Genomic DNA, 60,948 nt, shown 5'->3' with positions numbered 1-60,948 from the left:
AGTAGGGTCTGTGTGCAAACCCAGAAAATCTGACTGGAATCTGTTGTCTTAATTACCCCTTGTATCACCCAGGTTCCTGTTTTCCAGGTTCCCTTCTCTCATTTCTGTCCCAAGACGGAAGGAGAGGTGTGGGCCGAGAAGAGAAAATTTCTGGTTCCTTCTTTATGTATTTAGTTTTCCTCAATTCTCCCATGATTACCTAATGATACATATTTAGCCAGAATGAGGCTCATCTTTTCTTATGTCTATCTGTATTTGTCTACCTAACCACAGAGATAATTTTTTCAAACCCAATTTGAGTGATTAGCAAAGAACCATATAAAGCAACCAGTTTTGCTTTTTGCAGCCATCTCTGTTTCTCAGTGGGCTGAAAACCACATCACTGCTTCCTCTTTACCTTTGTAGCAAGAACATAGCATTTGTCACCAGCTTCTAAGCAACTTCAGTGACACTACCAGGAAAGGTCTGTACTGGTCCAAATGGCACGCATCCCACATGTGGCATCTTTCATCCTCTTTCTGAGTAAGTTTTGTAATTCTGCATGTTTTTGTTATCACTGGAGCTAGCACCCTGGAGGCTGTTGGGTGATGAAGCCGGATAATTTGGTCTCTGTAGGAACAACTATACCACATATTTCTGGTGTTGGAAATAATTTTTGGCTTTTACTAATTGTGGTTCATGGCTTACCTAGGCATTCTTGAGTTCCAGGGATGCAAAATTGCTTGATTGAAGGTCCATGTACCTGATCCCACTCTTTTTTCATATGTATTTATGTTGTGTTTGTGCATTTGGATTGTCAGTTTTGCCTGAACTGCTTTTACCTCATCTTCCTGGGCTAACCCATCCTAAGAGAGAGTGAGAGGCTTTGCTCCCCAGACTGAGAGGAGACCCTAAGGTTTGCCTAATGTTAGGGCTTGACTTGGTAAATGTACCTGGGGATGTGGCTGAGTAGAAGGAAAGGTTATGAGAGTACTTAGTGATTTTACGCTAAGCTGAAAGAAGGTTCTGGACTTCACCTGTTAGCTGAAGTGGGAATTGACTACTTAGGGACTCAAAAGGGGGCAGGAAGATCCACTGGGCTCTGCTGAGGGGCACATGAAGCAGGCTTAGGTGGAGGCATTTACACATTTTAGAACAGGGTGGAGGAAGAGGAAACTTTGGATGTGAACAGGAGAATCAGATGAACTGCGCAGGGAGGTAGCAGTGCTTTTTTTGTGCCGTGGATTCCTCTGGCATCTGGTGAAGGTCATGGACCCTGTTCAGAATAATTTTTAAATGCATAAAATAAAATACTTTGGACTACAGAGGAAGTAAATCATTGAAATGCAGTTATCAAAATAGTTTAAAGAAATCATGATATAGTAATTTATGGGCTTCTATACACATTAAATAAGCTCTAGAGATGGGTCTCTTAACTACCAAACTTCAAAGTAGTGATGAGTATAAACAACATTTCAAGATATCTGCTACAGCCATAATGTGATGTGAAAATATCTGTGGTCGCAATTGGTGGCCAAGTCACAGTTGTTGATAATGATTCTGTGGTTTTTTGTTTACATTCATAACTGAAGGAAATACTAAATTTTCATTAGAGCTTAGGGAAGATAAACATGCAAGTTTTTTCATCCAAGTTTTGAACTCTTTAATCCTATGTGGGGACCCCAGGTTCTGAACCCCTGCTTTAGAGAGAATGGATTGTGTTAGTGCAGAGACTTGAATGGCTGGGACAATATAGGGGCTAAATAGCTGTCATTGGTGTGACCAGGGATGTGGCTAAAGAAGTAAAAGGGACCAGCATACATTCAATACAGAGGGGTTGCTTAATAAACATTGGTTGAGTTAAACTGGGTTCAGGTCTCAAGGAACTTTGGAGGGCTGGATGCAAGGATCAGATTCTGAAAGAGCCTTGGGGGGAGAGGGCTATCTGCAGGGGAAGTTACCAGGCCTGTTGCTAGCAAATTGATGCCACCAGACCGGACAGGCTTGGCAGGCTTTGATGGATAGCAATCAAAGACTAGTGGTGATCCTTTGGGGACTGACGTGTTGCTGCCTATCCTGTTCAGTTGTCTGAGTGTGATTCTCAAGTGTATGTGCTTTCTATATTTAGACAGCATTTTTGCCTTGTGGGCTTAAATTGTGCAATAAGAGAATTACAAATTCTCTTTTTTTTTTTTTTTTTTTTTTTTTTGAGCAGGCTGGAAGGCCTAGGAGGAAGGAACATTAATAAAGGTGTAAAAAGGGGAAGTTGGAAGCTTTTCCTTAACTCATTTGAACAATTACCTAAACTGGGTTAAATATTTATTTCTTCCAAATTCTGACTCATTCTGAGCACTAATCTTGTATAGAACCACAGTTTTCATGTGGCGATTACATAAATCAGGAGATAACCTGGAAAAGCTTTGGAAGCCAGCCATTTGTCAAACACAGAGGGGAAATGAAGGAAATTAATTAAATGATGCTCAACTGATAAATTACATAGTTGAGCAGATGTATTCTTTGTCTTAATGCATTTTAAAATATAAATATAAAGACTGATTAATCCTGTAAGGAGATGATGCTGGTAAGGATGTGGTGCTGATGTCAATGTCAAGGGTAAGCAGTTAGCAGTTAGCAGTTAGCTCTGCCTGCCTCACCCTGACGAGCTGCCTTACAAATAAAGGCCATTAACATGGGAGGGTTCTGGGAATGGGGTGGTGTTTTACTCATGAGATGTTATTCATGGGGAGAAAAAAAAAAGATTCCACTTAATTGTGGATGGAAGCTTAGCCTATCCTCCAAGTATATAGGGTTTTTGTATATGAAAAGAAGTTGCTTATTTTATTTGCTGTTCCCAGGTAAGTTTTGTATAAGGCAGAACCATTTGAATTACTGTTTTTGTGTATGAAAAGTGGTCAATTATCAGCCCTTTTATATGTTTCAACTTGAAATGGTCAGTTTGACAATCCCCATGATATATATATATTTTAAGCCAGTACCATTAGGAATTTTTAATGTTTTAAAAGTGTGACTTCAATGTTAGTACATAAATGCTGAGCTGTGTGCCAGTCAACGAGAACTTGGGCTGTTGTGCAAAGAAAGGTAACTAACCCACTGTTCTTAGAAGAGAAAGCAATGGGACAATTCTCTGAGATATTTCACCCTTTAGGAGTTGGAGAGATATGTACTTGGAACAATTACTGGACTGCTGAGAATATATTTATAATAAAATGCTTCAGTGTGTGATCCCAATGCATGGCCATTTGAAATGACCTCTGTCAGTCCTTCCTTTCCACCTCAAAAACATCTGTGGAACCCCATAACATTTCCTTCACTCTTCTCAGAAAGCAGTGCCCTCCCAACCATGTTCTTGACCTCAAACCTCTACTAAGACCTTACTCCAATAATCATCCCCTCTCTGGCTTTGTCCACCTCTACCCCTCTACAGCTCTTCATTCCACCTATAAACTTGTAATGGTGCCATGTCCTTCTTGGCCTTCACTACTTCTCCCCATCCAGCTACTCTTTCTTGCTTCCATCTTATTCTTCTCTTTCCTTTCTCCATGAAACTTCTTGATGAAGTTTACACTTTCTGCAGTTACTTCTTATCCCGTGAAAACTGCTGCTTCTGTTCTATTGAAATGTCTTTTTCAAAGGTCTCCACTGACACCCTCATCATCAAACGAAATGAACTTTACTTTGCCTTTAGAGTCCTCAACCCCTTGGTCCCTTAGCAGCATTTGGCAGTGCTGTGAGAAGCCTTTCTTGGAACATTTTGCCTCCCTCGGTTTCTTAGCCACTGTCCTGGCTGTCCTCCTACCTCCCTTACTCTTCCTTTTGTGGGTTTTCTTCCTCATCCTGTCCCCTAGATAGAGATTCTCTAGTAATGTCTTCTTAGCCCTCTGCCTTAGATTCCCTAACACTTCCCAATAGTTAAATGCAATTGACCTAATCTACATCTATAGCACAGACTCTCCTTGGATATAAACAGGCTTTCACAGGAGGCAGTGAGGAGCCATTAAGACAACAATAGATTTGGCAGTTTCAGATCTGAGTTCAAGTTTGGATCAACCACTTAGGAGTTTTGACCTTGCTAAATATGGGACCATCACAGAGTTTTTGAAAGGATTAGGTCACAAATATTTTCAGAGTTGAGTAGATTTTAAAGTACTGTTGGGGAAATATAATTACCAAAAAAATCTTCCCCCAACCCAGAAAACCTCTCCAAAAAGGTACAAGATAAAGAAAACCAAATCTTATTGTTGAATGAGCATTAAACCAGAATGTGATGCATTATGGGCATCTGCTAAAGAGATTGCAGAGACACAAAGAAAGCTCACCCTTTTTATGTAGCTAAGCAGAAACAACCAATTATATACATGTTCTCAAGATATTTCTCCTACCTTTAGGACTGGAGGTAGGTTTACAATTTGAAGCCAGGAGTACCCCTGATGTTATCCTCATCTCTTCCCAGGAAAATGAGAGATATCTTCTTTGATCTTCAAGTAATGGTTTCCTTCCTTTAGGAAACCTTCTCCAGTGGTGAAATGTGCAAAAGGCTTATTTAACCTTTAACAAAGATTGACATGCATTTCAAAGGGACAGAGAAAGAACTTACAAGTTTTCTAAGGTAAATGCTGAAAGAAAAGAGTGGGGGGTGGGGGGAGAAGACTCCCTTTTGCACCAGGGAAAAGTAAATCTTTTTATTTTCCTTTTTGGATTTGTATTTACTTTTACAGGATGGATAGATAGATAGATAGACAGATAGATAGATAGATAGATAGATATAGGTATATTCATTTCCAGGTATTTACTGGACATCTCTTTATCTTTACTCCATGGAACTCCAATTTAATATTTTCAAGACGAATGCATTGTTTTCTCCCTTCCCCTGAATACACAACAGTAACTGTTTCTGAAATCTTATTTCTGTTGAGAGTACCATTCTTCCAACCAACCTCATAAAAACCTGGGTATCTACTTTGATTTCCTCCTACCTCCTATCCCTCCATCCATCCCTACTACCTCCAAACATCTAAGACACTGAAAAATTCTATAGATTTTATTTCCACATGGATCTTAAATTATAGTCCCTTCTTTACATCCCTACTGCCTTTGTTACCTCCCTCCTAAGCTACTGTAATTACCTCATGTCTGTTTCTAACTTCCATCATCTTAACAACCGTCAGATTATTTTTTCTAAGTTTGTTCAAACATTTCCAGTGGTTTCCCATTGCTCGAATGAATCAAGTCCAAACTTTTAAACATGAAAATCAGGTCCTTCATGCTCCGGACTCAAATTTCCTGTCCAGTTAACCTTCATGCAACCCTCCCCCAATTCAAATGAACGTCTCCTATTCTTCAGCAAGTCTTTTGATTCTGTACCCACACGGTCTAGTCAAGAAGCCCCTTCACCTAAAAGTGGGGAGACACTGACCCTGCCATAATCTTTCTAGTCCATCAAAGTCCATCTCAAATGCCGTCTTCCACAGACCTCTAACCCACCCCAAACAAATGTGATCTCTCCCTTCATCCGATTCTTCAAAGCACTTTTATTATATCTCGGAGAGCAATGACTACCACCCTGCTTTATTAAACCATAAAATCTAGAAGTCAGAGACTCTCCCAAACTCAAGCACCTGAAATACCATAAAAATTTGAATAATTATTTATTGAATTGGCAATTAAAACAGTTAAAATGAATGTTGGTTTTTAAATATTTTTAATGTGGTAACCATCTCTCTGAAAAGTGATGGAAAAGGAGAGGTATTGCCTACCCACCAAAAATTATATTGTTTGGGGAAACATGCCCCAATAGGGAATGGTTAGTGGTAACTCAGAGACCATGTTCTTAACAACATTTTTATTATGAAATATAAAACATAAGGAAAAGTTAATAAAACATAAATGTACAGTTTAGCAAATAATTACAAAGTAAAACTGGTGCAATCACTGCTCGGCTTGAGAAACAGAATATTGCTGGGACCCCAGAGGCACCTGCCCACCCTGTGCCGGGTGCCCTGTCCAGATCACAAACTCCCCCTTGCCCCACAAGCGGCCACTCTCCCGACTTTCGGGATAACCACTTCCTTGCTTTTCTCTGGTGCTACCCCTTATGTATTTATCTCTAAACCATACAGTGTGTTTTTGCCTGTTTTAAAACTTATAAATATGAGTAGACTCATTCTGTATATAGTCAAAAGGATTCAAAAGGGTTTTGCTTCTTTCATTAAAAATCAGTATCCATGTTATTGCAAGTAGTTGCAATTCAGTCATTTTCATTTCTGTATTGTATTCTGCTTTATGAATATACCACCGTTTGTCCATTCTACTGTTGACAGACATATGAGCTGCCTCTAGTTTGGGGCTATAATGAGCAGTGCTGCTCCGAAAACCCGTGCACTGGTATCCTGGTATGCAGTGCACATGTTTCTCTAAGGCATATATCTCTAAGATATATGTCAGCATCACTGAAAAGTGACTTAAACTGCCTTCACTGTGTAACTTTTTGGTAGGTGTTTTAGTTTCCTTTGGCTTCTTAAGTAAGTAACATACAGTGGTTCATCTTAAACAATGGGAATTTATATTACGGTTTTGAGGCTAAGAGAAAATCCAAATCAAGGTGTCATCAAGGCGATGCTTTCCCCCTGTCATTCTGGGGCTGGCTGCCAGGCATCCGTGGTCCTTAGCTTGTCACGTGGCGAGGCCCGTGGCTGCATCTCCTGGTCTCTCCCTTCTCTTCCGGGTTCTGCTGATGTTCAGCTTCCGGCTGCTCCCTCTGTGGCTTTCTCTCTATCTGAATTTCATTCTGCTTATAAAGGCCTCCAGTGATAGCATTAAGACCTATCCTGATTGAAGTGGGCCACACCTTAACTGAAAAAAGTCCTACTTACAATGGGTTCACACCCACAGGAATAGGTTAAGTTTAAGAACATGTTTTTCTTGGGTACATATAGCTCCAAACCACCAGAGTAGGTAATAACTTAAAATTTTCTAAAGTAGTCTAACTTCTATTATTCCTAGTACTTATTACGAAAGAGCATAATATATGACATTAACTGCAATTCACAAAAAATTAATATGTTTTATATTATTGTTGGAAACCTGTGAGGTGTTTGTCCGTTTTACCAGTTTTGAATTGATCATACACATATGCAATTTTTAGTTGATTCCATCTGGTAACTGTTTGCCCTTTCTTCCCTCTTCTGAAGGCCCTCTGCTAGCCTTCAGAATTGTTTTCATCCCAGAATGACTAGATGTAATGGTATATGTAATGTCATTTTTCCTTTCCCTCACTTTTTTTTTCTCACTCTACTCTCCTTTAGTTGTACTCTATGTGGATCCACCTATTTCAGCAGACATTCAAATGTCTTTCATGTCTTCTTATGACCTCTACTCTGTTAATTCCATAGTTTCATCAGTCACTCCCCATTGGGCCCTTCTGATGTCTCTCCACCCATCCTCCCCTTGCACGGGCCTAGGCCTTTGGCAAAAGATCTCCGTCGTTTGTTCTTTGTTCTTTCTGTAACATAAAATAAACTAGCTTTTAATATTAATCATACTAAAGAAACATATACTTTCGATTTCTGAAGAATGCTTGATTCTGAAAATTTTACCATGTTATCATTTAATCGTGTTTCCTCCTCTAGACATGATAGTTAAGATGTGCTCCAACAGAGAACATCCCATAGTGGTCCCAACTGAAAAGCTAAAATAAATTCTGATTTCAGATCCTGCTGGACTTTATAGCAATCTATGCTGTAGTGGCTCTTTTAAAAAAATTACAAGGTATAGAAAGGAAGTACAGGCTGCTCTTCAGATGCTAATTTTAGCTAGTCTTACATCAGACCTGGCCAAGAGCTACAAATAGTTCCAACCAACCAGCAAGAGGCACCAGGGGGAGAACCAAACACTTTTCCCCTCCAGCAAGGACTTCTGTGGGGACAGCCCCCATGGCAGGTACCCTGGAATTTGAGGCTTAAGGATGTCTATTTTGTATTTTTCCATTCTAAAAATAATGTAAAAGGGAAATTTGTATGCACTGAATTTACATTAAAATCCGGCCACTTAGATAAATAGATATGTTTTATGGAAGTGGCTGTGATAACACCAACAAAGCTAAGCTTTCTTTTTAAGAGACTAGTGATTACTATGGAAGTTAAAGTTATAAAAGAGCAATTAACTCATCAAGACTTTGCACTACTGCTCAGCCCAAAGAAGTCATTGAACATTTGAGTTGATGATAGCTAATAACCTGCTATCTCATTTACCAGAATTGTAATACAGGGAACTACATAATGTGCTACATTGGGTACTGGAGCGCTAATCTATTTTTATGCCTCTTTCTTTCTCCTACTTGCAAGCTAAGCTCAGCATTGGCCAAAGACAAGTGACGGTTCAGAGAGGACCGCTGTTCAGAGCCGAGGGTTACCCTGTCAGCATTGGCTGCAATGTAACTGGCCACCGGGGGCCCTCTGAGCAGGATTTCCAGTGGTCCATTTACCTGCCACGGGCCCCATCACAGGAAGTCCAGATCGTCAGCACCAAGGATGACACCTTCTCTTATGCATTGTACGCTCCGAGGGTGCAGAGGAAGGAAATCTATGTGGAGAGGGTCCGGGGCGATTCAGTCTTTTTGCACATCTCAGAGCTCCAGGTGAAGGATGCGGGCAAGTATGAGTGTCACACACCAAACACAGATGGAAAATACTATGGGAATTACAGTGCGAAGACAGATCTAATCGGTAAGCTCTTGGCCCTTTTCCTTGAGAAGCCCGAGTTTCTGCCATCACAATGCCTTGCAATGTGATGTGACTTTATTTCATCCCATTTGCTTTGATGAAAGAGCCCATTTACCCCTCTCTATATTTTGGAGATTTGTCACAAATAAGTATCTCAGAGTCTCTGAAACTGTCAGGTTATTTTTACCAATCATCTTTGCCATGAAGATTTACGGGATGTGTAGTCTTCCCAAGATCTCATTCACAGCTGATAGACTGATAACAGTAACAGCATTAGATGAAGCTTTGATTATTTTCCTCACACTCTGTCCTTCTTGGGAGCTGAATATTGACTCGATGAGAGACCTAGTATTAATATCATAGATAATAAGTCATTCCCTTGGAAATGCTCATTCTCAAACAACCCTTCCCTAGCATATTTACCTAGGGGGAAGAGGACCAGTGTCCTTGCAGTTGTCATTTTATTCCTTTGCCTGGAATATCTATCACCCCTTTTTCACCCTAGGAAACTCCTACATATACTTCAGGACGAAGTTTAGATATTATATCTTGTGGGGAACCTGTCCTGACTGCCTCAGGCAGTATTCCCACCTTTATTTCCTCTCAATGTTCTAGTTACACCACTATTGTTAACGCTCATCCAGTTATCTGATAACTGGCTATTAATAAGACCTCTTTCCTACCTAACCCTGGGCCCCTTGAGGAGAGAAAGCTTATCTTGGCTCCTAGCACAGTGCCTAGCACTGATTAAATGCTGAGTAAATGTTCATAGACTGAATCTAAGTACTGCTTTAACATAAGCTTCGACTCCGTGATTTCATTGGAGGAAGAAGGAGAGAGTGGTAGGGTAGTAGGATGGTTACCAAACTTTGGAAAGGATTGTATTTTTGGCTATGATAGATTATAATTGATTATTTATGAACTTTATTTTATAAAAGAGCAGGATAAGGCCCAGGAAAGTTAAGTGACTTGCCAGAAAGGTTAAGTTCATGTAGTCATATAGGAACAGATTTAGGATCAGAGTTTCTATCTTCTAGCTCCCAGTGCTTTTCAGATACTCCATGTCTCATTAGCTAAATTGGTTACAGCCTATGTTAATGAAACAAAGTCAGGGTCAGTACATCAGTGAGCCATTAGCTTTGCGAGTCCTATGTACTGTACATAGATGTCAAGATTCCCATTGATGATAGGGAAAGCACTTGGTTAGGAAAACATAAGACTAGTAGAAAACCAACTGAAAATATAAACTAGCCTGATCAGTACTGTGCCAGTTTAGATTATCATCATTCCTTCGTTTCCAGTTATTCCAGATACCCTCTCTGCCACCATGAGGTCTCAGACTCTCAGTAAAGAGGAAGGTGAGCCGCTGGAACTTACCTGTGAGGTCTCCAGAGCCACAGCTCAACACACTCACCTCTCTGTCACCTGGTACCTGATGCAAGACGGAGGAAGAAGCCAAGCCACCGAGATTATCTCCCTCTCCAAAGATTTTACGTTGGTTCCTGGGCCCTCGTACACAGAGAGGTTTGCCGCAGGTGATGTGAGGCTCGACAAGCTCGGGGCCACTAACTTCAGGCTGTCAGTAGGGAAACTCCAGCCCTCGGATCAAGGCCAACTGTTCTGTGAGGCAACTGAGTGGATTCAGGACCCAGATGAAACCTGGACTCTTATCGCTAAAAAGCAGACAGATCAAACGACTCTGGGGGTTCAGCCTGCAGGTAATTATCTTCTCAGGAAATTCATTAATACACTAGTGGGTATTTTTGGGATACCATCTTATTTTTTTTTTCCTAATATTTTGTTGGGTCTAAAAAATTTTCTAGAAAGTTTGAGTAAATTTTGTTTTTTCCACTTGGAAAGTATAACTAAGAAGAAGGACATTTCAGTTTTGGCCCTGCCCATGGGAGGTTTTAGTTTGTTTTTTATACTAGAGAAATTATAGGTTTATAGAACAATCATGCATAAAATAAAGGATTCCCATATACCACCCTATTATTTACAGCTTGCATTGGTGTGGTACATTTGTTACAATTGATGAAACGCATTTTTATAATTGTACTATTAAACATGGTTTAACTTAGGGTTCATTGCATTGTGCAGTTCCATGAATTTTTTTTAAATTTTATTCTAGTAATGCATATACAACCGAAAATTTCCCCTTTAACCATATTCAAATATACAACTCAGTGCTGTTAATTACATTCACGATGCTGTGTTACCATCACCACCATCCGTTACCAAAACTTTCCCATCATCTGTGGGAGGTTTTACGTGGGGTAAGATCTGTTAAACAGTTAGATAGATTCCAAAGTCAGTGATGGAAGTGAATTTTGTTACCTTTCTTGCCAGGTTCTACGTAAATGCTTTATCAGCATTACCTACTTTAGTCCCCACAACCATCCTGTGAGGCAAGTAGTCGACTTAACATTTTTTTAAATGAGGAACCGGAACGTCACACACTCAAGACCCTCCTGCCTTGGCTCGCCCAGCTGGTGAGAGGTGGAGCTGGCATTCGAAGCCCGATCCGTCTCTCTTGAGAGCCCATCCACTGGGGCTTCTAACTTGAAATCTTGTCTTAGACAGTGCTGGAATGGTGTCAGTCTTCACTATCCATTGATATTTTCGTCAAAGTAAGCAGAAAGGCCTCAGCTGTGATTCTTGGTGTCTCTAGACTAGGCTTTAGTCCAATGGAAGGAGTTGCTAAAAGCATATAGATGGTGGATCATTTTACTTCTTTTTAATCAGAGTATTTTTCTGTTCTATTAAAAATTGTCCTCTTGGCCTCAAGCATCTATGATATACTACTCAATGAGTTATGACACGTCACGTGTGCTCTTAACTTAGAAAAATTCCTCTGGATATCCTCAGGCAAAAAAAGAGAGCAAAAAAAATCACAATTTACAGCAATTCAACATAGTAAAAAATAGTTGATATTTTTTAATGAAAAATTGTATATGACTGTGTACTTTACACATCTATGCATACATATTGCTTAATAGAGTTGCATTTGGAAAACTATGTTTCTGTCCTTTCTGGGTGATTTAAGGACTAGTCCAGGGCATTTTTGACTCACTGCATCTTTTGACTTGCCTACCACTTCAGAAGTGAACTCCCACATGAAATGCAATTCCTGTGGTAACCTTACAGAGGGTATCATCTCTCTTTCTCTCTGTGACTGCAAGGACAGATGAAGTGGCCTCTCTAAACACCTGCCTTATTCTGGTTTCCCAGTGACAGATTTTCAAGTCAACATTACGGCCGAAAGTACGTTCACCGAAGGGAACCCCTTAGAACTGATTTGCCTGGTAGTGGGCAGCGGCCGGGACCCACAGCTTCAGGGCATTTGGTTCTTCAACGGCACTGAAATTGCCCGCGTTGATGCCGGTGGAGTCCTGGGCCTGAAGAAAGACTACAAAGAGAGAGCGAGTCAAGGGCAGCTCCAGGTTTCAAAGTTAAGCCCCAAGGCTTTCACGCTCAAGATCTTCTCTGTGGGCCCGGAGGATGAAGGAGCCTACAGATGTGCAGTCACAGAGATGGAGAGAGCTCAGAGGGGCTCCTGGCAGGCCCTTCAGCAAAAGCAGTCCCCAGACAGCCACGTGCACCTGAGGAAGCCGGCAGGTGGGTGGCGTTGGCACTGGGCACCAAGTGGCCTGCTTTCAGATTTTGTTGTGATGTGGTGAGATGCCTGTCCGATATGTTTCTGGGAAAGCCACTCAGCTCTCCTTTAGTTAATAAGATTGGTTGATCTCAAATATGTTTATATAATCGTGGGGTTTTATGTGAGAGAAAACAAACAGTTCTGCAATTAACAATAGGATTTTCTGGGCTGGGTGTTAATAAATTCAAAGTCTATAAAGATGAATTGCCCAAAAGCAAAAAGCAAAACAAACGAACCAACAAAAACAATGATAAATAAGGAAATCCTTGTTGCACTTGCTTATTGGAGACATATCTGAAATTTCCCTCTCATGCTCTTTTCCATCACCCTGCTTGCCAGAAATGAAGATGCACAAGCCTTGGCCTAGAGTGGCAGGCTCGGAAGTGTGTTGGTGTTTGTTTTTCACACTGAACATTTGGTTTAATGTTCCAGGATTCAGGAAAAGCTATGTAGGCGGGTTTACATATTTACGCATAGCAAAACCTCTACTTTGTGTATCTCAGTCTCTCCTGGAGCATAGCTACAATCTTTCTTAAGCACAATAAGTGGGAAATTGTGCCAAAGGAATGCTAGACGATGCTCTGATCGTAAGCCCATCAGTAGGGTCATCTTCCAAAGCTAAAAACAGTTCCTTGCAGAGGCTGGAGCCCAGACTGGCCCTAATATGTAGAAACAGGAAAGGTTATTACCAATTGATTAAGGATCCTGTTTAGCATTCTCTTTGAAAGTCAAACCATTACTTGAAGTATAAGCAGAGTTTTATCATTCTGTCTATGAATATTTTAACAGAAGGTGGTACCCACCACCAGTATGAATGGATAACTTACATACACTTGGTAAGTTTATTACTTCTTACCAGGAAGCAGTAATGAGTACAATGAACAAAAGAAAATTCATTTAAAAAAAAAATGGTGTTAATTGAGACTAATCGTAATGATTATGTTAATGTGGTTGGTTGTGAGTAATAATTTTCCTTCTAATTTCTAAACTTCAGTTATGGGGGTCTATTTTTAACTTGATAAAAAAAAACTTTTTTTAAGCATAATCATGCCTCTAACATCCAAAAATTAGAAGCAGATTTGCTAATATTATTTTTGTACCTATTTGTGGACATTAACCTTCATTCTGCCTTTGTAGCATATGCATTTGTATATATAAAACAGTTAAAAACTAAACTTCCTCAGCAGGGAAGAATAATTTGCAAATTCATTTAGATCCTATTTAGATTTCTAATTCCAGTTCTATTTTGCTTTTCGTTTGTGGCATTGAACTACATCTGCTTTCACTAATGCCTATCATTAAACACTAATGCTAATAGCTAACCTCTTCTGGGTCTGTTCCCTGTACCAGCCAGGTTAAGCCCTTTGCATGTGTCATTGAGTCCCCTCAACAGTGCGGTAAGTGCAGGAAAGAAAAGTGAAGCTCAAAGAGATTAGATATGTTGTCCAGGGTCATTCTGACTCCAGAGGCCTTGACCTTAAACATGGTGCCTTGCTGCCTAGGACACTTCTACACATCTTGAACTTCCCACCTGGAAAATTTCCTAACAGGAATTTATTGTCTCCTGGTTGCAGAGGCTAAAAGCCCAAAATCAAGGCCTTGGCAAGACAACGTTTTCTCCTCAAAGTCTGTAGCATTCTGCTGCTGGCTTGCTGCAGTCTTTGGGGTTTCCTGGCTGGCATCTGCCTCCCATCACGTGGCGAGCTCTCTCCCTTCTCATGTCTTCTCTTCTGGTTTCCAGTGACTTCTGGCTTCTGGCTCCTCTTTATAAGGCCTCCAGCAACAGGGACTGAAGACCCACCCTGATTCAGCTGGCCACACCTTAACTAATAATAACATCTTCAAAATGTTCGGTTTACAAATTGGCACAAACCCACAGGAAAGCAGATTAAGATGAAAAACATGCCTGTTTTTGGGGTACATAATCGAGCCTACCACCCACTGTGTTTCAGACTAAGAAGACCACAAACAAATATACACACACACATATATATCCTCAATAATTGTTTTTTATAGTAGCATTGTGATCTAATTAACAATGTTTCTTCATTGTTCAAAACACATATTAATTAAGGTTGGTTAGGGAAATGTAAGTAGGGAGAGGAAGGTCATTTTGAACAGCAAGAGTGTGAATTTTAAAGAACTAAAAATTTGTGTAATTACAGCTTCATTACTTTCAGATTCATACACCCACCCTAATTAATCTAGCAAAATATTACCAGATGTTTTCCCAAATAGATGTTGTTGTTGTTGTTCTTCTTCTTCTTTTATTTATCAGAGAAGTTGTAGGTTTACAGAGAAATTATGCAGAAAGTAGAGAGTTCCCATATACCCCTGCCCTCACACACAGTTTTCCCTGTTAACACTTTGCATTAGTGCGGTAACTTTGTTACAGTTGAAGAAACAATATTATTTGTCATTATACTATTATACTATTATACTATTAACTGTAGTCCATAGTTTACATCAAGTTTCACTGTTTTTGTTTTACAGTTCTACAGCTTGTTAAAAGGTTTATTCTAGTACCATAGATAAAATCCAAAATTTCCTATGTTAACCACATTCAAATATACAGTCCAGTAGTATTAAATACATTCAAAATGTTTTGCAACCATCACCCCCATCATTGCCAAAACTTTTCCATCATCCCAAGCAGAAACTCTGTATCCATTAGGCATTAACTCCCCATTCCTTACCCCCATCCCAGACCCCCTGATAACCTATATTCTAGTTTCTGATTCTTTGAATTTGCATATTCTAATTATTTTATGTGAGATCATTCAATATTTTTCTTTTGTGTCTTGTTTATTTCACATAACATGATATCTTCAAGGTTATTCCATGTTGTAACATGTATCAGAACATCATTCCTTTCTATGGCTGAATAATATTCCATTGTATGTATATACCATGTTTACTTTATCCATTTATCTGTTGATAGATGCCTGGGTTGCTTCCTTCTTTTAGCACTATGCACATCAGTGTGCAAATATCTATTTGAGTTCCCACATTCAATACTTTTGGGTATATACCTGGAAGTGGAATTGCTGGGTTGTAGGGTAATTCTACACTTAATGTTCTGAGGAACCACAGAACTATTTCTCATAGTGGCTGCACCATTTTATATTCCCCCCAATGAACACATGTTCCTATTTTCCCAGATCCTCTCCAACACTTGTTATTTTCCATTTTTTAATAGTAGCCATGCCACTGGATTGAAATGGTATCTCACTGATTTGCATTTCCCTGATGATTAATGATGCTGGACATTTTTCATGTGCCTTTTGGCCATTTGTATATCTTCTTTAGAAAAATGTCTATTCAAGTCTTTTGCCCATTTTTTAATTGGTCTGCTTTTGTTGTTGAGTTGTAGGATTTCTTTATATATTCTAGATACTGAACACTTACTGGATATATTGTTTCCAACTAGTTTCTCCCATTCTATAGGTTGTCTTTTTACTTTCATGGTGAAGTCCTTTTGTGCACAAAAGTTTTTAATTTTTATGAAGTCCCATTTATTTTTTCGAAATGTTTTTGCTGTAAAGTCTAAACAACTATTGCCTAGCAGAAGTTCCTATAGATCCTTCCCTATGATTTCTTCTAGGAGTTTTATAGTTTGGGTTCTTTTATTTAGGTCTTTGATCCACTTTGAGTTAATTTTTTGTACATGGTGTGAAGTAAGGATCCACCCTTGTTCTTTTGCATATGGATAACCTGTTTTCCTGCCACAATTTGTTGAAAAGACTGTTCTTTCTCCATTGAATGGACTTAGCAGCCTTGTCAAAAATCAATTGACTATAAACTTATTTCTGAATCTCAATTCAGTTGTGTTGGTCTACATGTCTATCTTGTGCCAGCACCAAAATATTTTAATAACTGTAGCTTTGTAATTAATTTTAAAATTGGGAAGTGTGAGTTTCATTCTGCATTCTTCTTTTTCAGGATGGCTTTGGCTATTCAGGGCCCCTTACCCTTTGATTATAGGCTTTTCTATTTCTGAAAATATGGCAGTTGGAATTTGGATTAGTATTGTGTTGGATCTGTGAATTGCTTTCAATAGAATTGACATCTTGACAATATTTGGTCTTCCAATCCATGAACATGGAATGCTCTTCCATTTATTTAGGTCTTGTTTGATTTATTTCAGCAATGTGTTTGAGTCCTTTATGTCCTTGGTTAATTTATTCCTATGTATTTGATTCCATTAGTTGCTATTGTAAATGGAATTTTTTTCAGATTGTTCATTACTAATGTATAGAAAAACTAATGATTTTTGTGTGTTGATCTGTACCCTGCCCCTTTGCTGAATTGGTTTATTAGCTCTAGTAGCTTTGTTGTGGATTTTTCAGGATTTTCCTTATATAGGATCACATGATCTTCAAATAGGGAAAGTTTTCCTTCTTCCCTTATAATTTGGATACCTTTTATTTCTTTTTCTTACCTAATTTTCTGGCTAGAACTTCCTGTACAATGTTGAATAACAGTGGCTACAATTGGCATCCTTGTGTTGTTCCTGATCTTAGGGGTAAAAGCTTCCAGTCTCTCACCATTGAATATGATGTCAGCTGTGGGTTTTTCACATATGCCCTTTATCGTTGTTCCAGTTTGCTAATGCCATCAGAATGCAAAACACCAGAAATGGATTGACTTTTATAAAGGCGGTTTATTTGGTTAGAAAGTTACAGTCTGAAGGCCATGAAGTGTCCAAGGTAAGGGGGTACCTTCACTAAAGGATGGCCAATGGCGTCCAGAAAACCTGTTAGCTGGGAAGGCATGTGGCTGGCGTCTGCTCCAGAGTTCTGGTTTCAAAATGGCTTTCTCCCAGGATGTTCCTCTCTAGGCTTCAGCTTCTCAAAAATGTTACTCTTAGTTGCTCTTGGGGCATTTGTCCTCTCTTAGCTTCTCCGGAGCAAAAGTCTGATTTCAAAGGCCGTCTCCAAAATGTCTCTGTAAACCGCAGTTGCTCTCTTAGCTCCTGTGCATTCTTCAAAGTGTCCCTCTTGGCTGTAGCAAGCTCGCTTCTTCTGTCTGAGCTTATACAGTACTCTAGTAAACTAATCAAGGCCCATGCTGAATGGGCAAGGCCAAACCTCCATGGAAATTATCTAATCCGAGTTATCACCTACAGTTGGGTGGGTCGCATCTCCATGGAAACACTCAAAGAATTTCAGTCTCATCAACACTAATATGTCTGCCCACACAAGATTGCATCAAAGATAATGGTGTTTTAGGGGACATGATACATTTAAACTGGCACAGTCATGTTGAGGAAATTTTCTCCTGTTCCTATTTTTCTGAGTATTTCTATCAAGAATAGGTGCTGGATTTTGTCACATACCTTTTCTGCATCAATTGAGATGATCATCTGGTATTTTTCCTTCATTCTATTCATGTGATGCATTACATTAATTAATTTTCTTATATTGAAACACCTTTGCATAACCTGGGATAAATCCACTTGATCATGGTGTATAATTCTTTTAATGTGCTGTTGTATTCAGTTTGGTAGTATTCAGTCGAGCATTTTGCATCTATATTCATAAGGGATATTAATTTGTGATATTCTTTTCTTGTGGTAACTTTGGCTTTGGTATGAGGCTGATGTTAGTCTTATACAATAAATTAGAGAGTGTTCCCTCCTCTTCAATTTTTTGGAAGCGTTTGAGTTAATTCTTCTTGGACTGTTGGTAAAATTTGCCAATGAAACCATCTGGTCCTGGGCTTTTCTTTGTTGGACCAACTAGATGTCCTTAAGGACTGATTTAACAAATTTATAAAAATAAATGCTAAAAGAATTATAAGTTCTTTAAGTGTAAACAATTTCTCTGGAAATTTTTTCTGCTATCTTGTTTCCTCTAGATAAGCATTTAGCAAACCTTTTTCCTGGGGGTGGAATAGAGCTGATTTGTCACAAAGTAATCAAATCCTAATGAGACTTCATTAGAGAAGTTTTCATTTACTTGCAACACCTTTTTCCCTAAAATCTGTAATCCACAGCAAGAAGTGTGGACGTGTCTACCAAGAACAAGCAGCAAGCAGTGTGGGAGGGAGAGGCATTGACCCTTCTCTGCAGGGCAGGGGGAACTGAAAGCCCTCTGTCCGTGAGCTGGTGGCACATCCCCCAGGACCAGACACAGCTGGAGTTTGTGGCTAGCATGGGGCAGGATGGCACTGTGCAGGTGGGAGCCTCCTACGGGGGACTCAGTAACCATGCCAACATAAGGCTGGAGAAAGTGGACTGGGTCACCTTCCAGCTGGAGATTGCCTCCACTGCCATCACAGACAGCGGGACATATGAATGCAGAGTGTCTGAGAAGACCCGGAACCAGGCAAGAGATCTGAGCTGGACTCAGAAGATTTCAGTCACTGTAAAATCTGTAGGTAAGAGTCAAAGAAATCCTTTTCTACACCTGATTTTGCAGGGGACTTATGATTTGATTGCAGGTCATCCTGAATCCCCAGTGGTATGTGCACCCCAGGACACAGAGCATGGTCTCTGGCTACCATAGCTCTCAATTAATCTCTAAAGATTATTCATCTTTATAAAGATCATCTTTAGAATACAACTTTTATTAGACTAAAGACAAAATCCTATGAATTGGAGTCGACTAATGGAAAAGATAGGCTGAGTGTGTTTGGGAGCTGAGCCTTCTACATTCTGGCTTTCGACAGCTGCAGCCTTGGAATTATAGAGTCTCTTGTAGCTTGTGCAAAAGGATCTGATACTGAACCCGAGAGTGGGGGTAAGGGAAGGAAGCCAGACCACAGGGGCTGGGAGTGCTCTACCCACTCAGCTGCAGCTGTCCAAGCAATAGACTCAATAAACACTGCCTGTTTGTTGCCGCTGGTGAGAACAGTCTTAGAAGAGGGTCAACTTTGGAAAATTGAGGTCAGAATTCAGGACAGACTATACTGTGAATCAACGTCTACCCCCAAAATACATGATACTCCAAATGCACAAATGCATGGTTCAGTGTGGAGAAGTGGTGGCTAGGAAAACTTGAAAGTACTGTACTTTGATTTACTAAACATCTTAGACATTGTATTTCATATTTCTGTCTGCAGAATCAAGTTTAAAAGTTAGTCTGATGAGCCGTCAACCGCAAGTGAAATTAACTGGCACTTTTGACCTGTCCTGCATAGTGGGTGCTGGTTTCTCTGACCTCAAGGTCCCACTCACCGTGACATGGCAGTTCCAGCCAGCTAGGTCTCAAGTCTTTCATCAGCTTATTCGAATCACCTATAATGGCACCATTGAATGGGGGGACTTCCTGTCCCACTTCCAAAGGAAGACAAAGGTTTCCCGCTCTTCATCTCATTCTCAACTCCTAATTCATGATGCCACCGAAGAAGAAGCTGGAGTGTATCAGTGTAAAGTGCAAGCTTATGACAGAAATTCCCTATGCACAGATGGCCCCATGAGGGCTTCTGCCATCTCTTACCCCTTGAGGATAGCTGTCATTTTACCAGGTAAGCTCCATTGGAAATTAACCCCTGTGTCTTTTTTTAGCATTTCTACACTTTTGAGTAAGCATAGAAATAAAACATAAACTACCCACTCCCATGTTTATACTGTATAAGTAAGCATCATATGATAAGTGGTATCTAGGGTAATGCTGAGTTAGTCTGCATGGGATGGTCCTACTGGCTGTTACAATATTGAAATACTTCTGCCCTGACTAGTAATAACCTTTGCTTCATGTCTCTTCCCTGCTTTCCCCTAAGTCCTCACAATCCCACAGCTAAAGGTTGTGGCACAGGAAGGGGCCTCTAGGACCCAGCTCCATTGGCAAGTCTTCCTTTCTGTTTCAGCATTGCCCAGGTCTCACCAGTAGATAAATGTTTGAACTGTCTCCCCTAGTGGTATCGATAATGTAAATTCCATTAGAATGCATTTAGCTACTTATTTTTAATATGTTCATGTATAAGAAGTAGAGAATTCATGATTATAGTCAAATATAATCTACCTTGACAACTGGTAATGCAGCATGAAGATTAAAAATGAGACATACCTTAGCAGGCTTCTGCTGTGTCATTTTTCTTTTCTCTCAAACAGAATATTCAAGGGATTTTGAAGTCATTTAGATCTGACAAGCCCTTGATAGCAGCAGGGCTTTGGACAAGTTATGTCTTAGTTACTGCATCTGTACATTGCTGACGTGCAGTTTGAAGGTGGTGACACATACAGCGGGCCTGCTCCCACGCCTGACCCACTGAGCGGGTGCTCACACATGGCTGCATCATTATTTTCTCTGCTGCTGAGTAATATTTTTGGTAACAGTAATGACCTCTATGTTGATTAATTTATGCCTTAATTTATTTGTCCTTTCTGTGGTGTTTGAAGTTGTTGGCTCAGTCCTTTCTTCTTGAAACTTTTTTTCTTGGTACCTGTATTTGTTTTCTAGGGCTGCCATAACAAATTCCCACTAACTGGGTGGCGTAAAGCAACAGAAATTTATCGTCTCCGAATTCTGGAGGCTGGAAGTCTAAAATCGAGGTGTTGGCAGGACCATTCTCCCTCTCAGTCCTGTAGAAGAGAATCCTTCCTTGCCTTTTCTGGCTTCTGGTGTTTGTTGGCGATCCTTGGTGTTCTTTCTTTTGTGGCTGTACCCTTCACTCCAATCTCTGCCTCCATCCTCACAGGGCCTCCTGTCTGTGCCTGTTCTCTTCTCCTTTTCTTGTAAAGCTACCAGTCATATTGGTTTAGGGCCCACCCTACTCCAGAATGGCCTCATGTTCACTCGATTACATCCGCAAAGACCCTATTTCCAAATTAAGGTCACATTCTGAGGTACTGGGGGTTGAGACTTCAACATATCTTTGGGGGACTATAATTCAACCTATAACAACCCCCATGACCTAAAGATTTTCTTGGTTTTCTTCCTAATACTCTGATTGCTCCTTCTCATTCTCTTCTGCAGAACTCTCTTCCTCCACTGATTCATTATTTTTAAAAATCTGTTCCTTTGGGTTTCATCCTTAGCTTGCATTCTTCTCATTCTACACACTTTCCTGAGGTGGACTCATCCCTACTCCTGGATATAAGCTATTTGCTGACAACTCCCAAATCCATTATTCTGCACATACTTCACTTCTGATCTCCAGACTTATATATCCAGCTGCCTCCAAGACATATCTATATTTAACATGTCAAAATAATAACCCAACAGTATTAGTCTGCTCCATTGTTCCCTATGTCCCCACCATCTACCAGTGACCCAGTTTGGAAACCTGAGTGTTTAGTTTGCCTGGCTGCTGTGATAAATACCACACAATCGGTTGGCTTAAACAATGGGAATGTATTGTCCCACAGTTTTGGAGGCTAGAGCTTGCTCTCTCCCAGGGTCAGGAGCATTCTGGCTGGCTGGCACTCCTTGGGTTCCTTGGATTTTCCGTCACAAGGCAATATCCTTTCTCTTCTAGCTTCCCACTGACTTCTAGCTTCCAAATGGCTTTCTTGGACTCTGTTTCTGGTTTCTTTCTCTTTATAAGGCCTCCAGTAATCTGGATTAAGACCCAACCTCATTCAATTGGACCACACCTTAACTAAAAATAAATCTTCAAGAGATCCTATTTGCAATGGTTTCACACCCACAGGAATGAGGATTAAAATTAAGAACGTGTCAAAATTAGGGTACATAATTCAATTTTCTATACAGGATCATCTACAATTCCTCCCCTTTTCTCCTCCATGTTCACCTCATGTCTAAACATCCATAGCATGGTGTTGCAGCCTAAGAGGGCCATGCCCAGTCCAAAGGCCAAAGAAGACAACGAGCATTTTCTGATACATGAACGTTTATTCAGGGCTTACTTACAGGGTGAGAAGTCATGGAGAGATCATGATGGCTCTTTCAGGCCAGGCAGGCATCACGTTCACAGGGAAGACGACTGAGCAATGCAATGAGTACAGAAAGCCTTTTATAAGGGTTTAAGACAAAGGCCTTCCTAAGGGTGGGGGGAGCATAAATGCAGGAACAGGTCGCTCTGACCTGGGGGGTGGTGCAGACAGGACTAGAATAACACTTGAACAATTACATTTCGCTCTTTTTGTGAGACTAAGAGCCTCTCACTTCCTGCCTGCTTCCCATAAAGATACATTTTAAGGTCAATTTGCCCTTTTTCTCTTTACTGGCTTTGAAAGACAATAGGTTAAACATTTAGCTGCCTAGGTCATGCAGACTGCTGTGCACCAAAGATCTGCAGGCCCGTTTTGCTCAGGCCATGGGTTGCCACACATGGTATGCAAGGTCCTTTATGTCTTTCCAGCGTCATCTCCTTCCTCTTTCTACCTTGAATTTGAGAACCAGCCACACCGAACTACTTGAAGTTCCTCAAATAATTCATGTTCTCTTTCACTTTCAAAGTCTTTGTTCAAGTTGCTTCTTTTCCTGGATTTCCTTAACCTCTTTTTCATTGGACTAATTCTTATTAGCCCTTAAGACTTAGCTCAGAGTTACCTTCTCCCGGAAGCTTCCTCTCACTTCCATATTTGGGTTAGGTTTTCTTCCTGTGTGCTATGATAGTCACCTCTGTCTATCTTTGTCCCATATGTGTGACACTGTGCCATAATCTCTAAGCCTTTGTTCCTATCTCTGTACTTATTTCTCCCTCTAAACTGTAAACCCACAGAATGGTGGTATCCACAGAGTCTGAAATATTCTGACACAACATAGTAGGTGCTTAATAAATGTTTGTTGAAGGAAGAATAAAGGGACCTACTGGCAACATAAATAAGCAGTTACAAAAGTATAAACAGTGATGTCAGCAAAAAGTTAGAATAAGATTTAGAAGCAAGTTTTTATCACTCATCTTTCTGACAAAGCAGAAAAACTGCTAGGATTAAAGGGTGGTTGACTCTGTATCCATGTGATGTCCCACAGATGAATGACTGCAAAGAGAGATAAAATTTTAATAGCCCACATACAACTTCCTTAGGTGACCCATGTCTGAAGGCCGATATGTCTGGATTATGGCAAATTGTGACTCCAGAAAGATTCTGCATAGTGAGCACACTAAACATCGATGGGGCCACTTTCAATTTGAGTCATGAAATGCTACAGAAGAGATGTCTGTACTTAAATATTGGATTATCATGCGGAAAAGAGGCTGAGCTTTTCTGTATGACCCCTTCCCCACCCTCCCAGAGTAGAACTAGGACCAGTGGATGGAAGTTACGGAGAGATCAAATTCAACTTTATATCAGAAAGAATTCTCTAGTGGCAGAGCTTTCCAAAAATGGAATGGACTGCCTTGTCAGAGAGTGAGTTGTTCAAAAGCTGAGTGAGGGGTCAGTAGGGCTGCTGTATAGGGAATTCACACATACAACGGGATATAGGAGTATTGCCCTAATTGACCTCTAATGTCCCTTCTACCTTAAAATTCTATTTTCTAGCAAAATAGCAAAAGTAACCTTTTCTATTCCTTTCATTTAGAGAGCAAACTAAAAGTGAATTCAAGCAATCAAGTTCAAGAAATCTCCATCAACTCCAAAACTGAAATAGAATGTAGCATCTTGTCCCAGTCTACAGGAAACATTCAGTTAGCCGTAATTTGGTACTTTTCCCCCATTTCCACTAATGCATCCTGGCTGAGGATCCTGGAAATGGATCAAACCAATGTTATAAAATATGGGGATGAATTTCTTACTCCAAAGAGAAAAAAAAAAATTTCACACCGAGAAAGTTTCCCAAGACTTGTTTCAGCTGCACATTCTAAATGTGGATGACAGTGATCAGGGCAAATATCACTGCACTGTGGAGGAATGGTTCCTGTCTAGAAACGGCACTTGGCGCAAGCTTGGAGAAAAGAAGTCTGGACCAACAGAATTGAAACTCAGACCCACAGGTAAATCTTGTGAGTGTATTCTCCAATAACTTTCTGTAGGGTTTTCATCTTCTCCCTGGGCAGTTGTTCTATGGGGTGACTATGTGGGAATAAAAATATGACATAGAGTCATAGGAATAGCATCCACCTAAGAGATGATGGCAGGTCTTGGTAGCCCACCTGAGGGGGGTAGGTCACTGAAAGTGAATCAATATGAGGTTTCAGGGAGCTAGGAAGGGAACAAGGCCCCTTTGATTGGTTTGCTTATCAGCTTGGCAGCCTGGTCTGTGCAGCTACCTGGGGTATCGTATCTCCAGATCTCTATAATAACAAGCTGTGTCATTCCGGTGGGGCTCTACTGTAATTTGGCAGAGAAAGAGTAATACGAAGCATATTTCTCCCACTGTGAACAGAAACTGGATAACTCTATAGGGATGTGTGAGAAATTGCTTTCCAACATTTGGCTGCCTAAACATAAGGCAAAGAAGAGTAGTTAACTGTTGGAATAGCTTACTGAGGGAATCTCCTCTTCCTCAGGAGATCTTTAAACATGTAATAGGAGTTCCATCCATTTACATTGGTCTAAGAGCACTGCGGTCTAAACATGGGCAAGGTTGATTAGGTCTCGTAGCTTTAGTTAGGTCACCTCCAATGTTGATTAAAATTAAATGAATGTCACAGCTAGATTTCAGGAACTGGCCAAGGTCCAAGAGCACAGTGCAAATAAACTGATCTGGCTTGGTACTTAATATTCTATTTTCAATGGAACATCAAAAAGTAAGATTATAATTGAACATTACTATGCATTAGACACTGGGAATATAAAGATAAATAAGGCAGAGTTCTTGCCCTTTAGAGCTCACCTTCTATTGCAGACAGCAGGGACAAAACAAGTAGCTCAGAGGGAGGATCTTTTTCTACCCCCTGTTCCACTTACTCCAGGTTCTGCAGACCTCCTCTTCTTCTCCTTGTCAAACGTGGTAGTTCCTCAGGGATAGATCTCTGGCCTGTTTTTCTTCTTATAATCTGCTCTTCCCAGAACTTTTAAAATATTGCCCTGGTTTTGCTAGTAAACAAATAGGAAACTACAAATGTTGGAAAGGATATGGAGAAATAAGAACATTTATTCACTGCTGGTGGGAGTGTAAAATGGTACAGCCGCCGTGGAAGACAGTTTGGTGGTTCCTCTGTGACCTGGCAATTCAGCTATTTGGTATATACCCAGAGGATCTGAAAGCAGAGACATGAACAGACATTTGCACACTGATGTTCATGGTGGCATTATTCATAATTGCCAAAAGACAATGTGTCTATCAATGTGATGCCAAGTGTCCATCAACAGATAAGTGGATAAACAAAATGTTTTATATACATACTATGGAATATTATGCAACAATAAGAAGGAATGAGAGTTCCTGAAGCATATGACAACATGGATGAACCTTGAGGACATAATGCTGAGTGAAATAAGACACAAAAAGACAGATATTTTATGATTTCACTAATATGAACTAACTAGAAAAGGTAAACTCAGAGTCTTAAAATGTAGAATATAAGGGACTTAGAGATAAAAGCCAGAGAACATTTACCTAATATGTACAGAATTGTTAACGAGGTTGAACTTAAATGTTTTGGAATGGATAGAGGGGATGGTTACTCGTTATTGGTATTATTAGTAATAGTGCCATATTGTAGGTGAATTTGGTTGAAAAGGGTTGTTTAGAGTCATCTATGTCACCAATTAACACTACAAATATAAATAAGTTCTTGCATGTACTACAAATGTATGACTCTGGTACAAAGAGTTAGTAATAGAGTAGTATATGAGGAAAAATTGCCTATTGTGAGCTAAGGATTTTAGTTGACAGTAATACCTTAATATTCTTTCATCAACAGTAACAGGTGTACCACACCAATACTAAGAGTCAATAATAGGTGGGGATAAGGGATATGGAGTGTTTTGGGTTTTCTTTTTTGTGTCTAACTGATATATTTATTATTGGAGCAATGAAAATGTTCTAGAATTTAGTGTGATGATTGCACAGCTAGGTGATGATACACTGAGAAATTGATTGTATTCTTTTGAATATATCTCGATAAAATGTGCAGATTCAAAAAAAAAAAAATTTGCCCTGGTTTAAACCACCACCTTCAAGATGGTAATGCTACATCTTTATATTTAGCCCTGATGTACTGAGATGTACTGAGCTTCAGGCCTTCCTACCCAACTGCCTGCTGGACATTTCCACTTGGACCCCCTGGGGATCTTCAAATTCAGCATAAACCAAATTGCATTTATCATCATCTGTATCATCCCACAAGACTCATTTATACCTCTGAATTCCCCATTTGTGTGACTGACATCACTGTCCTCCAGTTGTCCAAGCCAAAATCTTGACAGTATGTGAGTGTCCCTTTTAAGGGAGCAGCCACTTCTTAGCTTAAGCCTGTGCTTCCCACATAGAAATGAGGGCTTGCTATTGTCACAACTTTTAGTATACCAAGAGATGCCTAAAATCTCTTTTTGTGACATCTCTCAATTTGAGAATGTTCACAATGAATTCAAATTCTTTTATAATATCAAGTGGGTTAAACAAAACATACCTGTGAGCTGGTTTGGCTGTCGGTTGCCAGTTGTGAACCGGTTTAAAGAGTGAGTTAAAGAAGAGGCATCAGGAAGAGATACTGAAAAGGACTGATCGGAATTGTAGGAGGGAAATTTTCTTGCGATCAAAAGGGGAAAGAAATTCAAGCAGAGAATGAACTTCAGTGACAAAAACCGCAAAGAGGACAAATAAGATTAGACGGTCTTTAGACTGAGAAATTGGGCCCTTACTTAGGACCTTTGCCAAAGTATGGTAATGGGGTTGGAAGCTGGATTTCAGTAAAGGAGGGAGTAATTTGAGGGGAGGGAGCAGAGACAGTATCTTATAAACTAATATCTCCTGTGCTTTGTTATGAAGGAGAAGGAGAGAGCAAGGATGGTGCCTAAAAGAATCCAGGATTGGAAAAAGTTGTTTTTTCAAAGATGGACTAATAAATGTGTTTGTTTAGTGGAGCTGAAACTTTTGATATACACCATAATTTCTTTATTTTGTTTATAACTTCTCTGGCCTTCCTTTCAAGTCCTCACCTGCTGGTTAGCAGTGGAAAAATAATGAGTAAATGTCAAAATCTGTTTAAAACTTAGTCTGATTCAATAATTTTAAATAGCCTCCTTAGCTGGTATTCAAACACTTGTATAAAAATATTCCATCACCCAGATAATGTCCTCTTTCCTGGTATCTACACCTGAGATGATAATGGGAGGAGGGTAATTTGCTAAGAATGAGGGGAGGGCTGAAAGTTTTGCGTAGTCCCTCTGGGAAGTACAAGAGGGGGTTGACCAGGAAGAATTAAAAGCAGCAGGGCAGAGGGCCCAGCTGAAGCTGGGTGGTTTTCAGTTGCAGGGCTCCGCAGACAAGAGGTAGGATTAGAGAAGGCAAATGGCTGGATTGATTCATAGCAGAAAATTTTCTAGGCAAATATGAGAGAAGAACAAGAGGTCAAGGAGAAGTGTTAAAGGTGAAGGACTGGATGTCTAAAGACTGTAAGATGGGGTCTCCCCAATGAGAACTAAATTTTCCAGTCTGCAAGTCTGGATTCTTCTCTAACTTACTGCCTTTTTGTTCGTAGGAAGTAAGATATGTGTCTCCAAAGTGGACTGGATAGAAAATGCTACTGAGCATGGAGAGGTGGCCATCCACTGCAGCTTGGAGAGTTCAGGTGGCACAGCCTCCCTGTACTCTGTGATGTGGTTCTGGAACAGAGAAAATTCTGGAAATAAAATGCTGTTGCACCTGCAGCATGATGGCTTGCTGGAGTATGGTGAAGAGGGGCTCAGAAAGCATTTGCACTGTTATCGTTCATCCCCTACAGACTTTGTTCTGAAGCTCCATCGGGTGGAGATGAAGGATGCTGGAATGTACTGGTGCAAGGTAGCAGAATGGCAGCTGCATGGAAACCCAAGCAAGTGGGTCAGCCAAGCATCAGATGAATCAGGAAAGATGGCGCTCACAGTGCTGCCTTCAGGTAACTAGGGGTTAACTTGCTACCTGGCTCATGGGTCAGGAGAATCTTGGCTTCCCTCTTATGCTTTCCTTTCCAGCTATGTTCTACTTCTTCAGGCTGAAGACAACTTGAAGACTCCCTAAAGAGAATGACTTTGCCATTTCTCTCAAAAGTAACTCATTTGAATAAACAAGGTATACATGAGGTTTGGGAATAGCCATTTAAATGTCAGAGGCATCTGATCTGCTCTCTCCCTCCCCTCCCAAACAAAAAAAGCAGTCAGTATTGTACCCTTTTAAATAACCAAATCATGTGTGAAGTAGATATCCTTCTCTCTTGTTGGTCTCCTACTTTGGGAATGCTGATCTGTGGCAGAAGTGGAATGAGAGACAGGGAGATGGCTGTGGCAATTTTATATTTTGATCTAATTGAACTCAAAGCAGCTACATTCTAAATGCTACAAGTCAAAACAAAAAAACCCTTTTCAATGAAAAAGTGCCAAGCTCTTTATCTCTCTATGTGCTCAGCAAGCAATCAGGACTTTTGATATTGATGGCCATTTGGTGTGCCTCTTCCATTGTCCTTGAAAGGCATCAAGCAAGGAAGTGTATACATATAGAAGTTATTTCCAGGCTCCAGCAAGGAAGACAGCTAGATCACTGGCCAAAGGCTGACCTATTCAGCTGACTGCATGGGTTCAGGAGGGTTGTGGTACAAGAGGCCATGAAGAAAGAGATGGCATCCTTCCAACATAGTACAAGCACATAATAGGCATTTATTAAGCAATTGTTAATTAAAGTAAAAATTTCTCCAGACAGACCAACTAAATATTTCCTAGTGATCAAGTAGCTGGCAGATGTAACCAGATCATTCCCTCAGCCAACTTCTTTCTGGTGGGGTTTAAGGAGAAGGTGAGAGTAACTGTAAGCTCAAACTCTGTAGGAAAGGGCCACGGAGAGGTAGGGTTGGGATCTTGGTGCCCCCCACCAGGAAATGGTAAATGAAATGATCAACAACGGAAAACATTCCTGTGACACTGTTAGCATTGGGTGGGTCTCCTTAGGAGGGGAAAAGAGTGCTGTAGAGAATGTATGGCAACCTCTCAGAAGTATGGACAGCTTCCTCCCAAGCCTAGCACGCGTCCAGATGGAAGTTAAAGTTATCTGATTTGGTCCCAGGGGTTTCATTGTCTTGTTCCCCAGTCATGCGTTCAGGCCTTCTCAAGTGGTCGCAAGCAAATTTTTTTTCTTATCAACCTTTCGTCCAGTCCAACAATTATAGGAATTCCTTCTCCCCTGAGCACATTCTGCATATATTTTCTCACTGGAATTCATAGGCTCTGTAGAATTGGCAGGTTTTTTTCATTTTAATAAATGGGTAATAATGTTTATATATGGTAAAAAATATATAATCTGTGACTAAAAATCACATCTCCTTAGAGGCAGTCAGGATCCGTTACAGTTTACATATACTGTTAATCCTTGTGGAATCCTTGTAAAATGGGTATAAGGTTTTTAAAAAATGAACTCTAGATAGAAAACATTAAAAATTGAGTTGTATTTGTATTCTGCAGAATTGAAGACACTCAAAAACCTTGTGCCATGACTTGAAGGTTGACAAACTGAGAGTTTTCATTGTAACTAGAGTCAAGAATTCTCAAGGAAATCCCTGTAATATAACATCTGAGCTCCTTTACCTTGCTGGTAGTTCAGGAGTTATTGTGACAGGATAAAAACAAACAAACAAAAAAATCCCAGGGTTTGGAATAAGATAAGCCCAGGCTTAAATTGGACTACCTACTAGCTATGGAATCATACCCCGGTTACCTAACCTCTTTGAGCCTCAGCTTTCTCATAAAATAATGTAAATGCATATAAAATATTTAGCACAGTTCCTGACACATTGTAAGTGCTCAACAAATGTTAACAACTCCTTTTCCTCTTATACCTCCAAACATGCTTCAACACACACACACACACACATGCACACACACACAAATATATATCCATCTATGTGATAGATGTTTTAATTTATCCAATAAGTATTTATTGAGGTTCTGAGAATATAAAAATGTGTATGACAGAGCCTGTTCCCACAGAAGTCAGAATCTGGTAGGGGTAGTCATGAAAGACGTATTCCCAGGATGCTATGGAAGCAACAGAAGCAGGGCTGGGGTAAAGGGCTGGGTGGGGAGGAACTCTGAGAAGGTTCCCCAGAGTATGGGGCCAATGAAAAGGAAAAAGCCTATGTTAGGAAAAGGAAGTGGCATGTGGGATGATAACAAGACGTGAAACTTCATGTTACTGTCAGGGAACTTTCAGGAGTTGGGAATGACAGAAGTGTGACATGAGATGAGGCTAGTAAGGTGGGGAGCATACAGATCTCAAACGTGTCTTTTATATGAAGCTAAGGAAGATGAACTTTATCATGAAAGTTATGGGATGCCATTGAACAATTTCAAGCAGGAAAATGACAGCCTCTGATTTGCATTTTAGAACGCTCCCACTGGGAACAGTATTAAAGGTGAATTGGAGGAGAGACAGACCTGGAGCAGGGGGAACTATTTGAAATTGACTGTAGGAAACTATGTGAGACAGGATGAAAGCCTGAATTCAGGCAGTGCCAGTGAGGACTGAGAGAAGAACAGGTATTAGTATTAAGAAGTATAACCTGCAGGGTTTAGAGACTAATTAGATGTAGATAGAGGGTGAATGAGCAGAAGGGGAAGATCAAGGATGATTATCTGGTTTCTGGCTTAAGTGGATAGTGGAGCCATTCACCAAGAGAGGCAATACAGGAGAAAGGTTTGGAGGGGGAGATACTTCAATTTTGAATAAGTTGTGGGAAAGTTGAGCTGGAATGCCTGGAATATCTGTTTAGTAGACATCTGGACTTCCACATGGGATCTGCACCAGAGTTGCAGATTCGGAGTCACCAACTAGAGCCAATAGTTCAGAAGACGTCAGCAAGGAAATTTAGACTGAAGAAAGCAGATGCCCAAGGTTGGACCTGAGATACAGCTCCATTTGGCAAGGGAGCAGAGAAGAGGAGTCTGTGCAGGAGACTGGAAGGAGCAGCCAAGAGGCAGGAGGAGAACTAGGCTTTGGTGGTATCAGAGAAACCAAAGGCAGAGGATATCAAGAAGGAAGGCAGAGTCAACAGACTCAAATACTGCAAAGAGGTCAAATAAGATAAGAATGAGAAAATATCCACTGGATTTGACTATAGAGGGCAATTTCAGGGAAAGTAATGGTAGAAGTCATACAGCAGTGGGTCAAGTGAGAAAGTGGACACATCAGATACAGATTACTCTTTCAAGAGCTTTGATGTAGACAGAAAGAGAAGACAATAACTAGATGGCAAAAGGTATCAATGAAGATGTTTCAGTTTTGCTTTGTTCTGTTTTGGTTTGAAGATGGTAGAGACTTGGGCACATTTCCATTAAGGTAAGAGAGCTAGTGGAGCGGGAGTAGAGGAAGGGCAAAAGAGAGTAGATACAACTGACGGTCCAATATCTTTCTGTGAACATGCTACCTCCTTAAAAGAATGTTCTTCCATCTCATCTTTACCTGGTTCATGTCTACTAATTCTTTTTTTTTAATAATTCAATTTTATTGAGGTATATTCACATACCATACAAAGCATGCAATCAGTTGTTCACAGTATCACCCTATAGTTGTGTGTCCATCACCAAAATTAATTTTTGAACATTTTCATTACCTCATACACAAAAGTAATAAGAATAAAAATTAAAGTGAAAAAGAACAAGTAAAGTAAAAAAGAGCACTGGGTGCTTTTTTTTTTTTCTTTTTTTTTTGCTCCCGTTTTTCTACTCATCCATCCATACACTGGACAAAGGGGAGTGTGATCCACATGGCTTTCCCAATCACATTGTCATCCCTCATAGGCTACAATTTTATACAGTTGTTTTCAAGATTCAAGGCTTCTGGGTAATAGTTTGATAGTTTCAGGTATTTATTGCTACCTATTCCAATTCATTAGAACCTAAAAAGGGTTGTCTATATTATGCATAAGAGTGCCCACCAGAGTAACCTCTCAGCTCCTTTTGGAATCTCTCTGCCACTGAAACTTATTTCATTTCATTTCACATCCCCCTTTTGGTCAAGAAGATTTTCTCCATCCCACGATGCCGGGTCCAGATTCCTCCCTGGGAGTCATATTCCACATTGCCAGGGGTATTTACACCCCTGGGTGTCAGATCCCATGCAGTGGGGAGGGCAGTGATTTCACCTGCCAAGTTGGCTTAGCTAGAGAGAGAGGGCCACATCTGAACAACAAAGAGGCACTCGGGAGGAGACAGTTAGGCACAATTATAAGCAGGCTTAGCCTCTCCTTTGTGGTAACAGTCTTCCCAAGGGCAAGTCCCGTGACTGAGGGCTGAGCCCATCAAACCACCAGTCCCCAATGTCTGTGAGCACGTCAGCAACCATCGAGGTGGGGAAGCCCAACACCCCATGCATTCTCCCCCAGCAATGTTCACATTAGTGGTAGCATATAATATTTCTCCTTTTGTGCCTGGCTTGTTTTGCTCAGCATTATGTCTTCAAGGCTCATCCAAGTTGTCATATGTTTCATGACATCATTCCTTCTTATTGCTGCATAGTATTCCATTGTGTGTATATACCACATTTTATTTATCCACTCATCTGTTGAAGGACGTTTGGGTTGTTTCCATCTCTTGGCAATTGTGAATAATGCTGCTATGAACATTGGCATGCAGATATGTGTTCACATCACTGCTTTCAGATCTTCCGGGTATATACCAAGAAGTGCAATTGCTGGATTGAGGGGTAACTCTGTATCTAGTTTTCTAAGAAACTGCCATACTGTCCTCCAGAGTAGCTGAACCATTATACAGTCCCACCAACAATAAATAAGAGTTCCAATTTCTCCACATCCTCTCCAGCATTTTGTAGTTTCCTGTTTGTTTAATGATAGCCATTCTAATTGGTGTGAGACGGTATCTCATTGTGGTCTTAATTTTCATCTCTAATAGCTAGTGAAGCTGAACATTTTTTTCATGTGTTTTTTTGGCCATTTGTATTTCTCCTTCAGAGAACTGCCTCTTCATATCTTTTGCCCATTTTATACTTGGGCTGTCTGTACTACTGTCATTGAGTTGTAGGATTTCTTTATATCTGCAACATATCAGTCTTATGTCAGATACATGGTTTCCAAAAATTTTTTCCCATTGAGTTGGCTGCCTCTTCACCTTTTTGACAAATTCCTTTGAGGTACGGAAACTTCTAAGCTTCAGGAGTTCCCATTTATCTATTTTTTCCTTTGTTGCTTGTGCTTTAGGTGTAAAGTCTAGGAAGTGACCTCCTAATACAAGTTCTTGAAGATGTTTCTCTACATTATCTTCTAGGAGTTTTATGGTACTGTCTTTTATATTGAGGTCTTTGATCCACTTTGAGTTAATTTTTGTGTAGGGTGTGAGGTAGGGGTCCTCTTTCATTCTTTTGGATGTGGATATCCAACTCTCCCAGCCCCATTTGTTGAAAAGACTGTTATGTCCCAGTTCAGTGGCTTTGGGGGTCTTATCAAAGATCAGTCGGCTGTAGATCTGGGGGTCTATCTCCGAATTCTCAATTTGATTCCATTGATCGATATGTCTATCTTTGTGCCAGTACCATGCTGTTTTGACTACTGTGGCTTTATAATAAGCTTCAAAGTCAGGGAGTTTAAGTTCTCCCACTTCGTTTTTCTTTTTTAGAGTGTTTTTAGCAATTCAAGGTATCTTCCCTTTCCAAATAAATTTGATAACTAGCTTTTCAAGTCTGCAAAGTAGGTTGTTGGAATTTTGATTGGGATTGCATTGAATCTGTAGATGAGTTTGGGTAGAATTGACATCTTAATGACATTTAGCCTTCCTATCCATGAACATGGAATATCTTTCCACCTTTAAAGTCCTTTTCTATTTCTTTTAGTACAGTTATGTAGTTTTCTTTGTATAGGTTTTTTATATCTTTGGTTAAATTTATTCCTAGGTACTTGATTTTTTTAGTTGCTATTGAAAATGGTATCTTTTTCTTGTCTACTAATTCTTAACCATCACTTCCTCAATAACTTACCTTATTAGTCTCTTAGTCATCACACCTGCAATAACCCATTTAATATCCATCACCACTCCCAGAGCATACACTCTGAGAAGGCAAAGACTGTCTATTCCCAGCACACTAGCACAGTGCCTGAAACAAAGAAGATGCTCAAATATTTATTGAATTACAGTGTAATTGCGCTGTTGGTGAGTACCAGTTCATGCATTAACAAAAGCCAGAACGAATACAAGATACTACCAATTTTTGCTTTTCAAATGGTTTTCCACCACCTGTATTTGACTGTCCCAGCTTGGGGTTAGCTAGTAGGACTGTGGACACGTGGCTCAAGTGAAGGCAGAAAAGTTGAGGCATTTCCCTGGGGGCATGGACCTTGTGTTTCCTTCTCCGTCTTACTTTCTTACCAATGACTGAGTCAGGGCAGGGTCTACAGCTGCCTGAGGCCTGAGTGTTTTTTTTTTTTTAACCTCACCCTCAGATCCCAGATAAAAATGTCTTCTCCTAGAGAATTTTCTGTGACTAAATAATAGGCCAGGCTATAAAACTTTCAGGGAACTGGATTATTTGGAGTTATGTGGAATTTGTTACTATTTCCCAGCTTTTATTGGGTAGGATCTATTTAGAAAATAGGTCCTCAAAGGGGATATGTGCCCTACCACAATGAAATTTCTAGAGAGGCCCTCCCACTTATCTGTGCTTCCCCTGTGCCCCCAGTAAGGCCTGGCACATAGAACTCAACAAATATTTGATAAAAGAATGAGCAAGCAATTGGATTGAACAGGATGCTGTCGGGGGTTCACTTATTGTGGGGTGCACTTGTAGCAGATTACCTTAACCTGCTTTTATATTTTTTTGCAGGAGTCAATTCTCCCACATGGCTACACGTGGCATCGTCAGTTGCCTGTATTGGGGTTTGGGGGGTTAGGAGGAGTTGGTAGCCCCCTCATCATCCCATACCACTCTTCTTCTGTAGTCTGCCACTTATTAGTATTTCTGAGGTCATATAAAAAGGAGTGCACCTCATGATGTGTTTGGCAGTAGGTGAAAGCAAGTTATAAACTAAGTCTCCTGATGAAGTGATCTCATTATATTTTTGGCTCTGTTTTGCAGGGCTTGTTCTTTGATCATTAGGCACTTACTTGGATTGAATAGAAATGCCAAATCTTAATGGTCTGAATGTCACTAATTCTAATCCAGATATGGGTGAGAAGCAGATGGTAGGAAATGGTGATTGTGGGATCCTGAGCAAACACTGTCTTCCCAAAAGAGGTAATTTAGAAGCACTGGAGTGGACATGTTGCTAGCTATCGGCCAAATCAGCAGTGTGACTAGTGCACTTCGTCACCCTTTGATGCCAGATCACTCTAAAGCAGAGCAGCCTTCTCCCCTTTATGGTAGTCAAGCCCTCTGGTGGTGTCTTCACACTCAGGGTTAGAGTCTGGGTGCCAGAAAAGCAAAGTACCAGATTTCTTCCCACCTCCCATGCGCCAGTCCCATCTCCCCATCATCACACCACCATCCTAGCAACTGTGATATTTGGGTGTCATGGATTCTCATCTTGCGTTTCTCTACCTCCCATGTCTAGAAAAGGAAGCCAAAGCCTCCTAAGTAGTCATTTGACTTTTGGCTGAATGTCCTCTAGTCCTGGTGACAGAGGAGTCAGAGATCTAAGGGGGAGACTTGATCCATGGAGGATATGGTCAAGCCTGTGGCCCCTGCCTGAGAAATCAGCATGCCATGGCCTTATCCTTTGCCTGGTCTCTCAGTAGAAGGTTGTTTGTGCTTTTTAGGTTTCTCAGTAGCATTCTAGCTAATATTTGCTTGCTGAGTCAACAAACATGTTAGGCACTATGTTAAGTGCTTTATTATGCATTATCTTATCATGACTCCAGAGATTATTATTATCCCAATTTGGTTGATGAGGAAACTAATGATTAGAGAGGATAAGTAAAACTTGTCCAGTGTCATTATTAGTAAGTTGAAGAGCCAGGATTTGAGCCCAGCTCTTGTGACAAAGCAGGTTCTCATTCACTACTCTTTACTCTTCATCACTGGACTCTATCGTTCCATTCTCTTTCATCATTACAGTCTACGCCTCCTTCTTAACCACAAACCTTCAAATGTATTCAGATAAGACCTGGGAGAATTATCATAGCTAAGAATGGCCTTTTGGGAGAGCAGTTACGTAGATATGGAGAGTGGATGTTAAGAATTCAGAAATCTAGCTTTATCGTTGCTCACCATTTCAGAAACGAAAACCAAATTTAGGATGGAGAATACAAATGAAACCAGAGAAAATCCAGGCAACAACCCCGAAGATCTTTGTCAGTCCTACTCAGAGCTGCCAGCCTAATATTCAGGGATGATCTTTAGTTTGTGTAACATGATGTCTGTAATCCCTGGGTTCCCACGTGTGGAATTCACTCAAGCAATCCATTCATTCATCAGTCTCCATTGAGGACCTGTGGACCACATGCTGCATAAAATAAAAAGATGCATAAGACACAGGCACTACCCTCAAGGACCTCACGGTACAAGAGTTGAAGAAATGTCCAGATTCTTTCTTAACTTTCATCAAAGGGACCTTCTCCAAGGTGTAGAATGCATCGCCTATGCCAAAAATGGAATTCTTGCTTGTGGCAGGAAGTTGGCCGAAATGATGTCTAAACATGTGTTCATCTCTAAAAGTCTATAATCCCGTGAATCCTGTAGCTTAACCTTTGAAGAAGAAATTGCTAATGTCATTACAATTTGGCAATAGAAGCACAGCTACTATCAGCATCAGATTTTTCAGAATAGCCCTGATTTTAAATATCCTCTCATAAATAAATGTAGTTACAAGACCCCTTAAGCATGTGTCTTTCTGCATCAAGAGACTGTAAACACAGTCTTTTGACCAGTAACTAAGGGCACTATTTCCTGGAACCTGTGTTGTCTGCAGCCTTCCACCTTTGCTTTCCTGGCTGTCTGGCCAGGAACCACTTTGGGTCTGCTTGTGGGTGCCTGATAGTGCTTCCCAGTGGATTGCAACTGCTGGTTCATCATATGCTTCAGCATGCCTTTATATAGTGTCTTTTGTCCATGTGGTTACAGTCAATCCAATTTAATTCCAATCAGCAAAAGTTACAGAACACGTGTGCTAGGCACTGTGGACGATATAGACAAAATGCACTATGATCCATGCTGAGTAACCATAATGAAACAAAGGAGATGGTTAACCAGGAAGGAAGGAGGTTGAAACAATGGGCTACTGCCTGAGGAGGGGGCAGAACAGAAGAAAGGGACCTGAGGCAGGTAGGAAGGCTTTAGGGAGGGAGTGTGATTTGAGCTGGCCCTAAAGGATCTGGAGGATTACGGTTCAGGGAGTGGCCCAGGCAGTGGCAGCAGTAAGAGCAACACAGGAAAGGAGGGGGAATGGTGGGTGCCTGGGGAGTGAGAGATGAAGGCAGGCCTGGGTCAGGGTGGGAGGGTGCGCCCCATTAGATGCAGTTGTATTTTAAGGACACTGCAGTGGTTTGGTTTGGTTTATTTCAGAAGCAGCAGTGGGAATAACTGTTAAAAATTCAGGACTGGCAACATGATTGAGAACAAGGGTTGAATTATAGATATCTTTTCTGAGGAAAGAAGATTAAAGGGGAGGTTTTGTTTTGCCTTGTTTTCCATTCTGGCTGTTTGTTTTAAGTAGGTCGCTGGAACCTCCAGTGGCTGGAAATTGCCAGACACGGGTCGGGGTCCATAGGAAAAGCACGTTTCCTGAGGGGGGATGGAGTTCTTTTCTCCCAGCACTATTGCCTTTGCTCCCCTCAGATGATTTAAGGGGACTACTGCTGTGTGACCTCATTTTTCTGACATGTATTTGCCTGCAAAAATAAATCCCAGAAGTTGCTTTTAAGTGACTAGTGCAAATCAGATGGAAACTAATTATTCTCTTTTATTTTTCTCTTTTTGGTTGCAGAGCCCACATTTCCTTCCAGGATCTGCTCCTCGGCACCTCTACTCTATTTCCTGTTCATCTGCCCCTTTGTTATGTTGATTCTTCTGCTTGTTTCCCTCCTCTCCTTATACTGGAAGGCCAGGAAGTTATCAACACTGAATTTAAGTACACGGAAAGAAGGGTCTCTCTGGGTGGACTTGAAAGGTATTGGAGACCGAACCACAGACAGGAGTGGAGAGGAAGATGACGATGAAGGCAGTTGAGTCCTGGGAGGCGCCTGTAGCCTGATGGGGAAAGGCGCCTATAGCCTGACGTTTTCCAACTGGCCTGGCCAGGGTTGAGTGAATCCTGGTTCTGTCCTTTACCATGTCTTGGCCTTGAGCACATTACCTAAGAAGCAGAGGGAACATTTATAAACACTGTTAAGTGTTTCTTTGTGTGTCACTTCCTCTATCCCTTGCATCTCCCCATGGGATAGGTAGTATCCTCACCCCATTTTACACTGACCGCATCTCCTGCAAGTACCTCTGTACACAGCCCTGTGAGGACACGGTTTTCCCTGGAAACACTCGGAGTGGTCCAGTCACAAAGGCTCAAGCTCATCTTTTTCCTCTTGATAGGAGGTGTAGGAAAGGGCCTGAAGTTGCCAAGACAAAAAGAGTTGGGAACATGCTCTTCATTTACATAAAATCTGCCTTCCCAATGAGAATGTCACTTCCTTGAAGGCAGAAATCCCATTTCCGTCCCCACCCCATCCACAAATGCCCATTCAGGAGCGAGCTTTGCATTGTAAGTGCCTAATCAAGTTCTTTGACAAAATGATGAAACATTTTGTAGCCTGAATGTTTTCTCTATAGGATGTATTATGTCAGTGCTGAGGGAATTAAATCAACGCTGAGAGAAAACGTTTTTTTTTTACTTTTTTATTTCACAAGAAAATGCTCCAGTCGGCCCCCTCCCCGCTCCTAGGTCCTGTGGCTCCCTCCCCTCCCCCTACCCAAGGCCCACCTGGCTCCTGTTTGTAGCCAGCGCTTTCTCTTTGACCTGACAACACCAGATAGTAGAAAAGGATTTTGTGATAGTTCTTGGGGGGAAGGTTCTAGCAGGCAAACACTACGTCAAGTCTGGCTCCTCAGGATCCCCTATTCTCAGTCAGAAAAAGACCAGAGGAGCATCATACTTAAGGCTGTCAACAACTGCTCCCCCCACTCCCCACCCCAGGACAACAATTGTCCCCCTGGGCCCAAGGTTCTCTCACCATTGTCTCAAAAGCTGCTCAGGCCCTGTAAGCCAGAATTGGAAGTCAATCAGTGCCATCCAACAGACTAGAGAAAACACATCTATTTATGGTCTATATGACCAAAAGGTTTGCTTTAACACTCGGTAATTTGCATTTCCAAAGAGAGCAATTTATTTTTAATTATTTTATTGTGCACACATGTCCTCTCCAAACGTAATTAGTTCCTTTGCAAGGGGTTTGTTGGTGGCTATAAGCACTCCCACTGTAGACCTACGGGTTCCTTAAATTCATCTCCTTTTTATAGCCTCATTTGAAACACTCCAAATGTTTCCTTAAATATGTCAACACATTTGTTTCTTCCTTCCAAGGCAATGGGGCATATTTTATAGGCAACAGTTACAATTGAGACTTCTTAGGAAAGCCTGATGACCTCCCCCACCGCCACCCCCTTGTTAGAAATGTGTGTTTTAATTGGGATTTTGAAGAGGAAGAGAAAGGACCCACAGCCCCTGTCAGAGACTCAGAGTAGATTCTGGTGCTGCCCGCCTTCCTGGGGTTCTCTTCCCGCAAACCCTCACCCAGATCCCACCTTCCAGCTCTTAGCTCAAACACCACTTCTTCCCATTTGAATCAGCTCAGAGATTGCACATAGGAGGCATGCAAAAATCAAACTGTTCAACCAGAGCAAAACTTGGTATTATTCTTTCCCCGTGAGTATCTCTCGTGCATCGGGCACTGGGACAGATGCAAGGGATCCAGTGGTGACTTGATGAGACACAGCCTCACTCTTTTGGAATTATTAGCTTTTTGCTCTGGGTGCTCTGCTTTCATTGATGGAACGTATGGCACCTTAGACTTTCCAAGCCACCACAGTGCACTATTTGGTACATAGCAAGTTTCCATGCAACTGAAACCCCCAAGTTGTCTTTTTTTCTTTTTTGAACTTCTAGAATAAGCTTTGTTCTAATTCAGTTCAGCAGGCATTTTACATTAAACCAACTCTCCAGTTATATACTTGTTCCTTTTAGTTTTTTGAAACTTAGTGGAGAACTTTATATCTTACTCACTGATCTCAACTTTCCCATTCTATAGCACCACCTGGTTTTAGTTTCAGGTTTTTTTATGTTATAAATCTTCTTTGGCAGCAGGACAAACCTCTATGTCAGGGATTGGCAAACAATGACCTACAGGCAAAGTCCTGCCCACTGCCTATTTTTTTTATTAATCATTTTTTAAATTGTAGAATATGACATATATACATAGAATGATAACTTTCCAAGTGCAATTTAACAAGTAGTTAGCAAATTTCAAAGAATATTATAGGTTATAGTTCCACAGTTTCAGTTATTTCCTTATTGTGAAATATAACATATATACAAAAAGGTAGTATCTTTCAAAATATGATTTAACAAGTAGTTGTAAATACAGTTTTATTGGAACACAGCCATGCCCACTCACTCACGTATTGTCTGTGGCTGCTTTTGCAATAAAATGGCAGAGTTGAGTAGTTGCCAGAGACCATATGGACCACAAAGCTTAAAATATTTACTATCTGGCCCTTGACAGAAAAAGTTGACTGACTTCTGCTTTATTTTAGTAGTTAATATTCTGTCTGTCTTAGGTATGTATTATGTTCCTGGGAAACACAATTTGACCTGCTATATCTGAATCTCTCGTATCTGATTAATAAAAAAACTTAGGCTCTCAGGATCGATGACTTGTCTAAGCTCTTCTGAGGTTTGCATCTCCACTACCACCCTTGTACCATAGATGGGAAACTCATCACCTCTTAGTGAAGGACAAGTAGACACAGAGATGAATAAGTCCTGATGTCTCCTCTCATTATTTTTAGTCTGTTGACATGTACAGGAATAACTGATTTGTGGCAGCAGGTCAATGCATTGGTAAAAAGTGATGTGATGTAGTAACTCCTTAAAAGTGTATAGAATCTGTTCATCCTCTCGATTCCATGCAAAAGGGATTGTTGTTATCTGTGTTCTAGGAACCAAAGCTCACAGAGGCTGGGATTTGTCCAGGATCACCCAACCGTATGCAAAAGAAAAAGAGATGAAATTTGGGTCTATTGACAGCAAGTCCTGGGCTCTTTCCACCATAAAAACATCATGCTCAAATCCATTGCTGTAGGGAAAAGCTGGCAATGATGATAAAACCACCTCACATGGCTATTATGATGATCAAATCAGACACTTTGGGAGAGTAAATTTTAAACCATTCAAGCAGTAGATAAATGTTTGAGTAGCCCAAGTTATTTTTCAAGGCTTCTCCTGTCTGTGCACATAAATGAAATTAAATCAATAGTAATAATCTAAATTCTAGAGATTTTTGCTTTGGGCTGCTTATACAGGATCTTGGCCACAGATAAAGTGTCCTTCAAGTATTTCTGGGGATTGCCCAGGATCTTGTGAATTCACGTGAGCACACAAGTATGCTCTCATGAGTTTCCCTGCTGCTCAGTTCAGCTCTGTGGGCCCCAGTACAGCAGGGATGCTGGAGCACATAAGATGCCGGGCTGGATGGTGTTCAGGCGTAAGCAAGGAAAAGTGCTTTGCTTTCATTCTGTCTGTGTTAACACTCCGTTACATGGGTAAGAATCCAAGATTGCTTGTGCCTCTGTATCTCTAGATTCCTTTGTGAAAACAGCTCCATTAGTTTCTGCCCAGTATCTCCTTTCTCCATAGGGTGCAGACACAAGCCTGTCCCATTTCCTGCTCCCAGGGACCTCGGCACTGACATTTTTGTCTCAGGTCCCTTTCTTTCCTGCGCGTGGATCATGCAAATTGTGCTTACAGGGAGGCTCTGTCACTTGTCACAGACAGGTCCAGAGAAGTGTCCATTCCCTTTAAGCTTAGCTGGGACTTCTGTTACCCTGGCTGTTAATTTTTAACTCTAATGCAGTAAAGTGCTATGGGCATTTTGAGATCAGAGACATCCTCACAAATAAGATGTCATTTGAACTAGGATTGGAAAGTCAGGGCATATTTTGACAGAAGATGGGCAAAACAATTCTCTGAGCAGAGGGAGCTCCATGAAAGGCACAGTGCAGAGAATAGTTTGGTTTGATATTAAGTGTTAGATCTATGGAGGGGAACAATAGGAGATAAGCCTAGAGAGGAAGGTAGAGCAAGATTGCTGGGAAGGGAGCAGGGGAACACATCCTGAACACAGCATAAGGACTTGGACTTTATTTGGCAGACTGTGGTGAGCTACTGAACACTATTTTGCTGTGAAGGAACAGCTATGCTTTAGGAGAATTGAAAAAGCAGCAGAATAAATGATGGGTAGGGCTTGAGCTGAGGGCTGTGGTGATAGCTACTCGGGGCAGGGCAGCCTGCTGAGAGATTATGTTCAATTTCTCAATTTGAAAAATGGTGATAATACCAATTTTGTGAGGGTTTTGAAGATTGAACAAAATTATCAGAAATGTGATATTTGATTGAGCATCTTGATCTCCTAGAGGTACTAATACTATATATATATTTGATAACAGTGATATATGTTATAAGATACTTTTTCTGTTTAATAAGTATTTGTTAATCTAAGTTTTTTATAGATGAGTGTAGAGATAAGAGAGTTATATCCCTTCACTATCATAACTGACTTTCTCTGTGTACCTTATCTTTTCGATGCTTTTTTTAAAATTTAATCTACTCATTAGAAATTTGAAGTTTCTACCACATCACCTCTGAATCCAAGGCCCCTTCTGGACCAGCTCTGACTGCCAAATAGAGACGTTTTGACTAGAAGCATAATTATCATATTAAACCATTTTCTGAGATGAAAGACTACATCAGATAAGGACAGTGATTAGTTAAGTTCACATGTTGAAAATAAGCAGTATATGAAACTCCATTGGGTCTTTCCTTTGTGTGTTCCGGACTGGGTCATGTTCCTGTGGAGAGCATTGTAATCCAAGCCCAAATCTCAGAAAGTGCCTCCCTCCACCCCATGCCCTTGGATAACTATAGGATTATGAACTCCCATAACCTTCTTTTGGGTACTAACCTCCAAGAACACACTCTACCAGGAGGCACTGCTCTCTGGCCTGATATGTGTGCCATGACACACACATAGAAAGACATGGTCATCTGAAGGTTGCTCTATAGCACTGGTGCAAGTTTAAAGCCTACTACCTTACCCTTTTATTATGTACAAAATTAGTAGCAGTTCTTCAGTATGAGGGGTCTGCAGCAACACTTTCATGATTATAATTGGAATCATCGAGAGGCTCAGGCTGATAGAACAGACACAAGCTCAGGTAATAGCAATAAATACCCTTTGATAAAATGCATCTGTATATATGCAGTGAGTCCCTAATTAAAACATATCAGTAATAGTTCTTTGAGTACATTAATAATATAGGCCAGGGATCATAAAATTAAATATCTTCAAGGTCCAGGCAGGTAAAACAAGATAAAATTAATCAGTCTTGGAAAATTCCTTAGGAAGTGATGACAACTAGAGCAGTTGGAGCATGTTTCATTCAACATTTAAGACATGGTGCGAGTGATTAAAACACACTGGTGGTAGAACTCTGTCTTTTGTAATACCTGCATCAGATCCTAATGCCACCAACAAATACTAAGAACTCTGACATCAAAACAGCATCTAAAGGTTATGCCTATCTCAAGGTCATGAAACTATTTACCTATATTTTATTCTAGAAGCATCACTGTTTTACCATTCAAAAGTAGATCCTGGGGATTGATCTAAGATGGCGGCATAGAGAGGAGTGGAAGCTAAGTAGTCCCTCTGGAACAACTAAAAAAAAAACCAGAAACAACTAGTAAATAATCCAGAATAACTGCAGGGGGACAAATGTGACCGTCCACTCATCATACACTAACCTGAATTGGGAGGAATGCCCGAGATCACAGCATAAAATCTGTAAGTAAAAACTGCAGATCCAAATCGGGAGACCCCTCCCCCACAGCCTGAGCTACAAAGCCTCGTGGAACCAGAGAGAAGCTTTCTCCCAGCAAGTGAACATAGCTCAGCTGAGCTCCAACTGGGGTTTTAATTAGCGAGTGTGAACTGCTCACTATGAGGTACGAATCCCCAACAAGTAGACAGAGGCTTTGGGTGACGGCTGACCTTGGAGAGCCGGAGGGTCATCTCGGACTAGCTCTGTTCCTTTTTCAACTCAGTGGAGAAAGCCTTGACCATTTTCAGTTCCCAGTTCTGTGACCCAGACAAGGCTATAGCACAGGCAGAGAGACCATTGGAATGTTAATGACCTCCCCCTAGGGTGTCTATCTTCTCTAAGAGGAAAGGGATGGGGCCCAGCTCTACTACCTGCCTTTCATTCAGAGTTTACACTAGCCAAGAATTATAGGCTAATCTTGGCATCAGTCAGAGAGTGCCCCTGCATGGCCCGGCGGCCCGGGGCTTCCCTTAAGGGACAATGCACACTAGTGACATAGCACAGACTTCCCTCAGCAGAGGTCCTGGAAGATCACAGCTGAGAAGGGGGGCCCACTCAGAAAACCCAGGGACACTACGTCAATGCTGGTGGTTTGTGGGTCAGCGACAGAGAAAATTTGGGGCAAAACTGAAATGAAAGCTTAGACTCTTGCAACAGCCTTGAATCTCCAGGAACACCTGGGATGTTTGACTATTAAAGCTGCCCTGCTTCCCTAACCACCCAGACACACGCCCCACGTTCAGGGCGGACAGCTCCAACAACAAACCCAAACTGAGGTCACCAACTGAACCCCACAAAAATCATTTCCCCACACACCACAGAGACACAGTTGGGGAGAACTGACTTGAGGGGTATAGATGACTTGCAGATGACATCTCCTGGTTAGTTGGAGAAAGTGTACGCCACCAACTTGTATTTCAGAAAAATTAGATTGGTATTTTTTTTACAACTTGAAAGAACCCTATCAAGCAAAGCAAATGCCAAGAGGCCAAAAACAACAGAAAATCTTAATGCATATGATAAAACCAGATGATATGGAGAACCCGATCCCAAACACCCAAATCAGAATATCAGAAGAGACACAGTACTTGGCACAATTAATCAAAAAATTACAATTGAGGAACGAAAACATGGCACAGGATATAAAAGACATGAAGAAGAGCATGGAACAGGATAAAAGGGATGTAAAGAAGACCCTAGAAGAGCATAAAGAAGAAATTGCAAGATTAAATAAAAAAATAGAAGATATTATGGAAATAAAAGAAATTGTTGGCCAAATTAAAAAGACTCTGGATACTCATAATACAAGATTAGAGGAAGTTGAACAACGACTCAGTGTCCTAGAGGTCAACAGAACAGAAAATGAAAGAACAAAACAAAGAATGGAGAAAAAAATTGAAAAAATTGCAAAGGATCTCAGGGATACGATAGATAAAATAAAACATCCAAATGTAGGACTCATTGGTGTCCCAGAAGGGTAAGAGAAGGGTAAAGGTCTAGAAAGTGTATTCAAAGAAATTGTTGGGGAAAACTTCCCAAACCTTCTACACAATATAAATACACACAGCATAAATGCCCAGCAAACTCCAAATAGAATAAATCCAAATAAACCCACTCCAAGACATATTCTGATCAGACTCTCAAATACTGAAGAGAAGGAAAAAGTTCTGAAAGCAGCAAGAGAAAAGCAATTCACCACATACAAAGGAAACAACATAAGACTAAGTTGTGACTATTCAGCGGCCACCATGGAGGCAAGAAGGCAGTGGCATGACAAATTTAAAACTCTGAAAGAGAAAAATTTCCAACCAAAGATACTTTATCCAGCAAAAGTTTCCTTCAAATTTGAGGGAGAGCTTAAATTTTTTACAGACAAACAAATGCTGAGAGAGTTTGCCAATAAAAGACCTGCCCTACTTCAGATACTAAAGGGAGCCCTACTGACAGAGAAACAAAGAAAGGAGAAAGAGATATAGAGAATTTTAACAGACATATATAGAACCTTACATCCCAAATCACCAGGACACTCATTTTTCTCTAGTGATCACGGATCTTTCTCCAGAATGGACCATATGCTGGGACATAAAACAAGCCTCAATAAATTAAAAAAACAAAACAAAACAAAAAAAAACAATTGAACATACTCAAAGCACAATCTCTGACCACAATGGAATACAAATAGAAGTTAATAATTTTTGAATTGTAACTCCACTATTTACTTCCTACATGACATAAAATAGACAAACTCTAATGACAAATCAGTGGTTTTGAACTCAATGTAAAATATATAATTTTTGACAAGAACTATATAAAGGTGGGGGAATGGAGGAGTGTAGGAGCATAGTTTATGTGTCCTATTGAAATTAAGTTGGTATCAAAGAAAAACAAGATTGTTATGGATTTAAGAGGTTAATTTTGTGTAAACACAAAGAAATTATCGGAGAATATGACCATAGAGATGAAAAGTAGAGTATGGGTTAAGAGAAATGGGGGAAGGGGCAATGGGGAGTTAAGAAATGAGTGTAGGGTTGCTGTTTGAGGTGAAGGGAAATTTCTAGTAATGGATGGTGGGAAGATGATAGCATTACAACATTCTAAATGTGATTAATCCCACTAATGGAAGGCTAGGGAGGGGGTGGAATGGGAAGATTTAGGCTGTATATATGTTTCCACAATTGAAAAAAAAAAAGAGTCTAAACAGATAACAATTGAATGCTAAGGATGAACCTGGAAGGGATTGGAGGATGGAGGACAGGAGGCTCAAAGGGACACAATTGAGACATAAGGAAAAGGAAATATAGAATGTAAGCTTTGTATCATTGAATCTCTTGTTCTTCTTAACTGCACTTAATGGGATTGCATAAAAGAATGTTCTTGTTCATGGGAATTGTATATGTGACTTATATTGTTTATTCAAGGATGTGTGCAGCTAGCTCTCACATGTTCAGAAGACAGAGCAATAGATGATGGGTGATAGATCGGGAGAGAAGGAGGGAGGGAGGGAAAGAAATAGCAGTGTAACAACATGTTTAAGTTAGTGGATTGGGGTATCAGGGGAGGAGGGTCAGGGAATGCTGGAGTTCTGTGTATGGGGTTTGTATTGTTTTTGAAACTGTTCCTAAAACTTTGAATTTATTTCAAAAAAAAAATTAAAAGAAAAAAAGTAGATCCATGACACATCTCAAGTTAATTTTTTGCATAAAATGTGAGATAGAGATCAAGCTTCATTTTTCTTCACATGATTATACAATTGCTCCAGTACCATTTTTTTTTTAAAGCATCCTTTTCCCACTGCACTGGCATGCATCAGATAATTAGGTGAATATAAATGTTTTTGTGCACACCTTAAGAAATCTTTGCCCATCTTCAGAAGAGTTCAGTGGGTATATTAAACAATGATCAAATGGAATGCAAGTTTGGCTTAACATTTGAAAATCAATCTATGTGATTCATTGTATTAAGAAAATAAAGAAAAAGTCCTTGATCATCTCAACAGATGTAGAAAAAATATTTAATAATGTTCTACACTATTGATGATAATATTTCTCTAAACTGGTAATAGAGGGGAGGCTTCTAAATTTGAGAAAGGATATCATAGGCAATGGTGGAAATTGACTGCTTCCCCCATGAATTTAGGAATAAGATGAGGGTATCAATTATAGCTATGTCTATTGAGCACTATACTGGAGGTCCTAGCTAATGCAAAAAAAATAAGAAAAAGAAATAAATAGTAAAAAGATTGGAATGGCAGAAGTTAAACAGTCTTTACCTGCAGAAGACATGATTAGATTTGTAGAAAACCAATGTACCTACAAACCATGTTGCTGGAAACAAGATCAATATAAAATAATCAATTATATTTTTATATATTAAAAATAAACAACTGGAAAATTAAATATGAAAATTACCATTTATGATAGCATAAAGGTATAAAAATGTCTTAGAGTAAATTTAACAAAAGATGTACAAGAACTTTACATTGAAAATTACAAAACATTGCTGAGATAAAACCTAAGTAAATGGAGAGATATTCCATTTTCATGAAGTTGAAAGGTTCAGTATTGTTCTGATGTCAGTTTTCTCCAAATTTCTCTATAGATTCAATGCAGGGAGAAGAGGGCAATTTTTCTCCCCATGGGACATTTGGCAATGTATGAAAACATTTTTGATTATCACCCTATGGGGCAGGGAAAGAGGTGCTGGGTAGAAACCAGGTGTGGTGTTAAACACCCTATGAAGCACAGAACAGTCCCCTTCTCACACAACAAAGAATTGTCTGGTCCAAAGTTTCAGTACTGTCAAGTCCAAATCCCAAGTACTTTTAGAAATTGTCAAGTTCATTCTAATAGTAAATGAAAATACATACTACCCATGACAGACAGATCAATATTTGAGAAGAAAAAGTTGGTGGAATTGCACTCTTACATTCCAAGACATTCTATAAAACTAATAATTAAGACACTGTGGGACAGCTGCAAGTATAAATGAAGTAACCAGTGCAACAGAATACAGAGTCCAGAAATACTTCCACATATATACATTCACCTAATGTATGTTATAGGTTCCACTGCAGTGAGGAAAGGATACTCTTTTTAACAAATGATTCTGGAACATTTGGATAATCATATTTTTAAAAATGAACCTTGACCTCTTCCATGCATTTTATATCATCAAATGAAAAATATTGACAAATTGGATGTGATTAAAATTAAAAATTTCTGTTCATCAAAATACCTCATTAAGAAAGTGATTGCACAAGCACAGACTGTGGGAAAGATATTCACAAAACATATCTGACAAAGACTTAGACCCAGAATATATATAGAACTTCTATAAATTAATAAAAAAAAACAAGGGCACAAAACCTAATTTAAAAATTGACAAAATAAAGTGATTTCACAAAAGGATATATCTGAACAGCCAATAAGCATAAGTGTCAATTCAGGTGCTTTGAGACTGACACTATGAATTACTGGTAAAAATTTGGAGTAACTGAAACTCTAATACATTTCCGGTAAGAGTATAAATTTGTTCAAATATTTTGTAAAATAATTTGTTAATTTCTAATAAAGTTAAACATACACTTACCTTTTGATCCAGCAATTCCAATCCTAGATATTTACCCATGAGAAATGAATGCCTATGTCTACCAAAAGATATGTGTAAGAATATTCATAGCACCTTTATCAGTGCTAAAACTGCAAATAATCCCGATGTCCTTCAATAGGAAAATGGATAAATAAATTGTAGTTTATTCCTAGCATGGAATACTATACAGTGATAAAAATGAACAAACTACTGATACACATGACAATGTGGAAAAATCTCACAGCATTATGATGAGTGAAAAAAGCCTGACACAGAAGGGAATGTACTGTATGATTCCCTTTACCTGAAGTTCAGGAACCAGCAAAATTAATCTGTAATGACAGAAATCAGAATAATGATTTCCTCTTGTAGGGGTTGTATTGACTGGGATGAAGCATGTAGGAACTGGGGTGATTGAAATGTTCTGTATATTGATCTGAAGAGTGGTTTCATGGGTGTCTACATATGTAAAAATTCATTGAGCTGTTTTCCTAAGATTTGTGTACTTTATTGCATGTAAGTTATAACTGAGGTTTTTTTTAAAAGCATCTCTTTCTTTCTATGAAAAAGTATTTGAGAACCAACTAGGTGATCAATGCTGAGCTAGGATGGTAACATGCAAGAGAAATTGCAAGTCTTACTTATTTAGCAAGCATTTTTCTGATGTTTAGAATGTGCCCAGAGATATGATAGGAGCTAGGCGTGCAGAAATAACCAACATAATCCCTTCCCTGGAAGAGAAAAGGAGTTAACATTATTTTATGAGCAGCCATCATGTGTTCTAAGGATTGAATTCTTAAAATGATCATGTGAAGAAACTGAGATTAACCATAAATCAGGAAAAAGCAGTCAAGTATCATGCCTAAGGTCACACTGATCAAGTGGCAGAGGTAGCATTTAAGCCTAGGTTTATTGACTCCAAAGCTATGCTCTTTCCAAACAATATGCTCCCACTAGTTGCAAAAATTCTACAATCTTTTTATGAGCAAAGATCTGTACACACAAGGTATTGAGAGGACAAATGGGACAGAAAATGATGACAGATGCCTGTTTTGTCACATAGGCTCTAAGTGTCGGTTTGCTCTGAAAAGGGGAGGTGAATTTGGGTAGGAGGAGCTCTCTCCCCTGAACCCCTGGTTCCAATAGATTTCTTTTTGGGCCAATGCATGTTGATTGAATGGCTACTCTGTGCTGTCTTATGATGCTCTTCAAGTAGGCACAGGAGAGCATGTTTTATAATGGTCTCCCATGACTGGAGGCAGATGCTACAAGTCCTTAAGTCTGTCTTTAGGGAATCTCTGTATTGTTTAATGATCTGTCCAACAGCAGTTATTTGTACCACCCAGCTGGCAGCAGGAAACTGTTTCAAGGCTTCTTCTTTTCTCAATATCCAAGATGTAACCAGCCCAATAAAAGGGTGCTGATGTCAGAATGGCTTTTATTCCCTAAATGTGGACCAAATACTTTCTAACCCTAAAATTAATGATTGGAGATACCATGTATTCTAGTTTGCTAATGCTGCCAGACTGCAAAACACCAGAAATGGATTGGCTTTTATAAAGGGGCTTTATTTGTTTACACAGTCACAGTCTTAAAGCCATAAAGTGTCCATGGTAAGTCATCAACAATCGGGTACCTTCACTGGCGTCCGGAAAACCTCTGTTAGCTGGGAAGGCATGTGGCTGGCGTCTGCTCCAAGTTCTGGTTTCAAAATGGCTTTCTCCCAGGACGTTCCTCTCTAGGCTGCGGCTCCTCTTCAGAATGTCACTCTCAGTTGCTCTTGGAGAGTTTGTCCTCTCTTAGCTTCTCCGGAGCAAGACCCTGCTTTCAACGACCGTCTTCAAACTGTCTCTCATCTGCAGCTCCTCTTTCAGCTCCTGTGCATTCTTCAAAGTGTCCCTCTTGGCTGTAGCAAGCTTACTTCTTCTGTCTGAGCTTATATAGTGTGCTAGGAAACTAATCAAGGCCTATGCTGAATGGGTGGGGACACGCCTCCATGGAAATTATCCAATCAGAGTTATCACCTACAGTTGGGTGGGTCACATCTCCATGGAAACACTCAAAGAATTACAATCTCATCAACACTAACATGTCTGCCTATACAAGATTGCATCAAAGATAATAGCGTTTGGGGGGACATAATACATTCAAACTGGCACACTGTGTATAAAAAGTATTGAAGCAAACATTCAGAGGTGTAGCAGGAGTCTGTAATGGCTAGGCTTATCTTCAATATTGAATAAGGGTTACTGGCTCCACCCAACATCAGCTCCTAACACATCTATATCTCTAAATATCTCCTATGAAACTTTTTTCTTGATGGAGAAAAGATGTTTATTGTAGTATTAAATATGGATTATTCAAATGCAATAAACCAGGAGACTTTCCAACTGGCAACAGAAGGCTAAAGGTAAACTGCCATATTTAGCAATTCTTCCATAAAAAAGAAATAGTAAACGTATAAGTCTTCATAAATGTCAGGGAGATAAACCTGTGGCCACTAACTGTTTATTCCTAGGGTCTTCCACTTTGACTTTTTGCTCCTTTAAGATGGTGTGCCTAATGAATACATCTGGTAACTTAATAGTCAGGAATGTGGGCACTTTTGGGGTTCAAATCCTGACTACAGCATCCATTGACTGCAATCTTTGACAGTTAATCTCTCTTTGCCTCACTTTTCTCATCTATAAAATGGGGATAATAATACCTATTATTTCATAGAGTAATTGGGAGATAGTACTTGTAAAGGACTTAAAACTAAATAATTGTTAGGGATCATGGTTATCATCACTGACAAGCTGGTCATTTGAATCCTTCTTTGTACTTCCGGAAAGGAAACCAGATACCTGCATTTTGCTTCCTAATTCTCAATATGCTAGAGGAGAGAACAGGGTGTGGGAATGGAAGGTAAACATGGGCTTTGTCACAAAATGGGATCATTGAAGGGCGGGATGTTCTCAGCTCAAGGGACTAATTTAAGGATAGCTAAGGTGTAAGGTTTCAGAAATGAGTCAGGATATCAAGGCAATGTGGATAGAGGAACACTTGGATAAAAGTATTTGAGAGCTTTACAGTTAAATGAGGAGCCAGGGTAATTTAATCCAGGAGTTCCAAGTGAATATATATAAATATCTGGGAGTTAATGGGAAATGGAGTCACCAGAGACCCCTATCCTGTGTTACTTTATACCTGTATTAATTAACCAATTCAGTTTGCCTGTAGATTTGAGTGCAAATGGCACATTTGGAAAACAAATGTTTGGGCAGATAGCAAATGATTAGCTTGGGAATTGACAGCACAATAATGAATTGAATGGTGGTTTGCCCTGTACTTATCCAAGCCGTCCTCTCCATGTTCACTATACCTGGTTCAGATGGACTAAGTTATTTGAATGCTGCATGTTTGGTATTTTTATTGTGCATACACACACTTGGGGAGGGTGTAAACAACTTGAAAGCAAAACCAGTCAAGTGAACTGAGCAAAAGTTCCCCACCTGCCACTTAGCCATGCTCTGGCTCTTCCATCAGAAACAGGTGATGACTGGAGTGGCAGGAATAGTGTCATCATGAAAAAAGTTTAAGGATGAAAAGGGATGACTTAAACATGCATGCAGAGCTCTGGGTGGGAATACAAAGAACCTGGTTTATTCCTTGTTGACAGTCAATCATTAACGTTGTTTTTGTCCCCCCTGGACCCAAGGAGAAGTGTCCAGGGTTGGGGGGAGGGAGTAGCAAGGAAAGCAAGAAAAAACGAGGAATGGGAGAGAAGCAGCAAGGACCATTAGCACATAACAGTGAGAAAGCAGAAATAAAAGCCAACCAACCACAAAAAAAAACCTACACCTCCCATCTCACCCAAGCCCTTCTCTTGGGCTCAAGTGGGTCTCTGATCCCCTCACAAGCTGTGTTGGCACTGCCTAATGAACCCCGCCAACTATGATGAGAAGAAAGGAGTCTGCATGTTTGCTGAAGAAGCCCCTCAGACACCAGGAGAGACCCCAAGCCCCACAGCAAGAAGCCAGGCCTCCGTGGTACAAAAAAAGAGTAAGATCTGTCTACTGTATGTGGAAATAGTCTGTTGGCGTCTGCTTAAAGTAAGGTGGAAGATCAGTCCATGAGAGGGAGGCTGAGAAAGTACTAGGGAGGAATTGAGTCACTAGAAAGAGCCAGATCTTTTGAAGGAGATGTCCTGGGCTTCTGTATCATGCTACCCAGGGAGGCTGCCTCAGATCTTCATCAAAGAAGTTAAACTGTTCCTCCTCTCATTGTTGGTCCATAGCAAATCCCTCACTTACAATTTAGAGCCTTCCTAGCCTTCTTCCAAATGGAAAGAAGAGCAAGAGGGAGAGAAAGGAGTCAGGAGATTAGATGACAAGTGAAAAGTGACTGATATTGCCAGATGAACGGAGAGATGGTGTGACTGCATGAATCACCAACCCAGTGTGAGGCAAGAGCCTTTGTCTTAAAGAACCACATCCCGCTGTAGGCTTTGGGCTGTTTCCTGTGCTACTCACGAAGAATAAGCCACGTCAGATTAACCTCACTTCCTTTCTGCTATGCTTTGCAGGTTGGTAAGTGAAGGGACAGCTATACAGCTTGCACTAACTACAGCAAGGCATTTGAACAAGAAAGAGAAAGGTGGGCATTTATGTGGCACCATACCTGATGGAATGACCATACCCAAAGCATGGTGACTAATGCATCATGTTTACCTGCAGGTAAAAGAGAGGGAGAGAGAGAGAGAGAGAGAGAGAGAGAGAGAGAGAGAATGCTCTGCTCTGCCTTGTTTAGTATTTTTACTGGCAACTTGGATGAAGACAAAGAGGGCAGGCTTGCCAAGTGTTCAGTTGACACAGTCAGGAGATATCATTAATAAGTCAGCTGACAGGAACAAGATTCAAAGAGTTCTAGACAGGCTAGAATGATGGATCAAAATATAGAATCCCATAGTTAAATTCAAGCAATTAGATGCACAAGGTAAGGGAGACTTTAGTTCACGTGTGAAAAATGTAAGTAGTGGTTTTGGTTGATGGCACACTCTATATGAATTACTAGCATGACATTATTTGTTAAGAGAGAGAGAGAGACAGAGAAATTTTTGCAGCTTTATATTGCATATACAAAGTGGTCTTTTCCAAAATAAAGAATATGATTATCCTACTCTACTTTTCACATTGCTTTCTATTTGAGATGCCTCAAATTACGCAAAAATATTGAACAATTCTCGTGAGGGAGTTTGAAGGGGAGAAAATAATTGAAGCAGTTGGAGCAGTTTCTCTGGGAAAAGGGAACACATGGGAAGATGAAATTGCCATATTTAAATATTTGTGATGTTGAAAAGGATTAGGTATTATGTGTAACTGAAGATAAAGGGAGTTTCAGATTTCTACTCAATATACGTTAGAGTTAATTGACATTTTGAGATATCCAAATAGAGAATTTGATGTGACCAGAAGTTTCCATGCTGAAGCCATTAGGGACGATGTGGAAAGGATTTCTTCATTGGTTGGGAGGGCACACAAGTTTCCATGCTGAAGCCATTAGGGACGATGTGGAAAGGATTTCTTCATTGGTTGGGAGGGCACACTAGATGACTTTAGGGTCCCTTCCACTCTGTATGTATTGAATTCCTATGTGCTGTGTATATAGTGTAGTGAGTGGCGAACAAAACACAAAGAAGTCCCTGCTTTCTTGGAACGTACACATTTAGTCTCTGGGGGAGACAGACAACAAACGAGTAAACAGACAAAAACACTACAACGTTAATGCTATGCAGGAAGCAAACAGGGTGCTGAGACAGAGAATGACAAGGAAGGACCTCCATAGATAAAAGAGTCAGGGAAAGTCTCACTGAGGAATAATTAAGCTGAGACCTGAAGGATGAGGGTCTGGGCTTTGAAGAACTGGGAAAGCATTCCAGGCAGAAGGCACAAAGTGAGCAAAATCCTTAGAGTAAGATAACACTTGGCACATTGAGGAACAGAATGAAGGTCAGGGTGGCTTGAACAAAGTGAGCAAGAAGTAGCATGGCATGGGGTGGGGAGAGGGGGGTGGGGGAAAGAATCAGGGCCAGATCGTATAGGGCCCCGTATGGACCAAGATCAGGATTTACACTTTATTCTAAATTCAGTCAAAAGCTACTGAAGAGTTTTTTTGTTTTGTTGTGTTTTTTATTAATTCATTTCATTGAGATATATTCACATACCATGCAGTCATACAAAACAAAGCATACATTCAATTGTTTACAGTATCATTATATATAGTTGTGCACGCCACTGAAGAGTTTTAAGCAGAGAAGTAACAGAATCTGATTCATGCTTTTAAAAGGGTGACAAGATCTTTGAGATCACTTTAGTACTGAAAATTAGTATCACGAAACAGACTGCTCTGCTTCAGCTCCTCGGCTAACTTTAAAAGGAAACACAGGGAGAACTAGCCAGAATTTGCTGGGAGTTTTCTCAGGCCCTAGGAGCCCAGCATCTAAGGAGGCTCAAAACTATGGCAAAAGTCTTTGGAGCACTGGACAGTGTATTCATTTTCAACTTTCAGGATCTAGAATTTACCCTAGTGCCATTTGTTGCCTAATGGAAGAAATGGTCTTCAGTCTCCTGCTGGAAAATAAGCACATAGCCACAAAAGGTCAAGACCCTAGGTCGTCTAGAATTTATAAAGAGGAAGGGATTTTAGGGAACATATGTGTGAGAAGTGTCTTTGCTTTCTAGTAATATTTGGAATTCGAGTTAAAGATAAGTTTGGAAGTAAACAAAATAATTAGTGTAGGGTTAAAGTAAAAGTGAAAATGATAATTTGTTATAAATTTTGAAATTAGACACCAAAAAATATTCTAAATTCAATCAAAAGCCACTGGAGAGTTTTAAGCAGAGGAGTAACTACAGGAAGAATTAAATAGCTAGCTTGATTACTGAGTATAGAAGCGCTATGATGAGATGTGGACATGTGAATCATATGGCCACTCTACAGCTGACAGTGTAATGACATTGCTGTATAGGAAATTGGGGGAAAAGAAAAAAGTACCAATAATCCTACCATCTTAAATAACCATTATTAACATTTTGGTGCATTCTTTTATTATTTTTCCTACGCACCTGCTTTTAAAGACTTCATTGAATTTTTTTTAATCATAAGAAGAGTACATGCTAGTTGTACCAGTTTGTATATATTATGTCCTCCAGAAAAAGCTGTGTTCTTTGATGCAATCTTGTGGGGGCAGACATATTAGTGGGGATTAAGCTGGAACATTTGGATTAGGTTGTTTCCATGGAGATGTGCCCCACCCAACTGTGGGTGATAACTCTGATTGGATAATTTCCATGGAGGTGTGGCCCCACCCATTCAGCATGTGCCTTGATTAGTTTACTACAGCACTATATAAGCTCAGACAGAAGAAGCAAGCTTGCTACAGCCAAGAGGGACACTTTGAAGAATGCACAGGAGCTGAGAGAAGAGCTGCAGATGAGACAGTTTGAAGATGGCTGTTGAAAGCAGACTCTTGCTCTGGAGAAGCTAAGAGAGGACAAACACCCCAAGAGCAACTGAGAGTGACATTGTGAAGAGGAGCTGCAGCTTAGAGAGGAATGTCCTGGGAGAAAGCCATTTTGAAACCAGAACTTGGAGCAGATGCCAGCCACGTGCCTTCCCAGCTATCAGAGGTTTTCCGGACGCCATTGGCCATCCTCCAGTGAAGGTACCTGATTGTTGATGCATTACCTTGGACACTTTATGGCCTTAAGACTGTAACTGTGTAACCAAATAAACTCCCTTTATAAAAGCCAATCCATTTCCGGTGTTTTGCAATCTAGCAGCATTAGCAAATTGTAACCCTAGTTATAGAAAATGAAAACTGTACCCATCTCCCAACTGAATCTCCCAGAAGTATATAAATGGAATCAAATGATAAGTAGAATTAATAGTTTGTTGTAGTTAAAAAATATTTTTGACATAACTGTAACTATTGAATCTATACAATCTTGTTTCTTAACATTATACAATCATTAATATTTCTTTGATCTTCTTGGAATAGTAACAATTAAATGTCATTTTTTTAAACTTAAGTTTAAGTTCCATCCAAACCTTTAGGGAAAAAGCCTTTTCAAGTCCATCGAAAAAGAGGAAGATGATGACTAGTAAGCACCAATAGTCATTATGGAAACATGAATTAAAACCAGAATGAGAAACTACTTCACAACCACTAGAATGACAATAATAAAAAAGACAGAGAATAACAAATAGTGAAGATTTGAAAAAGAGAACCCTCATACATCGCTGGTGGGAATGTAAAATGGTACAGCCGCTTTGAAAATTCGGGCAGTTACTAAAAAAGTTAAACATAAACTCACCATACAATCCAGCAATTACACTCCTAGATATCTATCCAAAAGGAATGTAAACAAATAGTTGCTAAAAACTTGTGCATTAATATTCATAGCAACACTATTCATAATAAACCCATAGTGGAAATGATTCAAATGCCTGCCAACTAGTGAAATACTGATATATATAACATGGATTAACCTCCAAAGCATTATGCTAAGTGAAAGAAGCCAGAGGCAAAGGACTACATGTTACAGTTCCTTTTAAATGAAATGTCCAGAAAAGGCAAATACATAGAGACAGCAAGCAAATCAGTGGTTCCCTGAGGCTGGGGGTGGTGACGGGAATTAATACATATAGTCTTGATGAAATTTTGAGGGGGGTGATAGAAATGTTCTGAAACAGGATTGTGGTAATGGTTGCACAATTCTGTAAATTTACTAAAAGATTACTGAATTGTTCACTTTCAAAAAGAAGATGAAGAGCCTGTTTTTAACCACCTTTGAGAAAATTTGTTTGAACAAGTGAAATTCAGAATCTACTACTACAAAATACTGGTACATCAAAATAACTTGTAAAGTCTCTTGACTTTTGAAATTATAACCAGATTTGTCCTCACTATAACATCCTGACTGTGTGTATGTCAAAGGACGAGTTAAAAATAGTCGCCTATTTGAAAGGCATAAAATGAAATGAAATTGAATTATCATTTCATATCTTTAAGCAAAAAGAATGAAACAGCTGCAGAGGGTGGGCCTTCTGTTTGGTTTCTATGTTTATATGCTGCTACCTAGTGATCATTTATAAAATGGCAGGACTTGGTCTGCTTTTTGTTTTTGTCTTTTTGTCTTGGGTTTGTTGAAACACGTCTTTTATACCACAAAAAATATCTGAATGTTTGACTATGTGTAAGTTAAATATCTGAATGAGTCACTGAATGATTAATGCTTCATGAAAATACATGTAGGGGAAAGAACTGGATTGGAAATCTCAAGAAATGGCTTCCAGTCCTTGATCTGGGCCCAGCCTGGTTCTAAAGTTCTAGAAACTTTGCATTTGGGCAAGCTCCTTAGCTGCTCTAAGGGACAAAAGAATTCCCACTCTTAGGCTAGTTGTAAGAATTAAAAGTAAAATGCACGCAAAAGCACTTATTTCAGAAAAAGTTAGAATTTGTGATCTCCTCTAGTAATGTGTCTCATGGGTGAAAAATCCTTTATCTGCCATTGAAAGCGAGCTACCCGCTCCCCTGTCTGAAGCAATAAGCAAAAAAAAACCCTGAGGGAGATAAATTCAGAAAACTAAATATGATTCTTAGAAGGATCAGCTGATTAGAAAAACACATTTGAAAATTTAATTTTATAAATAATGAGTCAATGATAAAGGCTGCATAAAGCTGAATGTATACAAATAACTGAAAACTTGGAATCACTATTTTAAAACTACACAGGTGGTGACAGAAATGTTAAGGGGCTACTGATCTAGCTGATCCTCTCACCACCATCTTATGGATGTCTGACATGTTTAATATTTGTCAGCACAATGCCAATCAGAGAAAATATAATTTTCTCATTTTCCCAAGAATTGAAATGGATATTTGCTCCATTCTGGATTTTATTCCATAAGTCAGAGAATCAGTCTGCTTAAGGATCAATAGCATCTGAAACTAAAGGATTTCTACTCCTTTACTTCTTCATGTGTTGTGCTTCACCATTAGATATCCTTAGGATAGCAAAATATCTAGGTGATTGATTTTATCTTTTACTGTCCATTGCGTATACATTGTTGTTTTTTAAACAGCTTTATGGAGGTATAACTTACACACCTTAAAATTCTGCTATCTCAAGTGTACAGTTCTATGAGTTTTAGTCAATTTATGCAGCTGCACAACCATGACAACTATCCTGTTTTAGAACAATTCCATTGTATACTTTGCTTTTGACCAGGCCCATACTGAAATAATTTATTGGACCAATAATCTGTGAATTTAAACCACCTAGCTCTAGGACTCAGCCTAGGTGTTCATTTGGAATAAAATAAGCTTTAAAGAAAAACAAACTCAGACTTTCAACTTTACCTAAAATCGAGGTCAATAAAGCTCATTCTCCAAAGGTCTCTCCAGTGGTCTGCAGGTTAATATAAATTAAAACAAATATATGTGTATTATTTTGAAAAGTGTATATTGTATAATTCATTATAGCTTATGTCAAATAGGCATAAAAATTCATTTAAAAAATGTTTCTAATTGTGGCAAAGAAAAGTAATGTCAACCTGTTTGTTTTATTAACTATTATGAATATGGTTAGGTGGGATGGGCTGTCCAAGGTCTAAACATATCCCCAATTCACTGGAGAAATATACCTCTTTTCTGTGATTTGTGTACACATTGATAGAATTGGATCTGGGATAATGACTTAGGTACTTGCAGAAGATATCTAAGAGGACCTGCTTTTGTCTTATCTATTTCAAAAAGATGTTATTCAGGAGAGAATTAAATTACCACACCCCTCCCCTCCTGAAAATCCAGTATTCATGTTCTACTTCTCCCAATATAACATTTATTTCAAATGTATATAAAATCTCTCAGTGAAAGAAATCAATCTGGTAATATTGAAACTGCCTCTTCATTTACTTGTTTTTTGTTCCCATCCTATCTTTAAATTTGTTTATAGGTGTTTCAGAGGGGTAGTTAAACATAAACTAACTCTACTTGGGAAACTCCAGTCTTACCTTTTTCTAGCCCTACAAAAGTCTACTGCTAACTCCACTCATCTTGATACTTCAGTGATATTTTATATTGTTATTTAAATGTTCATTATGTATTAGTTCAGTCTTCTCTTACTATTAAGTAAGCTCCTTGTGATTAGAACAGTTGTGTTAAACTTTAGTGTGTGAATAAATTAATTTTATATTTCTAAAGCACCTATTCTGCAATGGGAACACACACAAAAACTATTTTATAAACATTTGTCCAGGTTTGTCTCCTCTCCTCCACACCCCTCCATGACATTCACATTTATCGTGTAGCTCAGATTTCCTAGATTTCCAGTTTTCTCTCCTACTGCCCCTGTAAATACAGCTGCAC

General features: G+C 39.9%; 1 protein-coding gene across 1 annotated transcript; it reads left to right on the top strand.

Moving 5' to 3' along the window:
* The first annotated feature begins 405 nt into the window (after positions 1-405).
* On the top strand, positions 406-39,578 carry CD101 (CD101 molecule). Its single transcript, XM_037815048.1, is given in 10 exon segments — positions 406-522; positions 8,340-8,720; positions 10,019-10,435; positions 11,949-12,335; positions 18,373-18,756; positions 19,441-19,845; positions 23,811-24,034; positions 24,036-24,222; positions 27,877-28,272; positions 38,287-39,578. Coding segments are annotated over 10 exon segments (3,066 nt in total). The 5' UTR covers positions 406-479; the 3' UTR covers positions 38,529-39,578.
* Positions 39,579-60,948: the final 21,370 nt, after the last annotated feature.

The sequence above is a fragment of the Choloepus didactylus genome, chromosome 2 (genome assembly GCF_015220235.1).
Source record: "Choloepus didactylus isolate mChoDid1 chromosome 2, mChoDid1.pri, whole genome shotgun sequence".
Lineage (NCBI taxonomy): Eukaryota > Metazoa > Chordata > Mammalia > Pilosa > Megalonychidae > Choloepus > Choloepus didactylus.
Note: the sequence above shows the minus strand (reverse complement) of the source record. Positions and strands in the feature narration are given on the sequence as shown.